A 72,089-nucleotide genomic window follows, 5' to 3' on the forward strand; every position below is an offset into this window, starting at 1 on the left:
TCCATATTTCTCAATTTAGTCACTATGAATTGTTTTGTTTCTCTTGCAAGTAACATCTACTGGCCTGATAAAAAGTACATATTTTTTTTTCCTTTGAACGACCGTAACAGTGTTGGAGAAAGTCTGTATCAAACACAGATCAAAATACTGGATTTATTCCTCATTGTACTACAGCTGTTGGTTTAAAGAATAAACTCCTGCCGGGAGTGTCACAAATCCACTTGATGTAACTGAGTGTTGCATTTTGCATTTGTGTCTCTGATATAGCTGACAGATGTGTAAAATCACATGTAGTCAGATAGCTCCCAACTGACTTCACATCTGAGTTGGATCAGTGCACTTCATTGAACTTTATTCCAATTTTGGCCATCATTAACTTAAACTCACTAAATTGACTCCAGATCCACCTGTTTTAGACTTCTGGGAGATAGTTTTCTCCTGCTAAGTCCATCTACTTTAGTCAGACTATTCTTCTCTTTTGAGCTCTCCACACCTAGATGAAGAGGACAAGAGGCTTTTCAGAGCTCCAGCACCCCTAGGTTTTTCTTTTGTGGAAGACAATGAGGGGAAGGAAAATAGAACACCCTCAAAAAGTGCAGAGATTGTTGTCAGTCTTATAAATACACAGATACATCCACACTGGAGAAACACTACTCAGATCCACCAATAGAATTTCCACAAAATGTAGAGTTTAAAATTCACCATCCATTTCTTTAACAGTTTGTAGTGGTCATGAATGTCTGGTGAATGCATACTTATGAACTTTGTCAAAATGCATGATGACTATATTAATCTATTATGTGTTCAGTTATATCAATCTGTATTTTATAGACTGTGTAAAAATAGTACAGTTTATTAGTCAGTGTCATCCACAATATCTTACCCTAGCTGGGTACATTACCAGTTATACCCCTCCCCATCTTCCAACATACCGATTAGCTTGGTACAGGTAAAACAAAGAAAGTAAATAATGGCTCTGCTCCCCAAAAAGCTGCCTTGCCCCTGGGGCTAGGCCTCCCCACTTCCCCCATCTTGTTCCCTTGCACCCCGGCCCCTGAGGATCCCCCTTGCTCAGCAGTCCCACCTTCCCGCTCCTCATGCCGGCTTGTGAGTAGAGCATATCTTACCTCAAGGAGGACAGCCCTGATGGTCAACTTTCCCACCCCAAACTGCAGTCCAGTTCTCCTGCATCAGAGTGGGCTTCATGAAGGTGTCCTGGCATTGGAGGGTGGGGACAAGCCCCTTGCAGAGCTCCAAGGATGTCTCTTTCCTCATGCAAAAATTCTGCAGTCACTGTGTGTCATCCCACTCACTCAGGACCCTTTCAAATTAACCCCATCTACATGGCTGTTTTGGCTTTTGAAATCTGCTCTTCCAGAATTGAGATCCCCTGCAAGTATGCAAACTAGGTATGAGATATTTAAATCTGTATCTCATTTTCATTTCTGATCAGCTGCATTTACATGTCCCTTCCAAAAGGACGGGGCAGTGTAGCGACAGCCAGAATGAGGTTTACCAATTTTGAAATAAGCCAACTGCTATTTTGAAATTATTTCAAAATAGCAGTTGTATTGTGTAGGTGCTAGGATAGCTATTTCCAAATTCCTTTGCTGTGTAGACCTACCCTACAAGTGTAAACACATTAATATGCATAGAGATATGGGATTGGGATAGCTATTTCCACACTGAGTTGGAGAGATTTTGGATCATACTCAAATTAGTTAAATATCAACTTTGCTTGTTAGTAAATATAACTCTTTAAATAATGTCTCATGGAAAGGGAGGAAAGAGAGTTACAAAACTTTCCAGCAATTGCAATCCATGTTTAATTTTAAGGATGCAGGGCAAAAGAGGTATGTCAAATTATTGTCAAAAATAAAACCAAAGAAACACACTACTTGATTAACCAGGCAGCCAGGCATTTAAGCTCTACCAATGGCTATTGCAGCAAATAATTTAATACCCATGATAAAATTTGATTCTGTAGCTTTGGCATGTAATCATTTTTTAAGCTACCAACTTTATTTCAAACTAATAAGTTCAGGTTCCAAACAGAGTGGAACTCTCTTAATTGGAACAATCTGCTGAATAGTCTACCATTCCAATTAAGAGAGGAAACCATTACCAGCAAATCTGAAAAGGTTTAAAATAAAATTCCCCTCTCAAGATCTGCAATGAACTACCAAATTGACTTATGTTCTGTTGTTTCTATATGCACAAGACCATCTATTTACATAACTGGAAGTCTGACGCAACTGGGGAAGAACGGGTTAAAAGTTGTATAAAAAGAAAGAAAAATTATTTTATTTCTTTTAAATGAGGGTAACATATATGTAATGTAGCACTTGACCTTAGAATTTGATACCTACTGACACTTTAGCTAGTCAAAATTTGAACGGATTTTTAAAGGAAAATTTTAAATGATATTTTCCCAAATATCTTACTCCATCTTTCAGCCAACCATAGGACTGGTTCATATGTTTTGAAACTCCAAAAAGTGCATGGACCTTATTCTATACTCTCTAACATTAATGGGAATTTTACCATTTATAGTAATATTGCATCTTAATTTAGACCTGATCTAAACACACACATACACACACACACAAAATAAGAACTACATGGATATAGGTGCATCATCATTATTTTTTTACAGGTATTGATACTGTGCATTAATACACTGATTAGCCCACTTCTCATTGATACAGAACTTTTTTATGTTAATGAACTCTGAGGGAAAGAATTCCTGTACTATGGTATGAAAGCAGGTGATATTTATTCAGTAGATAAATCAAATTGATACAGTTAAACTTTGTTATTATTCATGCACATAGTGCTATAAATGTATGTGTCATTCCAGAAATCAATAAAAGACTAAGAGTATAGAATGTAAAGGATTGAGCCAACTACAGTTATCACCAATAGACATACTGTAACTGAAATCAATTTTTAATTACATTTTACTTATAATTCTCAATATGTTTTCTGATGCATTCATGGAAAAATATGTGGCCAGGTAAACACAATTAGATTTCCACCGATGTTAATCAAAATCTGTTTATCCCACTGGATTAAGTGACAGCTTTATATTTAAGCTGAACAGAGTTGAAATCATCTGAGAATACTATTTTTATTTAACATTTTATCTTTTTTCTTAGAGTTAAATAGCTTATCAGCATCAAACTATCCAAAAATATCCTGTAACTAAAAAACATATTGAAACACATTTTGTCAAAGAAGCAAATAAAAACCACAGAGGTCATCCAGAGAGGACCAGCATTTTCCAAGATGCCAGTCTAATTAATGCTTAAGAAGACATACGGACTTACACATCAAAGTCCTTGCTATAGCACAGCAAATATAGCCCTAAACATTTAATTCACACTCTAGTACAATCTCTCCCCATGCAAGGAACCCCACAACCTAAAAGAAGCAGTTTGGCTTTGTGTAGGAGGCAGACCATTTAAGCATCTCTGGATCAGAGCCATCCCAGCCATAGGATGGACCAGGGCAAATGCCTCAGGCCCTATGCTTTGCGGGGACTTTGGACCAGGGTGTTCTTAGGGTTTGTGGGGTGGGGCCTGGCACACCTAGCAGTGAACTATCTCTCCTCAGCCAATCCTGCTCCACTCTGTCCCTCTGGCGTTACAATGGGAGGGGGCAGAAGCCAGAAAGAGGCAGGACAGGAGCTTAGTGGAACATAAGAACAGCCATAGTGGGTCAGAAAGGTTTAAAAAAATGCTGGGGATATTTAGTCTTGAAGAAAGGTGGATGGAGGGGCATGCAGTAACAGTCTTCACATATGTTAAAGGGCTGTAATGAAGAGGATGCTGATCAATTGTTTACTGTCTTTGCTCCCTGAAGGTGGTCAAGAAACAACAAGCTTAAACCGCAGCAAGAGAGATTTTGATTAGATAGTTGCAAAAATTCTCTGATGAAAAGTCTAGCTAAGCTCTGCAATAGGCTTTCAAGGGAGCTGATGGACTCTGTGCCATCTTAAAATAGTTTTATTATAGTAAATTGCACTAAATAAGAAAGGGAGAGAGAAAGGACTGAAATCCATTAGGCAGTGCAAGTAAGTACATCATGTTTAACACTCAGACAAAGCTGGTGGTCTAGTGTGTAAAAAGTAATTAAGGATTATGGAAGTGTTTGTTAGTTAGTAGAAGATCTACCTGGTGTCACTTGGGTCCTTCAGGGCAGGGGGCTTGTGGTGTGGTGTGGTGCAGGAGTCAGAGCTTGGGTGGGGGGCTCAGGGAAAGTGCAAGGGTACAGGAGTCAGAGCTTGGGGTGGGGGACTCAGGGAAAGAGTGAGGGTGCAGGAGTCAGAGCTTGGGTTGGGGAGCTAAGGGAAAGTGTGAGGGTGCAGGAGTCAGAGCTTGGGGTGTGGGCAGCTGGAGGCTGCTCCCTGGGGACAGTCCAGAGTGACAGGGACTGCACTGCTCAACCACTGGCATTGCTCCCAGTGCCAGCCTGTAGCAGCAGGAGCTGCACTGCCCAGATGCCAACTGTTCTGCAGCTCTCTGGGGCTGTTGGGGCAAACTTTTTTGCTGTGCCCCCTGTGTTCATTCTGCTGCATAACTGACATGGTTATCAGACCCCACCCTTTCCATGTAATGAGGAACAATTGTATTCCATGCACTTCCCATTGTCCTAGCACAACCTTGCTTTTAGTTACAATAACCGGAAGCTGAATGCCAAATTTGGTGGGCCTAGCTCTTACCATTTTAGAGGAGCTCTTCAACAAATGGACTGCAGAGGGATGGGCACACAGACAGACAAGCACACAAACTCTCTCACATATATGGTATATTTTGTAGTCTTAAATGTTTCCTGAATTTATAGGCTCTCCTGTCAAGAGCTATTTTGAGAATTTTTTACTTTCTGAATCATTGGAAGGATGGAACCATTTAAGGTCTCGAGTGAATTTGGATGCCATAACTCAGCATGAAAAAATACCTATGAAAAATAAATCATAATAGAAGGATTCCTCCTTCATGGGACCATAGGAATTGCAGTACTCAGTCAGACTAGTGATCCATCTAATCCTGTGTGATGGCACTGATAGTGGGCAATACCAGATATTATTGAGGCAGGTTTAAGAAGCCCTGTGCTTAGCAGTTATGAAATAAGCTGATGCCAAGCCAAGTTTCTTTCTAACCCTCAGTATTTAGAGGTTAGCAGAAGTCCTGAAGCATTAGAGCTCTCATTCCTTACAGTACTCTGATTTTGTACTATTTATTTTATAATTCTGTGTATTTTTGCTATTCACACAAATGTCAGAATTCCCTTCTGAATCTGGAAAGATTCTTGCCTTTAATAATCATTTGTGGCAATGAGTTCCTCAAGCTAATTGTCTATTAAAGAAAGATGTTTTTGGGTGGTAGTACAGGAATTGCAGCAGACCAGGGTTTGATTCCCCTCTTTGTAACAGACTTTTCTGGCAAGTCACTTAAGGCTGGGTTTACAAAGGCATAGTCACCTGACAATGTAGATAAGAGCTTCTAAAATCCTACCAGGCATCTAAGCACTTAACTCCCATGAGCTGCAGGCATCTAACCTGTTTGCCACTTCTGTACATCCCTCTCTGTACCTAGCTGAACCTTTAGGTGCCTAAATACCTTTGTAAAGGTGGCCTTAGCTACTCTGTCTCAGTTTCCCATATGTGAAATAGTATAATATGAATTCCTGCTCAAAGAGGTGTTGTGAGAAGAAATAGATGAAAGATCATGGTGTGCTCAGAGAATATCATAATGGAGGCTGAGTAAAAGAGACCTGAGAGAGAAAGATTTTTAAAAAATCAGTTTTGATTTTGTCACCTGTGTGATTAATGATGATTCTTTCTAGATAAACATGTTTTCAGTGTGGCCTTATTGCCTTTTGGGGAGTTTCCCTTCCTCCAAAAGGCAATTAGCCCACACTGAAAGCACATCACACACGAAATCTCTTTCAGAGGGGTAGCTGTGTTTGTATGCGTTCATTTCTTTTTAACAAAGCTCCCCATGAATTGTGGAAACTCTCAACCTCCTTCTTCAAAACGGAGTATAAGTTATTTATTTGCTCTTTAAAACTCAGATATTAACACGTGGCTTCTTCATTTTAGTGGCTTCGAGGTGGATATCATGCACTCCATGTTTTGGCTCCAGGCCACTTTTTACAGAGAGCCTTTTTTAGTAAAAAGTTACTGATCAGAAGTCTAAGAACTCCTTAACAGTATCCAAACAGTAGCAATATAATGAATCTGGTCTTGCAAACCAGACATCTATGTTGTCTTCACAGTAATGACAAAGAGCTGCAACAGAGACAATTACTCAAAGATGGAATATTTGTAGGAGGATTTTGAAGTGGATACCTAGGGGAAGCCTGTAGCCTTCTGCATGAAGCTCTCTCTTTTCCTTGAAATCAGTAATAGAAGTCAGGGAGAAAATAGGCACTAGCAGTTCAAGCCTTGTTTAGCTTGAATAGTCACAAAGGACTTTTTGTACTTTGCGTCTAATAGGCTTTGCTCTGAAAATCTGTGGCCATTGCTGGGGTGGGGGCAGAGGGAGCACCTGGCTCATAGCGTGTGTCATGTACAGAAAATGCATTAAGTGATAAACTGCATGTTCCCTTGAACTCTGTCCTCTGGTCCCCATGTCAGTGACAATGAATTACAAGAATATCTGGGTTATAACATTTACTATAAGTCCCTCAGTTCTAAACATTAAAAAATGAATTGGATTCCAGAAACCAATTACTTCAGAGCACTTACGTAAACATCTTTTCATTGCCCTAATCAGCACAGCATGTGGACCACCAGTTTGTGTTCATTAAAATCAGGGAGTGAGAGCCCCAGAAAATGTCTACTGCCCTTCGATCATTTTCTCACATTCTGAAAAATCTGGCCAGCTTCACTTAATAAGGAAACCATCGCAGGAAAAAAACGAAAGAAATTTGAAATACATATTCCAAAACTGAGATCAACACCCAGAGCTAAGCATCTGAATGTCTAACTGCAGATTCTAGGAACTGCTGTATAGCCAGGCAATGCTCTTTCTGAAAATATTTTGCTGCCTTTTTCTAGTCTTTGTGTGAATATGTTGTGTGGTTTTGTTTCCCCTGAGATTGTTTAGGTGTAAATATAAAACTGATGAGTACTGGAGAAGGTCAGTGTTACATATTCATTTTATTTTCAATAATTGATGATGTTTCCTGTCCCTGCTTATATTAATTCATCTCATGTCTTGGAAAATTGCTCAGTGAGTTGCCTTTTAATTTGTTTCTTCAGAAAAGCAGTATGTTGCTTTGTGGAATACTAAAAGTAATGTGTATTGCGCAGTACTTTCTAAGTGAAGGTTAATATGGGTGAAGTGAATGTGTGTTGTGGGGGTGGGGGAATGTTTGAGAGGAAGAGCGTAAAGAACTCGAAGAAATGTGAAGTGTCTTAGAAGCTGATGTAATGATTTTTAAAGCATAATTTATGTTCAAATGACACATTGAGAGGCCACATTAAGCACCTGCTGAGCAAGGTGCTGAGTTCCTTCAGCTGCAGTTGATTTCAGTGTAAACTGATGATGCTCTATACCTACCAGGACTGGGCTCAAATAAAGCAACGATGTTTTGATTTTCTGAAATGGGAGTTGTAGAGCATTATTCTAATTTATCCAGCTATGCAACGGGAACTACAAATGTGCCTCCTTCCCAACTCAGTTTCTTAAATCTAAGTGAGACTGTATTATCCGTTTCAGACTTTCAAACTATTATGAACTACTCATATGCTCTGCACTGTGCAGTTGTGGAGGAATATAGTGTTGTTACAGTTTACAGTGAACGTGCAGTTTAAAAACAAAATATATTAAATGATGAGGCAATGAGTCCCCAGCAAATATATGAGCTATTTAAAAGAAAAAAAAAAGTAGGTATTCCACGCATAAGCATGCCAGGGTTGAATAGACACAAAAGGTTTCTGCAGGTACAAAAGCCTGTCTAAAGTGCGTATGTAGATGATAAGCTCATATTTCAAGGCTAAAGGAATGCTGACAGAACGTTAGGTGTAATTTTATTACACTCCCCACCTGAAGCACAGCCCAGAATTCTGTCTCTTCAGGATTTTTGAGAAACCATTGCACAGAGTTAAACTTCAGAGCTACTGTACGTAAAACCCTGGCAAGTAATTATTAATAATGTCCAGCCAACTTCAAAGACTATACCATGTATTTTCTTAGTAGACAAATGTTTAACGCACAAAGAAAACTTTGTAAATAGTATGTGGAATAATACTAATAACTTTGATACAAATGCTATTAGACAATAAATCAACTGGCGTTCCTTGTACAGATTTTCCCATTTCTTTTGCTGTTTTAAATTTAAATACAAGGTTTCAGCATAACAGCTATACTTCTGTATTTTAGTACTCATGTAAACACGTTCCCCTCTGATATCCTTCCAAAGATGATTTTTCCGTCTTCATAGTGTGACCTTAATATGCATTATGTCACCTGGGTTCCTGGCATCATCTCAGTCCTTTCAAAGGCTTCAGAATCCTCTTAACAAACACTCTCGCATCTCTACTTCTAGCAGCATTCCTGTTCTTGGATTAATGGCTGACTGATCCTCCATTGTTTGTGAAACAGAAATCTGTAGTCTGTATTCAAAGCTGTACAAGTACTGGGACCCCAGCCCTCCAGGACCCATGCATAATATTTTGGGCCCAGTACCACCCCACCCCCCGTACACAATTTGCAGCCTCCGACCCTAGTAAAGTATATCCTCCCAAACTACAGCCCTCACAGCAACACACATCTTTTGCCCCTCATGAATCAGCTGCTGGTGCTGAGTCCACAAGATTGTCTTTAATTCCAGTATTTATAACCTTTTCCCCTCCACTTGTTGGGATTGGCTCTGCTCTTGGAGAATACCTGGCTACGACCTGCCAGATAGCTTGCCCACAATGAAAACGTATGATAAAGCTTCAAAAACAGCTGCTGAGTAGTAGTAGTTATTAGTGCTAGTTACTGCCACACACTATTTCTGGATGTTTCTGGATTCCCCTGACCCGCTCTTTGCAGATAAGCAGAGTATTCAACCAAAAATCCATGATCCCCTGTCCAATGCTTCTCTTCTTTGTGCTGAATAAAATCAAATGTTGCAGTATAAAGTTTGTGGATGACATGGGTATAAGTTGGGAACATGTAAAGTATGTGCACTTATTTTAAAAATGAGCCCATTTAAAAAAAAAGGCATGTTTGTAACATACATAGCAAGTCTCTAAGTCTCTTTTATTGGTTAATTAAAACTGGTATGTACAGGGGACTGACTCACTACACTGTTGCAGCTGAAGGTGGTAAACTTGGTACAGCTGGTAAATCACCCTGGGAGAATGCCTTGGATAGCACAGCTGCTCCAGCAGGGTGTCAACTGCTTCTGCTTGTGCTTGTGGGAGGTGGGTGGGGGAGGGGGAATGAATCAGGCCCACAGACTATGGGGAGAACTCTGCTCTGATCTATATATGTAAAGAATGTCATCTATTTTTATTTCTATATCATTTACGGCATCTGTATATTCACTGAACACTTGCCACCAGTCAATAAGCCCAGCTGTTCTGTATTATTTGCATTATGTTGTCATCTCTGCTGACCTAAAGAGCAAAAGAAAATAACAGGGCATATTTGCAGCTTAATAAAACATTGCAGTGGGGAGCCCTTTCTGAACCATTACAAGCAGTTGCTGGAAGTGCCTTTGCTGATTTAACAAAATGGTTAGGGCAAATGTTTAACATGCTGTTGCAATGATGCTCAGATGCTTTTCTTAGTATTTATTGATCTGAGAAAATGTGTCCTTGCCCAGTCGCACCATGGAGCAGAAATAAATAAATAAATAAATGCAATATGATGCCTGCAAACAAAAGCAAAGCGGTGACTGCCCCTGACAGATGGAAAAAAAAGTCAATATGATGTCTGAGACAGCCCAGGCTTTGCACGGCAGAATAAATTACATGATTCGCTGAATGCCTGGGCTTCACACAGACATACACAAAATTGGAAAGATAAAAGCTTGCATTGGCTTCAGATGATATTTACTGCTTGATGGATTTACTAGCAGCCCCAGTACAGTCATACTGTATTGAATTATTGGCCCCTATTTAGCTGTGTGTCCGTTGAAGCTTGAGTGTCCATTTAAGCATAAGTGAGCTGGAGCCCTGCCAAGGCTTTCTGAAGCTTTAGTACAGAGGAAGATGCAAGCTAATGGCAACTAGCTTGAATAACAAGGGAACTTAAGGATGCTGGGGTAGACAACAAAGCAGGCTTTGCTTGCTTATCAATATTAATGCCAAAATAAATATTAATGGGAGCCCGCCCGGCACATCATTTTAAAATGATTCTTGTTTCCTTTGTATTTTAGCACAAATGGCGGGAAGCGACTGTGTGATTTCTCTGTATCACTTTCTCTGTGTGTCTCTCAGAAGGGGGAGTTTGAGAGAGACCATTAGTTTTACAGCTATCTATTGTCACAGCAGCAGGGTTTCTCCAAGGCAAAGGAGGCAAATGAAATACTGGCTTTGCAAAGTATACTGCTACCAATAAAATATATGATTAGCATAGTAATGTACTGTACAAAGCTATTGTTATGGATTCATTATTATATTGTACCATGGCAGTTCAGTTAAAGAGTAGCATTTCATTTACAATGAGCCCCATGAGATGGTCACACTGGTGCCGTAGCCACACTGTACAAAATAGAGGCTGTGTGTTTGCTTGCTTAATGCATTGGAGTGTGCGGTCTAGAAGCCTGGGGTGCATTTTTGGCATGGCCCTCACATATGATGAGTTTAGCTGGTGTAATGGTTCAGTAAGCCTCAGGAAGGGGCTCTCTAGGAGGTACCTCTGCGGTTTAGTCCATGGCAGTGCTGCTGGAAAGGTTTTGGTGTTTTTCCTACATTTAACTATGCTCCCGGAAAAGGAAGAATTGAGGAAAAAAAATCGTCTTGCTATTGCACCGTGCTGACCAGCTGGGATAGTAACGAATTAACGGTGTGCTGCGCCAGGTGAACTGGTTCCAATGGCAGTGCAAAGGAAACCAATCATGGGGAAAGATTGCCTGTGTGTGTGAAGAAACAGAGACCAAACTTTGAACATACTTTATTTTGGGACAATGATTAAAATGCGTCATGAAGTGCCATCACCGTGTAAATAATGGACCAGTACTTGTTTCATCTGTTCACTGTTGCAACATGCACAAGCTTTCACAGCAATTCTCTATGGATTATCCATTAATACATTGATAACAATAACCCTAGCATATCTGCACTCTATACCAAACAGGTTATTCATCAATGAATTAGGTATAGAAGAGCATAGATGGATCTTGTTTTAGTCAGTCAACCAGGATGCAGAAAGTCTAGCCTTATGGCTGGAGGAGGCATCATCTCCAGTGGTCAGATCAAGTGTCAGGAGCCAAGGGTCAGAACTGAAGCTTGGGGTTAAACCAGAATCAGAAGTCAAAGTCACAAGTCAAGCCAGATGTAAGGAACTGGCGTGAGCAGGGTAGCAGGCAAGGAGGAATTCGCAGTTGGATGCAAGGCAGAATCAGGCACAGTAGCAGGCAACAGGCATGGAGAAACCAGCAAGATACCACTGCTACTTCTGGCTTAATTCTGGCATTGTGTGACTTTGAAACCTTAACATTCTTCTAACATTTTTGTACACTTTCCTAAGTTTTTAAAGGAAACAAACCAGAAATCGTATCTAGTGGCATCACACTGACACACACACACAGGTCACATCCCTGTCACTCGGACCCCACCATAGACCTCTGTCACTTTAGCTAATGGAATAACAGCCAATCAGGTGCCATGGTCAGTCAAGCAGCTTGCCACAGGCCAGCTGTGTTTATGCAGCTTCCTGAAGATTAGCTCTGCTGCTGACCCTGATCATCTTTAATCTTTAAAGTGGAAGAAATGTAACTTTTGGGTGCGAAGCAAAGGGTGGGTGGGGGGTTCCTCCAATCAATAGACAGAAATACAATGATGGAGAAAGGAAGATGCCTGTTGCAATTTGCCCTTGTTTGTACAATGTCAGCCTATCCAGTTGTGCAGTACGATTTTCCCTTTAACAGGGTGAAATGACCAGAAGCCAAGAGAGAAGAGCTTCATGGCAAAAATGATTGTTATCTTGCAAGGATCACAAAATGGTACCTGCAACCACTAAATTTCATGTGGGAAAAGTATGTCTCTTAGTTTTAGGCAGTACATGGCATAACAATACATATTTCATTCCTTTAAAATATGTGTAGGGTAATAATCTGTAGCATTTACTGACCTAGCATAAATGAAATGGCTTGTGCCATGGCTCCTTCCCCACTCTAGCAAGACAAATGCAGAAGTGGGGGCCAGCAAAAGTACCTCCAAAACCTTATCTACTAGGTTTTGGTAGAAACTTCCCCCCAAAATCCTAAAAACCTTAGATATTGGGGATAAAATTCACTGCCACCACCCAAGTAATAATAAGGAAACCAGGGAGAGACTCCTTAGGAAATCTCAGCCCCAAAAGTAAAAAACCAGGCCACAAACATTAACCAATAGCAGGTTAATAAAAAGAAAAAGAGAGAACTTTTATTATTACAACAATATTCATGTTGCGAGCCTCATGACTAGATGGAAGAGTCACAAAGTAAAACACATGGGAAGTCTCCACCCTGGGCCGAGAACTTAGTTACAAGGAGAGTAAAAGAACATTTCCAAAAAGTGCACAGACATCAGATCCCACTTCCCAAACCATAAAACAATAAAGCCTAATGGACGTATCTAAACGTTACCCTACTTACAGAAGATTGAAGGGCCTGTTCCTGGAGGGAGATACTCTGTCTCTCTCTACCTCATGCCTGGAAAAAAAGAAGAAAGACCAGAGGACAGAAAAAGGGAGGAGCCAAAATAATCAATTCTTACCTACATTCCTATAGGCCAACCCCACCTGGCTAAGGAGGTTAACGCTTTTACTCCCAGGCTGCTGGCTAACCCTCATAATCATGACAGCCTGGCAAAAAGATACTGGGACAAGAAGCTGGAGGTGGGATCAGAGAACCTGAGATATAAGAAACAAAGGTGCAGATGGCAAGTGGAGACCAGCCTAGAGGAAAGAGTCTAACTGGATGAGAAGCTGGAAATGGGGAAACTGGCCAGCTGTACAAGGACACAAGGAGGTCAGAGGAAGAGATTGGATGGGAATGGGAAATCTATCTGGGTGAGGCTAGGACTTGCTGGCAAAGTGAACTGGGACCAGGGTGAGTGGTCTGAGCTGATCCCACTCTTTAAATACCCCTCTGAAACCACCACTCATGCATCTGATGAAACGGGTCTTTGCCCATGAAAGCTTATGCTCCAAAGTCTCTGTTAGTCTATAAGGTGCCACGAGACTTTTTGTTGTTCAACAAGAAGTCTTGTGGCACCTTATAGACGAACAGATATTTTGGAGCATAGGCTTTAGTGGGCAAAGTCTCATGCACCTGATGAAGTGGGTCTTTGCGCACAAAAATTTATCTGCCATTTTGTTGCCCAATCACCCAATTTATTAAGATCTTTTTTGTAGCTCTTCACAGTTTGCTTGGGACTTAACTATTTTGAGTAGTTTTGCATCATCTGCAAATTTTGCCATCTCCCTGTTTACCCTTTTTCCAGATCATTTATAAATGTGTTGAATAGGACTGGTCCCATCACAGACCTCTGGGGGACACCATTATTTACCTCTGTCCATTCTGGAAACTAATCATTTATTCCTACCCTTTGTTTCTGATTTTTTTAACCAGATACCAATCCAAGAGAGGACCTTCCCTCTTTTGGAAGTTGGGTGGAATGGAGTAGAAAGGCTCATGCTGGAAGGGAATAGGCAGAAAAGTCTATGCCCACTAAGCACACTCACTTACAGAGCTTGGGTGGAAACAAAATTTCCTGAATCTTACCATTTCTCTGTTGTCATCAAATATCTGTGCAATCCAATGGATCTCTTCTCCCTCTAAGGCTGATACTCACACAACTACCCAGTATTCCATTAGCTAACGTGACAGAGGTCTATGGTGAGGACCAAGTGTCTATGGTGGGGTCCAAGTGTCAGTGTGATGCCACCAGGTGGGATTTCTGTTTTGTTTTGTTTTCTTTAACAGCATAGGCTCATGGATAAAAATGTTAGAAGAACATTTTTGGCTTCAAAATCACAAGCAAAAGTTAGGGAATGCCAGTATTAAGATTGTCATTACTAATTTCAGATGTCCAATCTGAGAGTCCCAAAACCTGAGTTTTGAGAGTTCATGACACTATATAATATTTAATATATTCAGGTCATTTTCATAACCCATAGATTACACTTATAACTGCTAGTGCTCATCACTTATGCAAATCAGGCTCCAGCATCTCAAGTCAAAAAACAAGGAACACACCAATAGTGACCAGCTGTTACAAATTTGCCTTAAGTGACTTGCTTGCATCATGTAAGAGCTCTTTATCCCTTGCCTTTTTCCAGTTTAATTTTTCTAATACATTTTGCTGTTGTTTTGGATGCCTGGAAATGGGGGTACAGACTAACGAGCAGGAAAAGTTTGTGGCTGAGTGCCAAAAGGAGTGTCGTAAAAGAAGTGAGTGGACCACGAGCTAAAATATGAGTCAACAGTATGACGCTGTTGTAAAGAAAGCAAACATTATTCTGGGATGCATTAACAGTAGTATTGTGAGCAAGACCCAAGACATTGTCATTCCACTCTACTCTGTGCTGATTTTGCCTCAGTTGGAGTAATGTGTCCAGTTTTGGGCACCACATTTCAAGACGGATGTGGAGAAACTGGAGAATTCCAGAGAAGAGCAACAAGAATGATTAAAGGTCTGAAGAACATGAGCTATCAGGAAAGACTGAAAGAATAGGGATTGTTTAGTTTAGAAAAGCGAAGACTGAGAGGGGGCATGATAGCAGTTTACAAGTACCTAAAAGAGTGTTGCAAGGAGGAGGGAGAAAAACTGTTCTTCTTAGCCTCTCACATAAGGACAGGACAGGGAGCAATGGGCTTAAACTGTAGCAAGGAAGGTTTAGGTTGGACATTAGGAAAAACTTCCTAACTGGCAGAGTAGGTAAACATTGGAATAAATTGCCTTGGGAGGTTGAGGAATCTCCATCACTGGAGATACTTAAAATCAGGTAAGATAGACATATTTCGGGACTGGTCTAGATGGTTGTTGGTCCTGCCTTGAGGGCAGGAGACTGGACTGGATGACCTCCCAAAGTCCCTTCTAGTTCTATTGTTCCATGATAATATGATTCATCTCCTAGAGTTTCCTGTGAATTCTTCTGATGGGGTGGAATGTGTTTATCTCCTCATTTCACTCCTTCTCCTGAGCATTAAGCATTTTTCATACTTAAAATGTAGATTCAGTGAGATCCACACATGACTCTTCCTACTGAGAGTCTTGAAAACCATAACTTCTGCAGAATCTGTATTCTAGCATCTTTCAGAAGTGCGGCTGCTCCTAGAACCCACCTAAATGGTGAAAAGAAGAGTGCAACTGCCCCAAGCAGCATTACATTTAGCTGGTTTCCCAGTGATCCTGGGATGGGATAGCCCAGAAGCATTTCTCTGAATTGGAAATGGAAGAACATGACCCAGAAGATGAACTCTCCCATTATACGTGCTTCCTTCTATGGACAAATGATTTTTAGGGCCCTAAATCAGGACTTCAGAATATATCCCAGTGGAAATCATATAAATATCTTGAGTGCATCTTCACCAGCTGGCTACTTCGAAGTAGCTATAACAATGTTGAAATAGTATGCGTCGCGTCTCCATGTGCCATGAGCTATTTCGATGAAATCGACATTAGGTGGCGAGACGTCAAAATAGCTATTCCTATCCAAAGATGGGAATAGCGCCCTACTTCGACGTTCAAGGTCAAAGTAGGGCATGTGTAGATGATCCACGTTCCGCTGCGTCGAAATAGTGGTGTTCTCCGTGGCAGCCATCAGCTGAGGGGTTGAGAGACGGTCTGTCTAGCCCCTGCAGGGCTCTATGGTTGCCGTGTACAGCAGCCCTTAGCCCAGGGCTTCTGGCTGCTGCTGCAGCTGGGGGTTCATGCTGTGTGCATGGGGTCTGCAACTGGTTGTTGGCTCTGTGGATCTCGTGCTGTGCAGGCCGAGTGTGTCTGGGAGGGGCCCTTTAAGGGAGTAGCTTGGGGCTTTACTGGCCCCTTATTTTGACAGGGAGTGCTTGTGTGTGTGGATGCTCTGCATTTCCATCCGTGGCAGCTCCTTTCAACGTTCGCCGTCGCTACTTCGATGTTGAACGTCTATGGCACCAGCCCTGGAGGACGTGTAGACGATACGCATCGAAGTAGCCTATTTCGATGTTCTTACATTGAAATAGGCTACTTCGACATAGTGTGCTAGTGTAGATGTAGCCCTTAGGTTTAATACAAAGCCAGCTGTTTAGGTATACTCATTAATTGAAAATCTGTTTTATACAATGCCACACACTTATACTTTATTAAATATATTCTATATTGTACATATAGGATCTGACAGTAAATTCTTGAGAATTAGTAAATATTGGTTCTTAAAAAGGAAGCAAGAGTTAGAAATAAGTAGCTTATTCTTATCTTGAGAAAAGATGACTATTAAGATGGCCAGGGGTCATATTAGAACACGTGATTCAGTAAATGTATTCATTATTAATACTGTGAAATATAGCAAAACAGTGCAGTGGGGGAAATTACAGATGGTGCAAGTATTAAGATTATTCATGAGTAAGAAGGACTGTAAAAATCTTCATAAAGACTTAATAAATCAAGGCAACTCAGTGTTGAAATTCATCAGTGACAAATACAAGGTAATGCATATTTGGAGGGAGCATTTTAAAGTACTTGTTCAAGTTGATGTGTTTTGAATTAGCCATAACCTCTGAGGAGAAAGATCTAGTGAATAACTTAGTAAACAAATGGTGGTCATAAAAACAAGGAAGAGCTCTGTCTAGACCACATTTGCTGACATGGCTACTGCGCTACAGAGGCTCTCCAAGTCCAATGAACTAAGTCACCTTAGAGTCTGCTAACTATACTCAGGTGGTGGTATATCTTTTCCACAAGTTTCCAAATACTGCCCAAGGCTACTGCCTTTCTGTGACCTGAGTCATATTATCTCAAGTCTAATTGCAATCGAGTTCATAGAACTGATATTCACTGGTATACTGATTAATGCATCTTGTGATTTATGGAAGGGCTTCTACCCCTTTTCTAGACATGCCAGTATTCAATAAACTAAATTACCTGTCAAGGGTTAAACCCAGAGTTAGTGGGTCCTGTGTTGGCAAGCAGCCAGGACAGCCAATGGGATTTGTGAACTGAAGTAATCTGCTGGGTGAGTTCTTTGTGTGGCGAGAGAAGAGACACAGATATGACTTAAGTCTGGAACTAGGCGTAGAAGTTTTCAGTAATATCTGTGCCTTGAGAAGAATCTTGGAATAGCAGTTATGTGAGTAGAAAGGAAATGTTTAGTTAGATGTGATCATGTAATTTTTTTTGCGGGGGGGGAGGAGATTGGTGTGAGACTTCTCAGGCTGGCTGATGTAGACCCCTGTACGTTGTAACATTTAAACTGAATTCCAAGGAAGTAATTCTGTGTTTTAATCCTTTTTAAGTTGCTCTGTAATACCTAGCAACCAAGTATACTTGACAAGTATGTTGTCTTTGTTTTATTAATGAAATCATCTTTTTTAAGGCGATGATTTGATTTTTGTGTCCTTAAAGGTAACAGAAGTTTTGGGTATGTGTGCCTAAGACTGAGAGGTCAGCTATCAGAGATTGCTGTTTGTTTTCTCTTTGTTTTCAAGCTCTCTCCTAAAGGAGGGGTAAGAACTTGGGGCTACCCCCCTTGGGAGACATCTCAAGTGTGTCTTCCTGGGTTCATCGATCTCCCAAGGTCAGGGAATCTGCAACTTTGGGAAGCTTTAAGCAGAAGCCTAGAGAGGCAAGGTATTTTAAGGTCTCTTGTGGGCCCCCACCTCTGCTGTGGGAGAGCCAGAGTGAGTAACAGCCTTGTCAGCATCCTAACCTAAGATGGGGGAAAGGTTTTCCAGCTGGATCACAAGACACTCCAAAGAAGAAATTGTATAGGTCTCATGTGGTTCTGTCACAGGGTGAGCTGGCCCTTTAGGTGACTTGCAGGGGGTCAGCCTCACCTATGACTGGACCAAAGTATACATTTGTTCTTAGAGTCGTATCACATGCGATGAGATGGGACAATGTAGATTAATCCCCTGAATCAGGATCAAAGGAAAGGAGAGTTACTAGTCTGGGAAGATAACCACAGGACCCAAGATTTAGCTTTCAAACCATCTCCACGAGATCAGGAGATCTTCTAACTACAGATCTAGTGACCAAGAGTTAGTGTGCTGCAAAGCTCCCTTTAGGTTCCTTTGATTGTTGTGTGGGGTTGCAAAATGTGATAAGATGTGGGGGATTTAGGCCTATTATTATGAAGAGGCTCTTGTATATGCAATTCAATACTCATTTTGTGGCTATCTCTTGTGTATGCTTTAATTCCATTAAAACTACTACATTAAAAGCACGTGAAAGAATTGCCAACACAAGTGTAAAAGTTCTACTTACTGTCTGTACAGCTGCACTTGCACTTTTTTCTTTAAAACAGTGGAACTCTTTTGGCTTAAGATTTGGGGAGCTTCTTCTTGCCCCAAACCAAGACTTAAAATTCATCTCAAAAGATAAAGCATTGTAAAAAGTTACCCAGCAGCTGAAAATGTCTCCTCAGAATAAAAATAAACAAGCCGTTATGTAACACCTAAAAGACTAACAAAATAATTTATTAGGTGATGCACTTTTGTGGGGCACACCCGCTTCTTCAGATCTGGAGATACATTATTTCCAGTACAGAACAGCGCTGGAAATCACGTCACCAGATCTGCAGAAGTGGGGCCGCCGCCACAAAAGCTCATCACCTAATAAATTACGTTGTTAGTATTAAAGGTGCTAGATGACTGCTTGTCTGTTTTGTTAGAATACAGACTAACACAGCTATTGGTCTGTTACCCCTCAGAATAGAAACAGTTGTGCATAGATGTTACTACATGCTCTGTCTATTAGTATTATAAATTATTTAAAACAAAAGGTAGGTGCATAAAATCAAAGGAATGCATACATTTCTGTGTTCCTAAAATAAGTTTTTCTATATGGAATTTTGTATATAGGATAATTTCCTCCCCAGTGGAATGACAGTTATATTTAAAAATAACTAAATATATCACTCCTGAGAAAGTAATAAATACATTAATTCAAAGCAAAACCAAATGTGCGTGTGTATGGGAGATTATATAAAGACTTACATACATAAACAAAAGAAATAAACTTTGTGTCAACCATGCAGTCAAGGGAATCACTTCCAAAGTAAATCAAAACAAAATTGTTTTTAATTATCATGTACTCAATGGGAAATGAAAGGATTTTCTTCAATAGTCTGTTATACCTCTGTCATTATACCATAGTGAGGTAATTTGCTAAAACAGCTGCCTCTAATGAGTAAACCTTTCCATCTGGCAGGATCCAAATAGACACTCTCTCATGTCAGTTTTTGTTACCAAAACGGGAGAGGAGGGGAATCCACAGCTCTGTCTGGGGGCTGGGGGGGGGTATGTTCTTTGAACTGCACAAACATCTCAAATCTAGTTCTCTTTTATGTCCTTTCTCTCTCTTTTACATTCTTTCACACACGCATTTGGCCTGAAATGCAGGAATGTTGATATGGTGCCACCTTTCAGAGGGATAACAACATAACTCAGAACATGTTTGTAATATAAACATTCCACCAAGAAACCTGACAAAATGAACAATCATTGGAACTTGTTAGCTCTTGAAGAACAGCACTTGCGGATAGTTTGTTTTCATAGTACAACTTTATTTTTCTTGAAAAACTCTATTTTATGGTGTGAAGGAAATTACTATGGGGAACAGCTTACTTCCATACTGGGGCATTCACAAATCTCTGACCCTTTAGACTGCATGTTTCATTGGAGGACCAAGCAAAGAACTGTCATTACTTTTGCACTTTGTTGAAAGCTGTGTGAAATAGTAATCTTCTAAATTCAAGTGAATGTGACCTGGTTTCAAGTGTTATGAACTTGTTGCTCTTCCCCCTCTCTTCCCCCCACTCACTTAGGCCATATAACATTTAGACTCAAAACAGAGCAGCCAATTTGCTTAATATCATTTATGATAACCACACATATTTTGACTTTTTTGCATCTCAAGAGTATATGTACAATAACTGAATCCATAACAGCCGTTCATTCGTACTATTACAGAAAACATTGTAATAATCCACTTGGAAAAACAGGGCTCATGTTGGGAAGACATTTTGCTTTACTGGCACTTCTTATGAAATGTTTTTCTAATCAAAGGTTAAGTACATCATTATTGAAATTAGAGATGGTCTGAAATACCAACTGTACATATCCCTCTCCCCTACACTACCCAAGGTCTGATCCAGCTCCAACGAAACCAGTGAAAAGTCTTCCACTGACTTCAGTGGAAGCTGGAGCAAGCCCCATATAGGGAAAAGTTGGATTTCGATCCAAATCTGGATCCCAGTATTAGACCTGGTCTGTATTTCTATAATGAGTGGCACTAAACGTCTCATCTGGAAACCCTCAGATGTTGAGAAAGTTCAGTTTGGGATTCAGGCACATGTATATTTTGCTGTTTGGGGCTATCTTTCATCAAAAATATCAACAACAATACTTAACCAATGGAAGTGTCTTTGTCAGTCCAGAATATTATCAATAGGGGTAACGTGGTACTTAATGGTAACTTGAATTGTGATTTTTTGCTTGCATAAAATGCACGAATTTAACACACACCATAGATGACATGGTGATAAAACTCCAGAGAGAAGAACACACAGAAACAGAGAAGTGCAATATGAGAACCTTGTGGCTTGTTGCCTTGATGCAGCCCATTCCTCAGGCTATGACTCCTCTCTAGCACCAAGCGAATTTCAACACACTTTTTGAGTTCTGCATCGCAAAGTCTTTCAGATTTTAAAAGTGCAATAATTCATAAAGTGACCATTATTTCTACAATTACACGCATCACTGTAGTATAGAAAAGTAACCAGGCTTTGGAGGAGGGAGGTTATGATCCTATAAGAGCAACATATTTAATTTTCTCCTTGACTGCTGGGTGTAATTTAAATTTAATGACTAAACTTCCCTTGGCCCTGCTCTTTCTCCTGCTGAAGTCAATGTCAAAAAGAGTGAACGCAGTACAGAATAGTGTCTAACTCTAATTATGTAGAGGGAAAGTAAGAAAAATGCTTCTATTGTTCAAACCATTGGCAAATAAAATAAATAAAACATGTCTTTCAAGAATAAGCTCTCTCCCTCAAACACCAATGTAGGCTGAGACGATAAAAAAAGCAAACGCTATATATACTGACATTTATTGTGGAGAGATCTAACAACCTTTTGCTCATTTTTGTCATTAAAAATACTTACACCCAAATCGAAGCTACTGAATATAGTCATTGTATCATGTGTCATGTTTATACAAATTCTATCCACCTCTCTGGTTGGTAAACCACACTAATAAATGCTACAGTTGGATGGCATCTGTCTTAATAGAGCTTTTTGCAGAAAACAGCCTGTAGGAATTAGATATACCAATGCTTGGGAAAACCTACCTTGCAAACACCCCGTGTGGGAGTCCTAAGAGAGCTTAATTGGAGTCAGAGAAGGAGCTATAAAAATGAATGAAAAAATAGGGTTGTAAAAATAAAATTGGAAATAGGAAGGGTTAGAAAAGAAGACAGTAGGCAATGTAGTCTCGTATATACTGGTATCAGAGAAGTAGCCGTGTTAGAGGTAGCCATGCTGTATCTTCGAGAACAGCAAGAAATCCTGCGGCATCTTATAGACTATCAGATATTTTGGAGATGAAGCAGGTCTTTGCTCACGAAAGCTTATGCTCCAAAATATCTGTTGGTATATATTGGTGTAGTTCAGTTTACACCAGCTGGTGATCTGGTCTATGAAGTGAGGAAAATAATAACTCTGCGGTTTCAATGTGCTCTAACTTTTTGAAATAGATCAGTGGTCAAGCCCACACCTAAGTAAAACAACTTGTGTAGAGCAGATTTTTTAAATATTTCTGCAGTGCACGTATGCCTTTATGTTGTCTGTTTTACACACAGGAGATTGATTTTTATATTTGGTTCAGTAACTAATGTGCAGCATCTAGATTTTGGGGAAACGAGGGTTATCATCATTCATAGATGTTGCACTGAGAGGGAAAGTAATCCACTAGCACTAATATTTTAAAAATAAGTAAATAAAACCATTGCTTTGAGACAGAAAGATTGATTTCACTCTCCTGGACTCAATTCTAAGTCATTATTAGGTCCCTCTGCCCTTTTCCCTAACTGAACAGGGTATTGCTTTAGTAGAAAATAAATGTGGGAAAAATCAATATTTTAAGGCCCTAGTCTTGCATGAGTAACAGAATGTGCATTCTTTGTGTCTTATTATCACTGCACAATGTTATTTCTTTTAACAATGATGGAGATTAATGAGAAGCTATATTCAGGTATTGTTTAATAGTATCAGGTTTTTTTCCTCTTCACAATTAATGAGACCCTACTGTTCCTCAGGAGATGTTATTCTGTTGCCCTAATTCCCTGTAATAATAGGTGGGCCTAACAGCAGAAAGAAAGGAATTGTTGGAACACCTATCCAAGTGCATGTGGGTTAGTGATCTTCAGGAACTGTGAGAGAAGAAACAATAGTCATAGTCATAACGTTACTGGTCAGATTTTCAAAGCTGGCTTGAAGTTTGAATGCACCATTCCCTTTAACTTTAGTAGGAAAAGGACAGCCAGAGCTTTAATATGGAGAATCTCAGCTCTGTTTTGTTTAGGATTTGCCTTTTCCTTATGTTTGACTTTTCCCTGACTTTGACTTTAGGACAACGATCACCAGACATGGGGAAGGCACCTGAATACCTGAAAATTAGGAAGTCTTATTAGACTTTCTACGTGAATCCCAAAAATACTTATTGCCAAATACTTATCTTCTCAAGGATGCTAAGTTATGGTTTATGTATAGCGTCAGATTACCCTGCATTCATATCTATGATTGACAAATCTATAGAAGAAATCTGAATGAATTATAGAAAGTGGCAAGAAAAAATATGTGAGAAAACTGCAAAGTCTTCCCTCTTTCACACCTTACAGCCTTCAGTGGTCTGAGGTAAGAAGTGATGATCAGCCCTAACTTTGAATTTCCTCCTCTTGTTTGTTTTTTAAAGAGTGGGTTCATGTCATCAGATGTGGATCCAGATTTCAATCAACACAAATTTCCATTGAGTTCACATCTGGGAATTTAATGTGGTTCGTTATAAAGAAGGCAGTTCCCACTGTAAAACTCAGACCTGGATTTAGGTTTAGAGGCACCCAGTGTTGGAACATTATGTTTGGCTCAGAGGCTATGTCTAGATTAGAGTGATCTGTCCACAGAATTTTGTTGGAAGATATCTTCCAACAAAACATCTGTTGACAGAGTGTGGCCAGACAGCAAAGCAGATCAAAAAAGTGATTCTCTCTGTCAACAGAGAGCAACCAGTGTGCCCGGCTGCTCTCTTGACACAATGGCCCCCGAAACCCTGTCAGACAGGGTTGCATGGCCAGCAATCGCTTCTGGGAGCCCCAGCAAGATACGCCCTTAAAGGACCACCCCCCAGACATCCATCCCCTGCCCGTGCTGAGGCTTGCCTACCTCCGTGAGGTACAGCACAGCATAAATGTTTGTCGAGAGACACAGTGCTTTCCAGCTAGCCATGATGACAGAGCAGACCCCGAGCTTGCACTGGCCCAACCCAGAGGTGTTTCAGTGCCTGCTGCACCTCCTCATGGCTGTCCTCATCTTCCTCTGGGAGGACAATTCTTGCACCAGTTTTGAGGAGCATGCCTTTGCGGCTGCATGGGTTTACCTGTGATGACCCCCCTCCCCTCCCAGGTGCACAGGTGGATGTGGAGGCACTGCATTAGTTCTGACTGGTGGGACTGGCTGGTCATGGACCACTGGGACGCCCAGCAGAGGCTCCAGAACTTTTGAATGCTGAAAGACACATTGCTGCAGCTCCATACCTGGCTTGCCCCTTCCCTCCAGAGGCAGAACATCTGGCTGCAGCCCACCATCCCTGTGGAGAAGCAGGTCACCATTGCCCTCTGGGAGTTCACCACCCCGACAGCTACTGCTCCATGGGAAACCAGTTTGGTGTGGGGAAGTCCACTATCGGGGCCTTCCTCATGAAGGTAAGACACTCTGTCTTCAGTCTCTGCATGTAGTGGGGTGTGTCCTGCTCAAGGAGGACCCTTGGCAGGTGGGGTTGGGGGTGTGAGTGTTGCGGGGAGAGGATCCCCATCCCTGGGGAATCATGCCATCCCACTTTCACACAGCCATGCTGCTGAGAGGGCTGTCTTATATGGGTGGCTCCTGGAAAGCTTAAGAAGGAGTAAATGGGAGGGGGGATGGTACTCCCCTGGGGCCCAGGGCTCCCTCCTTCAGTCCCTGAGGTCTGCGTTCAGTCCCCTCCTTTTCCAAGTTGTGACAGCCATCAACATGCTCCTGCTGCAGGTGGTCATCTGTATGAACCACAGCATGACCAAGTATATTAACCGAAAGAAAAAGCAGTCAAGTAGCACTTTAAAGACGAGCAAAATAGTTTATTAGGTGAGCTTTCGTGGGACAGACAACTATTTTGCTCGTCTTTAAAGTGCTACTTGACTGCTTTTTGTTTTGATAGTGTATAGACTAGCACGGCTTACTCTCTGTTACCATTAACTGAAAGGGGTACTTTTTTATGGTGCTGCATAGTGTTTACTTCAGGTGAGCAGATTGAGCACAAGACGCCAGCATGTTTTGCAATTATGGCCTGTGCCGGATGATAGATGTGGGCACCTTCATTCCCCCCGCAGGAGCTGGCATTCGGGGATATGCACATGCCACTATGCATGGTGGGGCATGTGGCCTACACCCTCCTGTCCTGGCGTATGAAGCTGTACACCTGCCAGCTGGACGCGAGCCAGGAACTCTTTAATGCCTAACTCACCTGGGCCCAGATGCAGGCCAAGTGCACCTTTGACCACCTCAAGGCACACTTTAGGTACTAGCAAACCTGTCTGGATGTGGGGGAAGCACAATATCCCCCAAGTTGTGGCTGCATGTTGGGCCCTGAACAACATCGTGGAGGGGAAGGAGGAGGCCTTCCTCCAAAGGTGAGGGGCTGATGATGGCCATGGCTACAAGCAGCTAGGCCCAGCTCTGATCTGCCAGACACGCTGGGATGGGGTGGAAATCCATGAGGTCCTGAAGGAGAATTCAGCTTCCTGCCACAAATTTTTCCAAGCTCCCTGAAGCTTTAAGAATTGTGTGAGTCAGGGACCATAGAACTCTGATTGCTATGGACAGGGCACCCCATCAACAGAAGGTTTCCTGGAATGTCTGGATTGTTTTTTGTTGGCAGATCTCTGTCAACAGAGGCCTTCTTCCTCATGGGGAGAGGGATAATGCTGTTGACAAAAGTCCTGTGTTCTGTTGATTTGCTGTTGACAGACAGCCTTGGAAATCTGGACGTTCCCTGGGTTTTGTCGACAAAATGCCAGTTTTGTTGACAAAACCCTCTAGTGCAGATGTAACCAGATTTATGTCTATTTCAACACAAATGCAGGAGCCGATTCTCCACTGCCTTGCACACTGTATTGTCATTGATAACTATGTAAAGGTTGTAAGGGATTGCCCAATGTGCCAAGGCAAGGAAAGTGTGAGGCAGGCTTAATACAGATATGGTTAACTGCCAATACCACTCATACCGGGAACAAAGATTCTAGCAATGCGAAGTCTTCCTGAAGGGTGCAACAGCTACAAACACAAGTCATTCCCACTTCATGGGGGGATCCCGCATTGACCAGTCAGGCCCTCAGTGAGTGGAGCAGCCAGAGAGAAGGCAGGAGATGGCAAAGACACCCAGGACATGAACTGAATCAGTGCATTACCCCAAAAGCTTCTGCAGGTGGGTCTGAGTCCCAAGAAGAGAATGAAGCTGTCCTCTTCTTCTTCAAAGGAAGGGAGAGCTGTCCTCAGCAGCTTTTGAGAGCACAAGGACTGCCAGTTCCATCCCACTGAACCCCTCAGGATTGGGTCCAGGCCAGTGCAGTTAGTATAACGTCATGAAAATATTTGCTTTTAATTTTGCATACAGAGCAACTGGACAATGTAGAGGCCAGTAGTGAATATGTGGCACTTAAAGAATGATTCACATCTCTTTCAGCTGTGGCCCCAAAATATGAAAATTGCTTGGTGCAGGGAACAAGTTTATTAACTATTAATACATTGTTAAAGTCTATAAGAGCATAAAAAGCTTGCCTGTTATCCGTTGCTATTACGGGTCATCCTCCCTTACTCAAATTCTACAAAATTTACTTTCTTAAGAAAAACACCATGTAATTATAAGAGCTTTAATAAAGCAACTCTTTTGGCTTTGGTTGTCTTGGTGTAAACAAAGTCTTGGGAGTAGAGAGATGTTTTGCTGTTCTTCATAATTGTCTGGGATTGTGATTATTTCATGATAAAACTGCACCTCCTGCTAGGTACAATTGCTTAATGAATGTACTCTTTCAAAGAACTTACCAGCCAATGAGAAACTAGGCAGTAACCAAATACTAGGTTTAAAATGTCAGTATCAGTTAACATGTGGAAAAGTGGTAATTTACTAGTGTTGCAATAAAATGGTTTTGCTCTTTGTCAGCTTGAAGTCAGCTGGTCTTCCAGCTTTTCTTTCCCCTGGGGGTTTCTAATAACGGAGTGCTGAAGTGTAGTGAGGAATATTTTTAGTTTTGTAAATTGTATGTAATGCCTATTAGAAATGATGGTGCAATGACAGTGTAGAATGTAATCCTCTCTCCATAGAATGATTACAGACCAGGAAGTGATGCTGACACTGCAAGTTCCGCCCTCTGTTCTAAACTGTGGGACTACAGCTACCATTGTGAGTACCACAATTCAATTTCTCTGGCAAATCAATCCGTTATCTCTCTGCTGAGGCTGCCAGCAAGGCTATTGCTTGTGATAGCATTTCTGGAGATGTCTGCTAGGGCTTGCACTGGTATCTACAGCATGTTTCAGGCCACTGACCTGTGCTAGAGCTAAACTGGTGACCTAGAAATTAAAAGCTCCACAGCCCCTTACCAGTCACAGAGTCATTCAGTCCATTGACAAAGCTTGTCTTCAGATCCCATTATGAAACGTACCAGAATTTAATTGATTGCCTCTCATTTCCCAAAGGATTAATTTGGAAAAGGGTTTTGCCCCTGGGGGTTTTAAGCTGCCTGAGTCTTTTGAAATTCAGCTCTTTCTTTCCCTTATCCTCTGCACTGTTCTCTAATAGACTCCAACACAGAACATGTGTTGGAAAGACAAAACCAATATTGCACTAAGTAAATCTTCATGATGCTCTACATTGATACAATAGCTATGAATTTGTAGCTTTCAATCCTTTAAAAATGAAACATTTTGACCTGCTGTGGTATTGGTTCAATGCATCACCAAACAAACTTCAATTTATAAGGATTATGTTGCTAAAGCACCGATACTGTCAGTGATTGCGGTGCTTGTTGGAAAAGAAATACTTTACATCAAGCCCATTTTGAAAATAATGTTCCCACCTAAAAGCTTCTCTCCTGCAGCAAATGGATCGTGCAACAGCTTATCAAGCAGAAAAGAGCATGTGAGAGACAAAGGGAGAAATAAAAAATAATAAAACCCACCCCTGTGTAGAACATTAGAACAGTGGCATGAACAAAGGCTTCCCATTCCAAATAGAATTAGTGCTGGCAGAAGCCGCTCACAGGACTGTGGTTGTACTCGGCTGTGCAGAGCTGATTATAGAAGATGAAAGAGCCTGGCAATTTATTTCATCTCACTCTGAAGCACTGCTGACAACTGAGAGTGAGGACAGAAGGATTCATTTGTTCAACTTCTGTTTTAAAAAGCAGGCTCCAAATGATACCACTGAGAATGCAGGGGAGGGAGAAATGCTGCTGTGTAATAATGTGTCTATTTTTTATTTCTCTGGCTGCAGCATTTATATTTTTAGCGGTGTTTTTGGGACATAAGGGAGGGTTATTAATGTTTGGACACGTACAAGATCGGGTTGTTACTCAGAAAAATACACTACATCAACCTGAAATGAAGTGTACAAATGTGTGTGTGTGTGTGTTTGTATAAGCTATTGTACACTCTATTTTCTAAAGGAGAAAGGCTCAGACACACACCAACCCTTTTGTGCTCTGACACTCCTGCTGTCTCAAAGCCCTGCATAGCCTCTTTCAATGTTTAAATAGGGATGTTTGGCCATAGTCTTAAGATTTATTCAAGTATTATGATACTTAATGCTTGCCACATTTGATTACATATATTTGATTCTGAGTCCCTTTCCCCGCAGTTGTTAATACCTCAAAGTTAACTGAGAGACTCGCCATGGATCCTGAGGAAGGTGTGCCATGGTGTTGAAGTGCCCCAGGAACAGATCAAGGTTAAAATTCTCACTCAGAGGCATAATTTAGTTCCTGCTTCTACCTTGTTCAGGGTGAAGCAAGCTGTGCCAGGCAGAGGTTTAATTACTTCTCTTCTCCAGCACTGTTATAGCGGCCAGTGAGCTAGAAAAGCACTGCCAAGTCTCCTCTTTCCCCCGCCCCATCTTTGTAGAAAAAGAAGCAGTGGTTCAGTGCTGAGAGCTGCTTTCTCCCCTGAACATAGATCAGCAGGTAGCCCATGCAGGGGAAAAAGGTAGTACTTTACATGCCCTTATTGCTGTGTTCAAGTGCATATGATTGCTTGCAATACAGCCCTTGCACGCCATTTCTCTTTGCTTCTGCTCTTGAGATATGCACATACATGTGGCAGTTTTGAGGACTGTACTTGATCTGGTGATTCTCCCTCTTTCCTGACTGGTTTTATGAGCAATCCCATGGCACAAGCAAACCCCTGTGTTGCTTTAAATTATGATAAGAAGAAACTGTATACCCAAGGAGATGCTGGGGCTGGGAACTCCTGTCCCCTCTCCCTGCCAGTGGAGGAGATGCCAGAGTCAGGCAATGCAGCCCACAACCCTCCCCTGGATCAGTGTCACCTTCGCTGCTGTGGCTGGTCCTGGTAAGCCCTATAGACCTCCCAGCCCCTTGCCATGCCCTTCACCCCAACCCCTGCCCTGATTCCTGCAACCACCCATGCCCTCAGTCCCACCACGTACCCAGCCCCCTATTCAGGACCACACCCCACTACTGTGAGCCCCCTGCCCTGACTCCTGCATCCCCCACTCTCTGCCCTGAGCCCCCCCCCCACACACCCAAATACCTGTCCTGAGTCCCCTAAGTCCTGCCTTGAATCCTATGCCCACCACAATTCTATGCCCACCACCCTGTGCCTGAGCTCCCCTCACAATCAACCCTCTGCTCTGGACAATCATTTAAATACAGTGTGTACATTCTCCTTTTCCAAAACCCAACCCCACCCTGCAAAAAATAAAATATAAAAATAAAAAATCAAATCAAATCAACCATTACTACAATTAAAGACCCAAGCAACACCGGGAACATCTGTTAGTCTTCCTATGTGTCAGAAGATGATACAGCCAGTTAGTGGTAACATTTTCAGGGATACAAGTGTTAAAATGTAGCTTCACTGGAGGATGCTTTTCAGTAGCATTGCCTACTAGGGAGAGAAAATATGGTGTCAGTATTTGTCAGAGTGTGTTGCCAGGTAAACAGCCATTAGTCACTCAGCACCCTGAACTATAAAAATGAATTAAATGTAAACATCCAACTGCTACATCGATGGTCCTTCTGCACTGCACACTGGTACTTTAGAACAACTTTATGGGGAAATATGATCAGGAATTTGATTGCTAATTAGTAAGTAAATAGTTCTGGTGCAAAAGAGGGGGATATTACCCCAAACTAATTGTTTTCAAAAACAGCTTGGGTAATACTGAAGGCTGTGATCTGGAGAAAGTGAACTCCTGTTTAAAAGACTTGCTTCCCACCTTGCATCCCTTTCCCTTTCACTGCTGCTCTTGCCAGAGCATATCCATCCAGAATGCATAGTGTACTCTGCCACAACTATTTGATGCATACCAAAATAACAAGGAAACAAGCAAGCCTATTTTCCTATGCTGTGCCTACCCTGCTGAAATATTGCTCCAGCCCTCACTAACATGATCATCCTATACTATTGGTATGAGTTGGGTGAAACCTTGCTAGGATTTGAGTTTAAGTATTGCTGAAACTAGTGGGTATGAACTTTTAATAAGGATATATTAAGCACAAGTCTCTAGCCGCAGACAAACTCTTCACAGGACTTTTGCACTTAATAGGCAAGCTCCTTTGCTAAATGGTGTTTGTGTATTATGTGTGCATGTTTGTGTACGCATTCATGTGGAAGCAGAAGTCACAGAAACTGAGATCAGACAAAACATAAAGGAGGCAAACAAACAGAAAAAAAAACAAACCCCAAAAAAACAGAACAAGAAAAGACCCAACTAACCAATCAACCACCCAAGAATGGCAATTAGAGAGCACAGCCTAACCCTGGAAAAATACAGAGAGCTTTTGGGTTAATTGGTTCATATGGCTTGGGGCTTTAAGATTCTTCTTGGTTCTTCCTGTATTTGGAGATGCAGGACTTATAAATAAACAAGACTGCATCTGAAAAAATGCTGGACTCCATCAAGTTCTACTTATAGCAGGATAATAGGCCTTCTGAGTATATCAATATACATGGTCAGAAGTTCGGCTGGGGTAACCCACCCTTGCTCAATTGAAGTGAGTTGTCATTGCTTGTTTATACCCACTGAAGATATGGTACATAGCAGTTTTCAGGCTCTATGTCCATCTCTACTGTATTCATTACTATAGAGTAACTACCTCATCATCATACTACCCATAGAAGGGAGAATTTAAAACATGAATTTTTTTGGTTGTTTCTAAGTGAACCAATTTCTGGTCTAAATCAAATTGGAAAGAAAGATTTGGAAAGGAAAAATCTGTGCTATGTAAAGTAGAATAATAAGGGTCCAGATTGTGATGCCGCATGGCAGTACAACTCTAACTGAAGACAGTGTTCATTTAATTAACTTATTTTCTTTGGGCTTGTCTACACTAGCCCCATCCTTCAAAGGAGGCATGTAAACAAGTCAGATCGGGGAATAGAAAAGAGCTGCTGTGCTGCATATGCAGCACCTCATTAGCATAATTCTCACCATGCAACTTTGAATCTCAGAATTAGCAACTTTGAAGTGCCAGCAAGCCGTGTAGCGGCGGGAACTTTGAAGTACCCGCACAACTTCGAAGTGCCCTTACTTCCAAAATGATTTGAGATTAAGGGAGCTTTGAAGTTGCACCGTTCTTCAAAGTGCCCATGGCTATGTGGCTTGCTGGTGCTTCAAAGTTGCTAATTCCGACTTTCGGATGGCGAGAATTATGCTAATGAGGTGCCGCATATGCAGCACAGCACCTCATTTCTATTCCCTGATCTGGCTTGTTTACATGCCTCCTTCAAAGGAGGGGGCTAGTGTAGACAAGCCCGTAGTTCACAGGGTACATGTGGTTCTACTTTGACTCCAGAGATGGCTGATGTGCTACCTGGTGTCTTGTTAGCACTATATCGTAAGATGTATATTATTATAGAAAAATGACAAGGTAATGAGCTGTCATTTTAGCGAAGAGATTATCCAATTTTTAATGAATATTATTTCATAAGAAATGTGCTGATGACAGCTTATTTCAGAGGGAACTGTTGATGCATAACCACTCTGCTAGGCAATATTATATCAGTAATGATTTTGTCTGAAGAACTGCACCAGATACTAGGAAAATTATTTCTCTAACAAATCCTTTTGGAAACAAAGAAATATATGCCAGCTATTTTTTAAAATTGGGAAACTAAATATATTTAATCAGATGCATTAGTTCAGCAGCTGTCACATCTGGCACTTCACTTCTGGAGATAAAGGCTCAATGTTCAGATCAAGGCTATAAAGTTGAGGGGGGTGGGGTTCCAGATCTTAACTCAAAGGTGTTCACTTTCCACAAAGAAGGCATCACAGTTGATACTAATTAGTATCGTTAGGGTCAGCCTCATTGGTAAGACACTTTCACTCCAGAAGAGATCTTCTCAGGATAGGGTTAAAACATGCAGGGAATCTAAATTACAGGGATGAGCAACTTAAGAAAAAAACTTCCACAGTGTTCACCTGTGATGAACCTGAATCTAACCATATGCAAGGTTTCAGAATCTGTCATTCTAACCTTACCTGCAGGGACCAATACTCTGTGTATGTAGTAGGGATGGAGGAGACTGGGTATCCTCAACCTTCACACTTAGTTCCAGTGATTTCCCTATATCCTCCATTAATTTTCCCAACACTCCTTCTAACCCCGGTGGTCAGCTAGTTATATTTAGTGTTGCTGATGCACTCATTTGATGGGATTTTGAATTGAAATCAAAATATTAATGCATAGTTTAAAAGCATATACAGTATACAACTGGGAAAGTTATAGAAATATACATTACTTAGTAGGTCAAGATTTTTAAAAGAAATTATTTGCCAGAGTTGTTATCTCACATTGTTATCTTGGGGGGTTTCTGTACTAAACATTTTTATTTTATTATAATAACTTTTACATAAGATCATAAGAATGGCCATTCTGATTCATACCAAAGATCTATCTAGCACAGGATCCTGACTTCTGACAGGGGCCAGTGCCAGGTGTTTTAAAGAGAATGAATGGAAGAGGGCAATTATTGAGTGATCCATCCCTATTGTCCGCTCTGAGGGTGTGTCAACACTAGGAACTAACTTTGCAGTTAGGCATTAATTCAAAGTAGCCAGCAGAGAATCTACACACATTTTTCCCTTCCTTCAAAATTAACTTTGAAGTAAGGGAGCCCAACTTCAAAGTCCTTACTTCATTCCCAGGAATGGAAGAGTGCCCTACTTCAACGTTTAACTTCAAAGTAGGGTGTGTGTAGATGCTGAACCTCAAAGTTGCTTACTTTGAAGTTGTACTTCGAAGCCAGCAACTTCAAGGTTATTTTTGTAGTGTAGACATGGCCTGAGCTTCCAAAAAGCAGAGCTGAGGAACACTCAGAGAACGGTGCTGCATCATTGCCCATCATACTACTAGCCACTGATGAACCCGTGCTCTATTAAATTATTTAGTTATTTGTGTAAACCTGTTGAGATTACTTTGGCCTATCTGGCCTTCACAACACCCCATGGCAAAAAGTTTCACAGTTGTGTGAAGAAATATTTCCTTTTGTTTCTATTAAAACTGCTGTCTATTAATTCTATTGCGTGACTTCTAATTCTTATGGTTTGTGAGAAATAAATAACACTTTCTCATTCACTTTCTCCACATTGATCAAGATTTTATAGATATCTCTGATATCCTCTCTTGTTTGTTTAATTTCCAAGCTGATAATGCCACATTTTATTCATCTCCACTCATATGGAAGCTGTCCCATCACATAATCATTTCCATTGCTCTTCTCTGTATATTTTTTAACTCCAGTATATTTATTTGAGATGATGTGACCAGAATTTTACACAGTATTCAAGATATGAGCACACCATGGACTTGTATAGTAAAAAAGGAAGAGTTTGGTTTGCCAGACCAATGCTGACACCTTTGTGGAAAAAGCTGCAAAACACCAAGCCCATGAAATAAGCCAGACATTGTCAAAACCAATTTTAGAAGTACAATACTTAATGAGACTATTAAAAATGTTGCAGAGACAACACAGTTCGTGCAAGCAAACACGGCTATCACATCATACTTTCTATTTCAGTAAGACATACGACACTCTAGAGACCGATGTTAAGTGTCTTGTCACTTGGTAATCCAGAAGCTGGACATTGTTTCTAACCAGGATCAGAAAATGCTCAGTATCTGTCTGAAAGAAATTCACCTGACTGGTTAGAAATAAGTGGTGCAACAGTGAAAGAGTCAATAGTTGAAAAAGTGAAGAACTATCTCAACTTATTCAGAAAATACATATTCATGTCTGATGAAAGCACTGATGCAAAAAGGAACAAATTATTATGTCATCATGTATGTTGTCCTGCTGTCAGAGGTATGTTAGTAAATAACTTTCTAGATGTTCATGTTATGGAAGACATATTGGCTGCATCTGCAACAACCCACATCTTAGCAAAGTTAAATACCTGTGAACTGAATCCCCAAAACATGTCTGCTTCTGCAATGGATGTAGTTGCAAACTTCTCTGAAAGACACAGTGAACTGCAATTATTGCTGAGTGAAAAGTGTGACTATCTACTCCAACTAGTATTAGTACAAACTACAGAATCTTCAAAACACATTAAAATTGAAGTACTAGACTCATAAGAAGCACTAAAGATTAGAGCTGAGGAACCGTCATTCTAAGTCAGCCATAAAAGTGTAATCATACCGTGGGGCCATGCAGGTGCCTATAGCAGTGCTGCTAATCTGGACGTATATGTTGTCCCCAAATTGGAAATAAGTGTGGTGAGAACAAAGTTACGTAGGGCAGGCACCAGATATGCTGTGGTAACATCAGAGATGGTATTCCTGATCACTTGTAGTTCATCTTCATGTGGAATATTCCTCTGGTCTCTTCCCCTGTTACCCCTCCTTTACTTATACTACATCGATGACATCTTTGTCATTTGTCCCCATGGTAAAGAGACTCTGGAAGAATTCCACAGAGATTTTTAACAAGCTGCATCCTACCATCAATCTCATCCTTGGCTATTCCACATGAGAGATACATTTCCTTGACACCATGGTACAAATCACTGATGATCACATCAACACCACTCTCTACCAAAAACCCACTGACTGCTACACTTACCTACATGCCTCCAACTTTCATCCAGAAACATACCACATGATCCATCGTTTATAGTCAAACCCTCAGATACAATCACATCTGCTCTGACAGAGACCAGAAACTTCAAGATCTCTACCAAGCATTCATAAAACTTAATTACCCATTGGGAGAAGTAAAAAAAGAGATTGAGATGGGCAGATGAATACCCAGAAACCAGCTACTTCAAAATAGGCCCAAGAAGGTCAGTAACAGAACACCATTTCTCATTACCTATAACCTCCAGCTAAAACGTTGACAATGTATCATTAAATGCATACAACCATGTTTCTAACCAGTCAGGTGAATTTCTTGCAGAAGGATACTAACAATGATGCTACACTCTGGAAGGCTTTAAGTGACAGGCGTGTACTCTCCTATAGGCAACCTCCTAACCCAAGAAAGATTCTCACTAGAAATCACAGGCTACACCACAGTAATACTAATTCTGGAACTTTTCCTTGCAACAGACCCCATTGCCAACTTTGTCCACATATTTATTCTGGGGATGGAATCACTGGACCTAACCACATTAATTACAAGATCAGGGGCTCATTTTCAGCACCTTGACCACTATTATATATGCCATTATGTGCCAGCAATGCCCTCTACTATATACAGTGGACAAATTGGGCAAACACTTTGCCAAAGAATGAATGGACACAGAGCAGACATTAGGAATCTCAATACACATAAACCTGTCAGTGAGCATTTCAATGGAGTGGGCCATTCAGTTAAAGACCTGAGAATATGCATCCTACAACAAAGAGAATTTAAAAACAGATTACATAGGGAGATTTGTAAACTGGGGTTCATATTCAAATTTGACACATTAACACTTGGTATGAACAAAGACACCAATTATCTCACATTAAAAGGACTGCTTCTCTTCCTTTGACATTTATAATTATCTCAGGCAAGACACTTAACATCCCCCACCACTCACCCGCCTCTTTCAGTCCTATGTATTTTATATGTCATTTTTATTGCAATTTTTTTGGACCTCTGTACTATATAACTGAGTCTGGACTGGAAATTCTATAGATCTGAAGAAGTGGGTCTGTCCCATGAAAACTCATCACCTAATAAATCATTTTGTTACTCTTTAAAACCCTACTTTTAAGAATTTAATTAACAGAGTTGTACAAAACTTTAAAAACCCTCATGAATTATTCATATGTAGTGCTTCATGTTAGTTGGAATAGCCAAGATTTTTTCAGTTTTTACTATAAAAATGTTTTACTATAATGCCAGACAGCCCACTTTTGCCCTCGTGATCTCATCCTTCATTAGCTGTCAACCCTCTCCATCATATTATTGAACATGACCCATAATTTTAATTCCTGGAATAAACGCTATCTCACTCAACATTGTGTTATCTTCAAATATTGTCTGGTGGCCAGCTTCTCCAGCAAGGTAGGAAACCACGACTCCTACTGTGCCAACCATTCCTGTTTTAAAGTTTAGTAAAACTAAAAGACTTCCCCAAAACTAAGAGGCTTCCGAATCACTGGTCATGGTAGTATAGCATTAGGCCTCGGTCATAATTTGGAGTATATTTTCAGATGTAAAGCTATGGAAAAATCCCTAAATGCTATAAGATTTCAAAGCACTAGGTCAATAAGCCCAAGTAGTTGAGGAAGTATGGAATCCTTCTACACTGAAGGGGTGGCTGGCTGCCCAGACACCCAACTCTACTTTAGAGGAGAAGGCATCCTGGCCTCTTACTAAAGATAATAAAGCTTTGGAGAGGTAGGGAAGGGAAAGTGGGAAAAAATCATCAAAGAAACCCATGGGTCAGAGGAGACCAAATGATGAAAAAAAAAACAACTCGAGCACAATAAATCTTTCCAACAGGCCGCGTTCTGAGCATACTTACCAAAGACTCCATCACCGATTGATCTGAGTGACCTATCCAATAGAGTAAATCTATATCATTGTAAACTGGCTACAAAATGTGTGATCATCTCAAAAGAATGTTGGAATCATGAGGAAGAAGAAGTAGGTTGCTGCTTTTTCCTTTGCAATATTGACCTTGAAGGGAGCAGAAATCATGAGGTAGAGCAGAACACAAGTGCTAGAAACATCTGAGTGCAAGTCACGTCACTGAAGGCATTCATTCCGTTCGTCAACTGGTGCATGCATAACTCCCAACTATTCCTCCATTGCTTGTTTTAAACCTAATTATACTGCAGGTTCTCCCAAGTTTTTCTTAATTTTATTTATTGTATTATGTCGCAGATAAAAAGTCCTGATTATATAGAAAATATCATTTCTGCTAAAGAAATCAATCCCACATAATTTTAAGATGCTTGACACAAAAAATCTGCTTGGTTTCCTCATTTTGGATCATTGTTTTTCCACTGTTTGTGCATGTTAGGGATGAGGCAGGAGGGTTGGTCAGATGAATGATGATGTGCTGACTGTGAAACAGCAATACAAATGAAATCTGATGCCAGTACTACTGAATAATAAAAGATACTGGCTCGGACGTTGCCTGGATAAACAAAGTCCATGACATCAATAGAGTGATTGGGGTAGGGTTGATAAGTTGGCTACCGAAAGAAAATTACAACTAACACATATGCTGTCAGTTGGAATGTGGAACATCCAAACAATGTGGGTGACTAGAAAATTACAGCTGCTTTGGAAAGAGATGGAAAGGTACTGATGGAGAGATACTGATGCAATATACTTGGGCTGGCAGAGATATGTTGGATGGCATTGGGAGAGATGTGCAGTTGCGAAGTCATTTGGTCAGGGAATGAAACAAAGCATGAGGCAGGAGCTGGATTCCTTCTTAGCAAAAGAACTAGAGGAGCATCGTTAGGATACAAACCACTCAGTGCAAGAATGGTGGTAGTGAGATTCGAAGCAAAACTGTTCAACATCTTGGTCATTCAGGTGTATGCACCCACGTTGGACAGTACAGAGGAAGAGATTGAGATATTCTATAAAGATGTGACAAAGATGCTGGAGGAGATGCCGAAGAGAGATGTGTTGATCATCGGAGGAGATTGGAAAGCAAAGATTGGAACAGATAATGACAGTTGTGAGAAAATCATGGGAAGGTTTGGATATGGAGAAAGAAACGAACGAGGAGAGAAACTGCTAGAGTTTGCTATGGAGCATGAGAAGATGATCTGCAACATGAGATTCCAACAAAAGGACTGTAGGAAGTGGACATGGTGATTGAATGACAGGAATTACAAGAACATGATAGATATGATCTTGATAAGAAGAAGATGGGTAACATCAGAAAAGCAGTGCCGAACTTTCCAAGGAGTGGCTATAGACTTGGACCACAGTCTAGTGATTGCAAACATCAAGTTGAAACACAAGAGAAAATATAAGACACAGTTTAAGAAAAGAAGAGGTGTGGCAAGGATAGGTGAGGAAAAAATAGGGAATGTGTACAGAAGACCACTTGAAGAGAGGATTAGGAATACAGCCCCAGAGAAGGACCTAGGTAAGAGAGTCGAAGGCGTAGCCATGGCAATAGAAGAGGCAATTGAGCAGACAGTTCCAGAAGAAAAGATCAATAAGAAGTGGATTACACAGCAGACAATTAAGTTGGTCCAAAAGAAGAATGCACTGAAGATCAGAAGGGATATTTCTGAGAGCTTGGAACAGCAATATAGGGTGCAATGTAATGAGGTAAGAAAAGTGGCCAGAAAGAATAACGCAAAGCGGTTAGAGGAGCAGTGTAAAGATATAAAGAGGTATTATGGTGAATGTAAGACCAGGGAGGTGTATAAGATTATTAGGAATATTAATAGGAAGAGGCAGCCAAAGCAGATGGCAATCGAAGATGAGAACTAAGAGGTGCTCATGAACAAGTAGAAGATTGTGCAGCGATGGTCAAGATATTGTGCTGATCTATACAACGCACAATTGGACCTGAGTGTCTCAGAGAGACTGACTAAAGAACTGAAAGAGATATGTCCACTGAGCACTGAGGGTGAGACCGATATTTTGAAGGAGGAAGTAGAAAAAGCAGTGAAACAACTAAAGAACAACAAGAGCCCTGGAAATGATAAGATCATGGGAGAGATGATTAAATAGGGCAGAGAAAGTATGATTCAGGAAAGACAGTGACTATGTTATGTAGCATGGAAGGGAAGGCACCTAAGGAATGGACAAGATTAATGCTAGTGACAATATACAAGGAAGGAAGTGCACTGGAGTGCAAGAACTTTAGAATAATTGCCCAAGTGAGTCACCTGGGCAAGCTGCTGCTGCTGATACTGACAGGGAGATTAAGATTTCAGATAGACCATCTAGTGGATAAGCAAGTGGGATTCAGGAAAGATAGAAGTACCAAACAGCAGATATTGGCACTAAGATTGATAGCAAAGAAAGCTTGACGAAAGAATAAGAACACCTACGCTTGCTTTGTTGATTTTCAGAAGGCATTTGACAGTATAGACCAGAAAGTGACTTGTAGGGTGTTGGAGTTGTATGGTGTAGACAGCAGACTGGTACAATTGTTGAAAGAAATCAATGACAATGCAGAGGCAATGGTGAGAATATGTGGAGAGTTGGGAAGCTGATTTAAAATGAGTAGGGGTACAAGAAAAGGAGATCTGATATTGCCGAGTGTCTTCACCACACATCTAGAATGCAATGGACAAGATCAAGGAAGAGGTAGAAGGAATATCTGTGCACAGGATAAGAATTAACTTGAGGTTCATGGATGATATAGTTATCATTGAGGAACATGAGGAGAAGCTAGCGAAAATGGTGCAGGTGCTAAACAAGGAAGGGAAGTGGTACAGACTGATTATGAACACTGATAAACCAAAACCAATGGTATTTGGAGATAAGGAAATAGTAAGGAAGATCAGTTTAGATGGGATTGAACTAGAGAAAGAGAAGTTCACGTTTCTGGTAAGCAACATAACTTACGATCTTGACTGTAAGAAGGAAATACCAACTAGAATAGTGAGTTTAATGGCTATGGATAAGAGCTGGAAAAGCAAAGCAATTAGCTTAGGAACAAAGCTGAGCATCTTGAAAATGTGTGTACTCAGCAGCATGTTGTACAGATATGAGACATGGGTGATAAAGAAAGATTCGAACAGAGGAAAGTATTGGCATTTGAGAGAAGTTGTTATAGAAAGATCCTGAGAATGGGATGGATGCAGAAGGTCACCAATGAGGAATTACATAGGAAGGCACAGCTGAAAGAGAATCTACTGCAGAAGGTTATACAACACAAGTTAAAACTATTTGGGCGTATTTGCAGAATGAATGACAAATGAAAAATTAAGACCCTGGTATTCAGCATAATGGATGGTTTGACTAGGAGAGGCAGACCCCACAGAGAACGGGTAGATGATATAGTAGATTGGTGCAGAGATAGTCTATAGAAACTAACCACTGTGCACTGGACAGGGAAAAATGGAAGGAAACAGTGACAGACTCATCAGACACCAATGGGCACTAAGCCCATGGTGGTGGTTGTTAATGATGATGATGCTGATGATGATGAATTCTAAATCTCTTTAAATACTGTCCCACACTTCCCCCTACCATGGTTGATGCAAAGTGTCTAATTTTCAATGCTATCTGTTTTCAGTTTCATTATCTTAAAGACCAACTTAACCTATTTTAGAAAACCAAAGAGGTTTTGCCTTGTCTTGGTGCATTGCCTTGCTAGACAACAAAGCAAAAATGATTATTCTTTTTTTGAAGCTGCCTTAAATGCCTGAATCTTCAGACATACAGTTTTTAAATACATTCTTCAAAAAAACACCCTTACCTATAACACACATTGAATACTAATTTTAATTTTAATTACTATAGTACTAAAACTTGCTTCCAAAATCTTTCTGTCCTTTCCATCCATCCCTACTCTCCTTTCATACACACACCCACTGCCCCCATTCAAGAGCCCTCAAATGGACAATATTTCTTTTATTTCAGATAACTGGACAAGAGAATTTCCCTTTTGCTTCTGACAATTTGATGAAATAGTTGTAAGAGAACTCTCTGCCTAAATCAGTACCTTGCTGAGAAATAAAATCCTTTGATATGCCAAAAATCTTTGGAAACATATTTTTGACATAAACAGGTAGTGAAGTTCATAAACTTGTATTGTTATGAAAATCATACAAAATAAATTAGTGTTACCATTTTTTTAAAAGCAATAAACTTTGTTGTGAGCACACTAAACCAATCTGAGTGATTAATATAAAAGAATGTCGATTTCAATGAGTTTAAATATGTGATAATCTGAAATGATTACTTTAGGAAGGCTTAAGATTATATTTAAAATATAAAATCAATTTAGAAATACTGATAAAGACAATATAAAACAGAGAAGAGTTGCATCAAGTATGCAATAACATTTATGTTGTATTTCACAGGGCAACTAACTTGACCTTACTACAAAACATTCCAAGTAAACACGTTGATTTCTATGCATTAGCAATGCAGTGGCCTCCACCTCACCCCTTAAACTGTTGTTTTAGTCTCTAAATAAAAACAGAAATACCCTTTAGACTGAGAAACTAAATAACCCTTTACATATTTCTCTTCTTTTACTAACATATTTGATTTTTCTTTTTATATAGGCTGATGTAGATGCTGGCTCATGCCTAACCTTTCTATAGTGCTTTGTCCTTACACAATCATAAAAGCACATGAAATAATCAGAGCAGGGGAGTTACTGTGCTGCCAAAAGTTTCCCCTCAAGCAGCTAGAATGGAGTCATCATTACAATCATTTTGAGATACAGAATGTAGTCAGATCAGCAAGCTCAACTCTTTCTAGTAAGCTGAAGCCTTCTCTCTAGAAATCAAGGAAGATGTCAATATAAGATGGAGAAGGTGAAATATATTGGGAGAGAAATCTCTTTCATTGCATATATGAAATATGGACACTGTTTTACAGTTACAGAATGAAACTTGTTTACACTTTGGAAGCATTTGGATATGTGTTTTCACTTCCAGGTTCTGTATATGTCAGAAGGTGGAAATGCCAAACTTTTAGCAAAGAAGAAGGTGTCAGCCCTATCTCTTTTCCTTAATTTCCCCATTACCACCAGTGCAGCTTGATGTAGAATCAATGTAGCATCGTGAGGAGAATGGGAAGCAGAATTTCTGGCTCTGTTTACAGTTCCCTGGCTCAGTGTAACAAATTACTTTACTAATCTATGTCTCACTGTATCTTTCTAAAGGTGACCTCGTGACTAGTCAGTTGATCCACAGTTAGGCTCAAGAGAAGGTGCCTGGATCCTAGAAGGAAAGACACTGGGTGAGTCAGGGACCTGGTTAGTCAGGAAGGAGTAGATGAGAATTCCCTGAGCTGAAGGAAAGAATTAGTTGAGGGCACCCAGTGAGGAGCATGGAGGAAAGCTCCTTGTGAGAACTGATCAAACTGGGAACCCTGGGGGGCAGAAGACTCAGGTATTGGCCCCTTGGAAAAGTGATGATCCAGCTTGGGCAGGGGAACCTGAGCCAGAAGCAAGAAGGCTGTTGGGAAAAGGTGACTCTTTCAGAAGTAGAATTCCCAGTCATGAAAGCATGGAGAATTGGAGCACTGCAAGATGGGGATCCCTTGGGATAAATATCTGAGTTGAAGGGCTGAGGGAAAGATGGTTGGACTCAGGCAAATAGGCCTGAAGAGTAGGGTCGTAGATTGGGTCCAGAGAAACTGGAAACAACATGCTGCTATTGACTCTTGGATGAGTGACTTGAAAGTTACAGCAATAGAGAAGGGCTGTGTCTACACTTGCATTCCTCTTCCGAAAGAGGTATGCAAATGAGGGAACTCAAAATGCAAATGAGGTGCAGATTTGCATAAATGGCACACCATTTGCATATTCTTATTTCAAAAAAGCTTCTTTTGAAAGAAGAAACCCAGTGTAGACGCAGCTCTTTCGAAAGTAAACCCCATCTTGGAAAGAAAGCTTCTTCCCTTTTCTTATGGGAAGAAGGATTCTTTCGAAGATGGGGTTTACTTTCGAAAGAGCACCATCTACATGGGTTTTCTTCTTTCAAAAGAAGCTGTTTTGAAATAATAATATGCAAATAAGGTATCAGATATGCAAATCTGCACCTGATTTGCATTGTCAATTTCCCTCATTTGCATACCTCTTTCAAAAGAGGAATGCAAGTGTAGACACAGCCAAAGGGAACAGGAAAAAATGGTACATCTAGACAGCACCTTTTCTGTCAGAAAAAAAAAAAAAAAGCTCTGGTACTCAGTCAGCTCCCCACCCTTCACCTCCTGCCAATCCCATGGGTGGGGCTGCTCAGGTGCTGGTACTCACTACTGGCAAGTACTGGCACAAAAAAAACACTGCATTTATATATGTTAATTGAAGTAATTGTAAAATGGTTTTATTACAAGGTTTTTGGAAGCAGCTAAACTGGCAAATATCCATGAATTGTGCCCAAAGATTGGGTTTGTGTAAGACACTGAGAAGTGGAAGAAAGTGGAAACTGAGGCTCGTCTGTCATGTGGCAAACTGATGCTCTGTGATGCCCCATGTAAGGGGAACCAAATCACCGTACGCTGTCACAGCACCTTATTACGATATCCCTCCATAAAACTGCACATGGTGCAAATTAGGTAACGACTGAATAACACTTTCAAAATGAGACTTTTTTAAAATAAATGCTAAGTATTATACTGGATGGGTTTCCTAGTGATGGATTAATTTCAGGAATGCTTTTGACTGGCATCTCTCCTCATGGCATTCTGTATTCAGGGACTGCTGTGTCTGTCTGCCTCTTTCCTAGGCTTCATTTTTCTTTATTCTATCTGAGAAAACCCTGTTGCTGTTGCCACTTACCTGCAATCCTTGAAGCCTTCTTTCTCAGGCTGGTGCTACGCTACCATTCTCCCGTCGGAGGTGCCATGGTAATGAGGCAATTCAAAGCAGGCTAATGAGGCAATAACATGCATATTCAGCACCTCATTAGCAGAATGGCCACCAGGCGAACAGACTTCAAATTGCAGATTGACAGAGAAGATGGGAGCAGCTTCGTAATAAGCACCCCATTTTGACTTTGCCTTACTCCCACAAAAACAGATCAGAGTAAGGGAATGTCGAAGCTGCCCCCATCTTTATTGTCAATCTGCAATTCAAAGTCTATTCACCTGGCTGCCATTATGCTAAAGAGGCGCTGAATATGCATGTTAGCACCTCATCAGCCTGCTTCCAATAGCCTCATTACACTGGCACCTCTGACAGGAGAAGGGTAGTGTAGCAGCAGCCTCTGCCTTTCTCTTTGTCCCTTATCACCCATTCTTTCCAAGCTCTATCTGTTTGAGCTACTGGGCTTTCTCTCTCTTCAGTCGTCTTCATACTTCAGAAACTCTTTCGTCTTTAATGTTATTCCAGCTCTCCAAGTCCCCATTTTTTCTTCCGACGTCACTGCTCTAGGCTGTCCTCTTGCAACTTTCTTTTGAGCCTCCCAACTCTGTATTCTCTTTGCTGCATTCAGAAAGGAGGTATGCACTGGGGAAAGGGAAATCATTGCATATTGTGTCCATCTCTGTTTAACACCTGTGGAAAGTAACAGAAATGCACAGAAGTCAGTGGTTATTGTAACTGTCAAATATGTTAATTCTTCTCTGTGGTGAATGAATTAGTGTTTGCATATTAGCCAGGGTGCAAAAATAAAACGGTAGTATAGGGACAATTTCCCTACACTTTTTAAAGGCTCTTTTTGACATTGCCTCAAGTTATTGTAGTGTTTTTTTAGTGCGCTATTCTGCTTTTGTGTTAGCTCATTTATTGTACAGAAAAGCATGTGGAAGATGTTTGTGTATATACATAAAATAAAACAGAAGCTCCACTAATCCACATTTCACTATAGCCCCTACCTTTACTCCGAAATAGTACACTAATTTTTTAGTTACTGTTGCTGTCAAGAATGGACTAAGAAAATGTTGTGATGCATTATCCTTAATTTTATTTTGTTCACCTAACTGGTAATTCAGTCATTCACAATGTGATCTGGGGACAATGCTGTTGCCAAGCATGTGGTGAAAGTTTTAAATCATAGTGCATTCCTGCCAAAATTACAACTACTATATGTGGTTTCTGCTTATATTTGGTACTATTTTACATGTTATTTAAGTATATCGAGAGGCGAGAAAGAGGAAAGTCAACAGAACGGTTTGAGGAAATTAGAATCTGCAAACCCTTAGTCGGATGAGTAACTCTTACCCATGTCATTCAATAAGCCGTCAATATGATTAAGGATTGCTCACCAGCATTTGGGAGATTTCAGCACTGAGCCCTAGTATTTACATTAAAATGGTCTGAGAATTCTTGCGTTCTTCTCTTTGAAGTAATTGGGAACTTTCCTGTCATCTTAAATGGGAGAAGAAACAGACCCATTCTCTCATTATCAGACTCTGCTTCACCCAACCTACAAGCATGAAAGCATGAAGCAGGATATGGTCCCATTTACTTGACTTCAGGCAGCCACTATTCAAATAAGCATTTTTAAAATTAAGCACAGAAACTTTCAGAGATTGCTACAAAAATTAGTTTCTCCTTTGAAGACTCATTAATAACATTTTTGAAACACTCCAGCTTCCTCTTATCCATTAGAACAAATCAATGATTTATCAGATGCCTGTACACTTGTAAAGCAAGCTTTGCAGATTCCATTAAATGTTAAAACCTGTTCAATGAAATGAGGTTACGCTGTCTCTCTTCACACATTTAGAACGTGGGTATGCTTTTCATATTCTCAAATCTGTGTGATCCTCCAACTACATATATGTCATCCTTCAACTATCTATCTATCTATGTCTATCTATCTATCTACTTTTCCTGATGTAAGAGAGAAGGCAGTCTAAAGGTGAAATAATCAGACACAGGTCTGATTATTCTAACTTTCTGTTCTCCCAACAAGGTTCAGGAAGGCTGAGAATATAATGCAGGAATAAATGGACTGAAGTACAGAAAAGATTAAGTGAGTGAAGTGCAGAATCATGACCCCCTGTATATAATAAAAGCATTTTCTGGTCAAAATTAGGACTGCTATTGGAGATGGGTGTACAGATTAACTGTAGATATATACAACAGTGTAATTTTTGTCCACTCTGACTTTTCTACCGCTTGATTAAAAGACTACACATTTCCCCTTGAGATTTGCTCCTCTGCCTAATGTGCTGTAATTGCAACAGAGTGCTTGGTACAGCAGCAATGAGCACTATTCTGTAATAAATTTAGGTCACTACAGAGTTCATCATGTAGTCCTTGGCAACCGAAGATAAAGCTCTGGTTAGTTCATCTCTAGCTTTTAGCTGCAGTTTCACTGATTCTCCTGTCTAATGATATTAATAGAACTAAATGTAGGCAAATTGTCCAACTCCCAAGGTCTTTTCCTTCCCAGTCTCTGTGTAATATTTCAGCTAGAGAAAACATAATGTAACAGTGTGATAACAGAAATGTGAACCAGAAGACTTTGTAGTCAAGAAAAAGACAATTACATTTTACTTTGGTGTATTCCTTTTTATAACCATATAGTCCCTCAGATCAATATTGTTGAAATCCTTTTGTTTGTATAAACCCTGCACTTATTTCTCCAGTGAAAAGCAGATGGAAATTGTGTAAGGCTTTCAGAAATGCTGACTGCAATAGTTAAGTGTTTGGAATGAGTTTGGGGAGCACTTGGCTGCAAGAGAAGATTTTTCTGTTTATTTTACTCTGGTGTTGAGAAGGTTTTATTCATGCTGTTTATTTGTAAAGTGGCCATTCACATTAAATCTTAGCTTCTGGCCACTTTTCATTTTGTTGAAAATGAAATGTTCACTATGTTGGTTTGTTTCCCTCCCGCCCCTCCTCCCCACAAGCTTCTTGAAGTCCTTTTACTTCACCATCAGAGACACAGAAGCAGCCCTCAAAGCCCCCTTCTTCCCCTGCCCCCCTTGGAAATAGCAGGGTTGGAAAGTAACATGCTAGCTTGGTTAACACTGCAAACAATTGGCTTTTTATTCATTTGTTTATGTATTTCCCTTTTTATGCTGTGCTTCTTTCCTTGTAGGCTATAACGATGTAATGTGGAATGATTTGGGAAGGAATCTTAAAGTACTGAAGCATAAACATAAAGCAGTGAGATTAAATGAGGGTCTGGTTTGATTTCAGCACTTGAGTATTTATACTTAGAGCAGCGGATGCTGAACTGTGGTAGATTGCAGAACTAGGAGACTGATTCCATTTAGGCTTTGAAGGTCTTTTCCTTGAAATGTGTTTGAAGAATTTAATAATAATTGATTTAGGACTGGATAAATCTCCTTAAAAGATGTGAACACAAAGGGTACTGCCAAAAATGGCAGACTGTCAGAACTTGGGGAGAAGGAGAGGGAGGAGAAACCATATCCAGAGCTAAAGCATGCATAGATATAAAGGCACAAATCTATATTAGTGGGGGTTTTGCATAGATTGTGAGGAGAAAAAAAATACCCACAATACACAAAACAGCCACTCTCCAAGTCCCTCTTAACATTTTCAAAAGTAATGCCCAAAGAATGTTCATAATCTATATATTTTAGGTGAAAGTGAATGATCTTGCACCTCAGGTCTGTTGTCTCCCTCAGATGTGTATTTGTGCATTGTAATGACACACAAGAAAGAACAAGAACAGGGATATCCAATAAGTTCGCCACTTGCCACATGCGGCGAATATGACACTGCATTGTGGCAAATACAGGGCAGCCAGCCTGCAGCTCTTGAGCTGCATGGGGCTCTTGGAGGCTTTAAATGCGGCTTCTCCTGAGAGCCACCCATGGGGAGTGCCGCCCACTCCATGCACATACCCCACAGCGTGGTGGGAGAAGCATGTGGCGGCCGTTCCAGCTGCAGCTCTGGTGAGGTGCTGCCATTGGATTAGAATGGAAGGACTGGGGGTCACTGCCTCTGGCGGAGGTCATTTATTTGGGGGTTGTTGGGAATTCCTGACTCTGGGGGAGCCTGGTTCTGAGGTGAGGGACATTTATGTAAGAGGTGGCTGGAGGTCCCCGGCTCTGTAAAGTTTTGTATAATATAATGTGGCAAATATGTAAAGATGCCAACCACAAGTGTGGCAGCCTTTGAATTCCTATTGGACATTGCTGGACAAGAAGGTAACACCTTTCCAGAATGTGATGTTTCACTAGCATATTCTTCCTATTGTGTATGATAGATGTTCCTGAAAAACATAGAATGAGATCCTCAGCTGATATAAACTGTCTCAAGTCAGCAGAGCTATGCAAATTAAACTCAGAGGATGAGCTGACCCCTCTTACACATTGTCTTTGTTTAGTATGAGAAAAAAGCATGATTTTTAGAGCATTAAAAAGCCTGCACCACTGGATGTTTCTGTGAAATAAAATGCAGTTCTTTTTTATCAAAAAAAAGTTGCTTGAAACAAAGTAAACTTATAATGGGAGGAACTTCAGTTTTCTTACTACTTAATTGAATTGGTTTAGGTGTTGTGGAATTGAGTGGAGAGAATTTCAGGAAAAACACAGCTCCCTAAACTCATTCTTTTTGACCAGATAGATCTGCTAAACAATCTTATCTGCTGACTGCTCTCAACAATGCTCCACAAGCTTGATTCTGCTGCTGCAGGATACAAGTAATCTCCCATTAAAGCCAATACAGCTTCATAGGTCTGATTCTCTTTCTGTGGTGTTTGAGCCGGTCAAGTCACTGGGAGATACTATCTTGCAAGGGTAGAGGCAGACCATAGGCTTATTCTCTCTGCTCCACTGTGTCAGTCTTAGTGGGAAAAAGCAAAAAGTGATCACTATATGTCTGACCTTTCTGTCCTCAAACTCAAAGGTACCTGCACAATTGTTTCAAAAGACAATCCTAGGAGCTTAAATTCATTACTTTGCTAGATAACAAGGACATGAATTGAATAGAAATACTGGATTTATGTTTTATTACAACAATTTATAACCCTCCTATCTTCACTCCCAACTTCTTTTTTTACCTCTTTCTCCCTGTGACAGGAGAGGAGTTAATGGGCCACTTCACCTTAAATGGTCCCTTGAAACACATGTTAACTACCGATGCTCAACAATCTAATCCACTTTGTATTTAGCTGTTACACTCTGGGGTCAGTCTTCACTACCAAGTTTCATCACCAAAACCAGCCATTTGGTGACAAAACAGAGCGTGCATGCTGCAATGCAACTTGGCTGGGTCTGCACTACAGAGTGTTATCAACAGAAGTGTCCTTCTGTCACCAAAACCGGGGAGTATCCACACTACAAATGTGTTCTGTTGAGTGTTCTGTCAACAGAACTGGCTTCCGCTGGAATCCTACAATGTCTGCCTTGATCGCTCTACTCAGCATTCTGAACTCTACTGCCCTGCAGACCTGCACCCCTTCTCTTTCAAAGCTCCAGGAAGTATCTGACCGCTGAGGGCTTGTATATGCTACAGGGAAGATCGACCCATTCAGGGTCCCTCTTCCAGAATTTGATTTTGTGCACAGAAGTGAATGATCTGGGGTCAGCAGTCAATCCCTGTACTCCTCACTATCCTGAGGAGTGGGGGAGATCAGTGGGAGCCTTCCGTCAACCTCTGTGTGTGTTGACAGCCAGGTAAGGTGATTACAAAGAAGTTGATTCTAGCTATGCAGTTGCTGTAGCTTGAGATACATACCTGTAATCAACTCACCTGCTTAGTATGAACAAAGCCTAAGTGTGCTGCTCGTCTGGGACGGAGGGGAGGAAACCGTTGGAGTGCTCTTGTTCTGCCATGCACTAGGAATACGGCAGCAAACTGAATGCTCCTGCAGGGAGTGGGCTGCTGTGCTGTTTTGACATTCCTCAGCATAGAGCTCCTCCTGAAACTGCTCCCAGCAGCTGAGGAGGTGGTAGGAGAACGTGGAAGGAATCCCAAGATGCCCAGTAACCAGCTCCACCTTTCCACAACACTGCACTGTGGGATACATACATGCAATGAATTGCTCACACTGTTGTTGATGGTGCCCCCGAAATTGGTAGTGCAAACAACTGAAGAAGAGTTTTATGTTAACTCAGAAGTTGCTCTCTCTCATCAGTGGTAGTTGGTTCAGTGAAAGATATCTGGGAGGGTGAGATATAATAGTTTGTGTCTAACATGGCTACAACATCACTGTCTGCAGTTGAGTTTAAAACCTTTCTGAATTATGGAACAAAAGTTTCACTCAAGACAACGAGGAGTCCTGTGCTACCTTATAGATTAACAGATTATTGATACTTATCACTCAAAACAGACAGTCTTGAAGAAAAGCATCTGGGGATTTCATAATGTATTGGAGATGCTTTTATGGTTAAATTTGCTTTTCTGTTTTAAATTTAAAAGATGATTCAAATGGACTTCTGAAGCCTTTGGAACAAGGAACAAAGGGTGACTACTATATAAGAACCTAAGGCTTCTACAATCTCTTGGTCTTACATACCTTAGATAGTTCTGGAAGTATGAAACGAAATAACTGTCTTGAAATGGTTTGGTAGTTTGCCGGTTAAGAAAACTTTATGATGGCCAGAACCCAGTACTTCATACCAGTGGTTTAGGGGACAATAAGGTGATGGTAAGGTTCTTACTAAATTGTGAAAATCTGGGAACACCTTTTGATGATCAAGCTCTTCCTCTTAATTTAAGAGGTTTCCGGGTTTTATAGTGTGCGGTCAGTCAACTGAGGAATAGCTGCATTCAGGGAACACTAGAAAGACATGCAAACTATTTCTTAGCCTTTAATGCAACTCATTTAAATTTACCTTAAAATTCCCCACTCTGCTTTGCTTTTGCCAATGCTTGCCTTTTGCAAGGAGTGGCCACTATTAAGGATCAATATTTATTAACAATTAATTGGTGGCATCTACGTTACCTTACAGTTTCCCCATACTTACAAGAAGAAATACGTGAGATATTTCAGATACCACAGCATATTATTGGCAAACATTGATCATTTTAATAGTTATTACGTATGTCATTAAAGCATTTTAACCTTTTAGATATTGTGTTACTTCTACGTGTGTTCCCTGTATCTATTAAATATTGGATACAATAGATGAAATCAAAAGGGAACATTGCATGTTATAATAAAGCACTTTATGATGTCTGGAGCCTATACATGAAATTCTGAGGGCTGTTGTGCGACAACTGGGACTATCACACCATGGTTAAGAAGAAAACAAATATCGAGTGCTGCATTGCACTGAGCAATCGAACTGTAGGCAGAAAGTTGTTTAGCATAAGTATATTTCCCTAACCATGTTGCTTTAGGGAAATCCAGTGTTCATTGGGGCCATTTCTACACATGCCTCTTGTTCCAAAAATGGCATGCTTATAAATGGCCCAGAAAATGCTAATGAGGCATGGATGTAAATTTCCAATGCCTCATTAGCATATGGTCCCATGATTTGGAGTCCGGAAGAAGCTTTTCCGGACTCCAAAACAGCACGTAAAAGCACAGCCCCCGGGGGATCTCCTGGAAGGAAATCCTCCTTTCAGAAGCCCCTTCTTCCTGAAAATAGTCTCATTACCATTTTCAGGGCCGTTTATTAGCATGCTGCTTTCGGAACAAGTGACATGTAGAAGCAGACTGGCTCACAAATAGTATGTCTACACAGCAGCATTATTTCAAACTAAGCTATTTTGGAAGAGATATTCTGGAATAGCTTATTTTGAAATAACACTGATACACACAAAATACATTTCTGATAGCTCTCAGCTATTAAAAATAGAGGATTTACATGCAGTAGAGCCTATTTGGAAATACAGCCATTGGACGCACTCTGGCTTATTTCGAAATAGGCTCTATTCCCTATCTACACAGCCCTTATTTTGAAATGCCTATTCCTCGTGGAATTAGCTTTACTTATTTCAAAATAAGCCAACCCCTACTTGGAAATTATTTCAAAATAGTGGTTGCATTGTGTAAATGTTAGCAAATTTATTTCAAAGTAATGGCTGTTATTCTGAAATAACTGCTGTGTAGACATACCCAAGTTGCTTTACTTTCAATACTTCTCATCTGCATTGCTAGCAATGGTACGCCTTTGTTTCTTTGAGTATTTCTTTAATATCTTTGCCAAAGACCATTGTCTGTGAGTGAAGAATAAAGAATGTAATGGCCATTTCCCCCCTTATACTTAACCATAAATGTATTCTTTGAAAGTTCTGACACTGGGCCTTCAACTTGCAACTGGATCTGAATCTTTTACATGGAAATAGAAATACAGGAACTGACCTATAAACTGCCTCAAACATCTATTGGACAGCAACCTTTGGCACTATAAAATGTCCTTAATTCCTTTGATAAGACAACCCATGTTTACATGGTGAGGCTATCACAGAGAGGTTTATGAGTCTGCTACATGCATTGAACTCACAGACCTGGTCTTTTAGCTTAGGAAACAGAGGATTATGCTTTTAGATCCCTAAATCCTAGATTCAATCCCCACTGCTGACAGCTCATCTAGAGGCTTCACATTAATCTAAACAGACAAACTAGAATTAATTTATAACATTATGCCTCTCTCCTTCCTTCCCTGCGTGATCACTGACCAGCACTGCACATTCACTTCAGGCTTCCCATGAGTCACACACTCTTTTGATTCCCTTCTCTTTTAAGCTGTCAATATTCTGATGATCCATTAATATGTGCCCTGTCTGATTAAGTTTTCGTCTTGTTCCCTTAGAAATGTATCGCTGGGTGACCTTGAAATATGAGTGTTAGAGGCAGAATAGCTTATCTTGCTGCACGTCACTGTCACCATATAAAGCTCCTATTACGAGTTCTTTGAAATGAAGTGGTAGTGGTAAGAGAATCTCTACTGTTAAACCTACCTTAACAAAAAGTCTACGTTATTTATTTATGATGTTACATGAATCATCTGCACTTTCCCTGATAAGCCCAGGGCTGTGTGTCTTTCATTTCAGCTGACATTTTGCTGCCATTTGCCAGGCTAAGTAACTACTGTGCAATCACTCTGCGCTGATGCATGGTCATTGTTTTGCACAAAATGGATTTTTAAGTCAGCTGAAAGGCTTTTTGAAGAATATATCTGACCAAGAAAATTTTTGCTCATGTGAGAGAAATCAAGTAGGTCTCCACCAAATGTATTTTTAACTTAGCTAAATGAATTTCTGCAGAGAATTTGACATAGTGTTTTATTTTTGTGCACAAATCAAACATTGATTAGTTTTGAACTAAAAAGGATTTCTCAGGGCACAGAATGGCTTTTCATTGGAATTAAATCTGTTCATAAGCTTTCCTGATAAAATGGTTGAAAACTGTGTCTCGGTTCCTTTTTACTTTTTTTTAAAAACAATGTGTTAAAATAATGTAACAAAATTATATTCTCCCAGTTTTCATTTGGCTCTTTTACCAGAGACAATATCTAAGTAAGAAGCCCTGTTTATTTGCATGCTCTGTTTATTGTATGATTTTTTTTTAGCTTGTCTGATCATCCCTTAAAGTGATAGAATCTCTGGATATGTTGTTCACAAAGCAACTGAGCAGGTTTTTGTTTTAATCCCTAAGTGTAAGAGACAGAAAAACTGAATGAAATTCAAGGATAAGAAGTTTTACTGGAAGTTTTTAGCTCTTAGGAAATTTTGCTGACACGTTCACTTGGTTGCCTTTATACTCCCATTTCAGTAAAATAATGTGGAAATATGCAACACATATGAACACTGTCTAACAACTGACAAGCTCCTTCCAGGTTGAGATTTAGAGATTGGTTATTAATAATTTATAAGTTTCTAATGCCGTACAGTATTTGTAGAGCATACTAAATGAGAGGTGTTGCCTGCAGGTTGGTTCAGAACTTCCAGTCGTTGGTCCTTCAGAGACTGGAATTTTTTTAGGTTAGTGTGGGCAGATTCAGCATATGAAGCTTGATGTTCATCCTCACTTTGTGACATTTGCTGTCATTTCATGCAACCATGCCCAGCCTAAATTGCACTTTCATTGGGGAATGTTGTTTGTTGTGAATACACACTTCCATGGCATCTTCCATGTACAAATGTGAATGCATTTAATAGACAGAGGAATAAAGCTTCAAAGCACTCCCTGGTGTAAAGCAGAAAGTTATTATTATTATTTCTGTCTCACAGCTGGGGAAAATTGAGGCAGAAAGAAATTAAAAAGCATGTGTAAATTAAAAAGCAAAATGTGGTTTAACTTGTTCAGAAAAAGGTAGGATGAGTTAAAAATGTTTCCGTTTCTTCAGTGCCTCGATTGCAGATGGATGAAACTCACATTTCCATGCAAAAACTTGAGCACGTAGATTTTGTAGAGAGAACTATATTGGTAGTGCTTGATGTGAGAATCCTTTAATAACCTATAGATAGAGCTTGGCAGCCATGCAGTCAGACCTTACTACTACATTTAATAGATTGTAATAGGATCTTAGATTTGATACAGGGAGTTTTAGGTAGTTGTGGGCCTTTTTCTTTTTGTTAATTTGAGAATTCAAGAGCAAAAACTCAAATTATCTTTAATTCTCTGGAAATAGATTATGGATGTAAGCACCCATCAGTGCTCGTGTTGGGGATGCTACTCATTTGTTAACAATATAAAATGGTAAAGTAGAGCAAATAGCCTTATGTGCCTGCTGTTGTGTCAAAAATAATTGGCTCATTAATCTTAGTCATATTAATTTAGTTACATTATGAAGGTCAAAATCAAGCAGATACTTTTGGGTGCTCATCAAGTTAAGCACAGAGATACATTCATTCAGCAACATTTCTCTATACAAATCCAATTTCAATAACTTGAGCAGTTTAATTAGAGAATAATGAGAAATTGGCAGAACACAGAGAAAGCAAAAAGACCACACATCCACCAAGAGAAATGAACACAGAAAAACGTACTGTTCATGTGACTTATATTATTCGTATGACATTCCTGTGAAAATGAGGTCTGTTTATGATGAGAACATTATCACATGTTGTCCATATGCATGTATCCATAATTCATATCATTTTTGGAAGTGAGATCAAACAAGACAACAGATGATTCACTGAAGTAAAGTTTAATAGACCAAGCAGTAGAAAAACTTTTGTAAGGAATTAGATTAGACATGATGGCACAATTTTCTTTTCATGTAGATCAGAGGTCAGCAACCTTTCCAAAGCAGACAGCTGGAATTTGACCTTTTGACCTCTATGTACAATGACAGTGATGGTGATACTTTTTAAAGTCACTGATAGTCCTACTTACTACAGCTTCATTAATGAATGTATTAAGATGTGGAGCTTTACCATTTAGATGTTGGATGGTAGTGTTAGAGGATATTTTGAAAATCCACACATGGCATGCCTTTGAGCAAGCTCCTGGCTGCACGAGGGAGGTGGGGCAGGGCTGAGCTCCCACCATGTACGACAATGAAAATCAATTCATGTGCCACTTTGGCACCTGTGCTGGAGTATGCTGTCCCCTGATGTAGATGATAGTATCTATCATCTTAAATACTCTTTTTATGTTGCTCATCATGACATACCACTTCAGGACAAAAATAAGTTTTGGGGATCTCCAGAATGTGCAAAATATGAGAAAAGCAATATATTGCTAGGCAAAAACAAGTGAGTGAGCAATCTCTATATTCTTTCTCCATTGTCTGGCACGGACTTATGATCTTGTCCTCCAAGAAGACCAGTGAAATCATGCTGATGAAGCTTGTGGAAATGGAAAGAAGACATAACTTCACTGATAATACCATTGTAATTGGTCACTAAGGCTGATGAATCCTCTTACAGCCAATCAGACCCATCAGTTGGGGTGGAGGGGGTAAGGGAGTAAAGGGACGTCCCCACAGCCCAGTGATTCAAAAGGGTCTGGAGCCCTGAGCAGCAGACTCTAAAGTGGTGCAGAAAGGCTGGCTGGAAGAAGGGGGGGTTAGCTGCAACCCCACCTCTTACACCTGAAGCTCCACCTCTTCCAGAAGTGTGGAGCTGGTCCCTGCCCGACTTTGCCCAGGAACCTGGCAATTCTGTCAGCCTCCCTATAGCCAATAAAAATCAGATTTTTCTCACCTTTCCTTTGGCTCATCTCTTGATGGCGTACCTAAAAAATTTGTAATCAGTGCTGGTCCAGTTATATATGCTGCATGTTTATTAATTTATTTATTAATAACAAAATATTGTTTGATTCCTTAACTGTGGTTATTTTATTGTTTTGCAATGGTTAGCTTGTCAAACACTGTGTCCGTTTCCTTTGTTACTATCTAAGCATAGGCAACATATATAGGGTACATATCACATATCAGCATCACCCTCCTGCACTCACCGTTAGCACCACATCTCTTCAGATGAGTGTGGGGGGCTGCCCCCAGAACAATGCAGCTGTGAGAGCTGCTCATGCTACTTCTAGGCTGTGCTGCTCCAAGGGAAAAGGGGGACTTCCACACATGCACCAGAAGCGTTGGGTGAAGGGCTGTAGGGCATGGGCAGAGCATGGATGGGAGTGGGCACGGTGGGACATAGGCAGGGAAAAGATGGGGCAGAGCAGAGGTGTGGGGGGGGGCATGTGGCTCGTGCAATCCCTGCACCAGTCACGTCTGGATCTAAAACATAAAATAGCTATGCAGTAACAAACATTCAAACCTGCCCAGCAAGAGGATCAGGAGGTATATTATGTGGAGGTAGTGCTCAAAATGTGCCGTCTAGAACTTGCTCATGATGGAGGTTCCTAGATGAAAGCAGAGGCTATATAGGCATTGTGTCAAGCCAGAGGACAGTGTCTTCTTTTGCTTTCTCAGCTCCAGTAAATCTTGCTTGCTGACTCATTCCTGATACAGATGGTAAACTCTACAGATCAGCAAGAAAAGGGAAAAACTGAATGCTCAAAGTTTAGAAAAGGTTTCCATTTTTGTCCTGTTCAACACTCCCCCGCCACACACAGAACATCCACCCTTGCCCTCATGTACGCTGTAGATAGCAAACTAAAACTTCATTCATTGACATTTATCCACATCTAAAGTTTTGGCGGACACCAAAGTATTCAGGTTTCTCCATACGCCTCAACAGAGATGTAGTAGAGAATTGCATGCTTTAAAGCTCATTTTGTGGCTGTTTATTTTCTCAAAGTCTAATAGAACACATTTTGGTAAACCCTACATTTTACAAAGTACTTATGTTTTGTGATACTTTATCCCTGGATACGTAATATTTGTTCACTTAAGCCCCTATTCCGCAAGGTATTTAACCACAAGTCTGACTTTAAGCACATAAATATTCTTGTTGAAGATACTGTTACACACTTATTCTCAAAGTTCATCAATCCACAATGGATCTATTTGCAGTCAGAGTGAAACAGTGGTGTTTGTATTTAACCAGAAAGTAGAATTCTCTGTTTTATACGATATGTGGTAAATGGCAAATCTTACAAAGTTAATGCTTCATTTAAATTGCAAATAATAAGAGTGAAGTCAGTTTCCTGAAGGAAAATGGAGTATTGTTTCTTTCCTTCATTGGCTGAGTCAGTCTGGTGTTATGCATCAGCTGGTTTTGATATCAGCATACAGATCATATTTGTGTCTGCTTAGTTTCAAATTATATAGCAATTAAGTTTCAATATTTTAGTGTGTTGGTGGGGGACTACAAACCATATACACAAAAAATAATTGCTAAAGTGGAGTAATAAGTGAAGAGAATTGCTGATGTCTTGGAAGAGCTAGCCATCCAGGGAGCCATCCCTACAACACCTCTCTGTGTCTGCTTCAGGAGCTAGAATTGGAGAATGAATAAAAAAGGGAGAGAGGAGCCTGTCTGATTTGCCTCAACGTATGTCTCTGTCTATTTCTCACTATTAAATATGGCTTGTCATGTAGTCTATCCTCTTTATTTAGCTAAGTCTCAAATTCTGTCAGATGCATGTAGGAAATGAGTCTGTTCTGTTATATTCCAAATTACCTCTTGCTTTGTATTCCTGAGGGTGTCATTGGAGCATGTGGTCTGAGTAAGACTGAAGATACTAAATCAATTTAATTTCTTTAGTTGTGTGGAGTTTTTGTACACAAAAATGACAGGTGTATTGTTACCTGGAACTGTGTGTTCCATGTGAAGAAAAATGCTGCTGAAAATATCTTCTTGGGAGTGATAATAGGGCTTGTAGCCTTTACATTATTCACAAGCCAAACTCTGAGTGGTAGTGATACTGTACAATGGGTAAAAAGTCTAGTTTTATGTGGAATTTGAAGTGGACTGGATGAATGGGGTAGTAAATGATCCTTATTGAGCCATTGAATTAGCTTGGAAGAGAATAAGAGTGTGAAATAATAGCTGGATAAATTCAAATTTTGCTGAAAGAGACATGTGATGCTGCATTTACTCATTTTTTCCTGATCTAGCTAGACTATACCCAGTAAAAGACATTCATCCAAGATTCTCAAAGTAGTTGCATGAAGTTAGGATTCTCATCTTGCTTCATATTTTGACATCTTAATTAAGTAGCCAGATTTTCATAATTGCTGACCACCACCTAGTTGCCATTAAAGGTTTGCTTTGTTGGAGGTTAAGCACTTATGAAAATTAGGGGGCTTTTTAAGTGGCTGAATATGGATTAAAATCCTAACTTTATTCATTTACTTTAAAAAAGAATCCCAGCCGTGTACTTCTGAGTGGTTTCATTCTGATTTTGGACTATAGCACAAACATGAAACTGGATTCTACCCCCACTGACTTCACTTTGTGCAAAATAGGGCCCTTCTGGCAGAATGCCAAGTTGGGAAAATACCATTCACTTGGCATTGCCTTATCATCATTTAAAAGTGGGCTTGACATCTTAGCAGATCTAAGTCAATACTTTTGTACTCCGGGGAACAAGCATAATAGCCTTTCCATTACTTTTCATCCAATTTCACAAATCCCTGTTGCCAGAAAATGCAGTTTTTACCAACGTATGTTGTTTTGGTCAATGGAGATGTAGTAACCCATTAGTGATTTTATTTCTTAATTAAGTTAGTGGTTTTTTTTCCTATTAACCATCAGTCAGTTTAATTATTTTACATACTTAACTAAACAACTACTTTTTGTTCTTGGAGCCTGATAGAAGGCTCACCACATGTACAAAAAAACCAGTTCCTAGATGGTTTTTCATGAGTCTTTTTTTATTACAATATTAAAAGAAGGAATATGGGAACTGGGACACCTGGCTTCTTGTCTCACTCTGCCATTGACTTGCTGTGTGACTTGAGCAAGTAAGTCTCTTCTCTGTTTCTCTTCACACTCTCTCTGTCTTGTCTATTGATAATGGAAGTTTTGAGGAGCAGGAATGGCCTTTTACTATGTATTTACACATTGTCCAACATCATGGGGCTTTCATCTCAGTTGAGGGTCATTAAGCACTAATGTAATGCCAATATTAACTCTTACTGCTCCCTAAAACTTCATTTCTCATCACTTCTGATCAATAAGGATTTCATGAAAGTTTTAATGAGAACAGTGGCAGGACCGTGGGCATACGGCCCAAAACTTGCTGCATGTAAGTGTTGGGTATAAAGACGTTTTCACACACACTCTGAGGAAAGGTTTGGAACATGAATTAAGGACACACAGGTTTATTCACAGTTTTACAGAAGGGGGGCAGGGGACCAGCATGTTCATTCTGTTCATATTTATTGCATACCATAGCATTGTTGATTTCAGCACCTCCTGGCATTTCATGCAACACCAGTTCTTGCCACTGCAAGTGGGTCATTAATATGTCAGGAGGACATATCAGTATGACTTTTATTATTTAAAGGTTCTATGGGAAGCACTAAAAGGCTAAGGTGATGGAGTACCTCGTTCCCTTACCCTACCCCTTCTCCACCCCCCCAAGCACATCTAATTCTTCTTTAATAAAAATTGTTTAGCTAAATTGCTTTAGGGTATTGCCATGTGTTTGTAGTCTGATATTTTATGTCTTTAATTGTTCTTTCCCACTGTACTTCTATCACTGTGTCAAATAATTATTCATATTTTTCATCCCGTTGGTCTGTCTTTTGTTTAAATAACCTGCTCCGTTCACGTCTGTGTTTGGTGATGATGATAAAGGAAAAAGCATAGACCCTTGAGTTGTAATTTATGGCTCCCTTGGTGCCCAGGCTCTCTGGCCTATGTTTTCCATGTTAACATTGCTCTTTTCCACATGCTGCCTTTGCTACTTTTAAACAGCCAAGCTATTTAATGAACAAAGATCTTTCCTCTACAGACTCTCAAAGTCTACCACTTAATCGCCTTCTTTCCTACTCCTAGTGAGAGTAAAAAATTACAGGAGATCCAGCAGTTTTTCCAGGTTAAAAAGGAGGTGCTTCTCCTCAACACTGACAGCTTGGCTTGGTCACGTTTCTAGGGGTATTGTAAACCAATTGCGTATGTGTCCATTTCTATATACATGTGCACAATAATTTCACAGCATTTCTGTATTTTAGCTGAGCTATTCTGCTTTTTTCATTAATTGTAACTGATGTCTCCTTGATTAAAGTATTTGCATTCTGCATGATATACCTGGCCTCTGTTTGGCAGAAGCTGGTAATGAATGACAGGGAATGAATAACTTGATAGTTATCCATTCTATTTCATTTCCTCTAAGGCACCTGGGTACTGGACACTGCTGGAAGACAGGATACTGGGCTACATGGACCTTTGATCTGACCCGGTATGGCCATTCTTATCTCCTTATGATGATTGGTTTTCTTATTTTAAAAGCTGAAAACATGTGTATTGCTCCATATTTACATCTGTATATTTGTCGTGTTCATAATTTCTTTGATGGAAAATATTCAACATTTAGTCTTCTTTATCTCAGTGTGACTAAGTAAGCAAGTCATTTTTCCATGAATTTTCCAGTGCATTTGGGGTTGTCCTAACTATGCTCCCATTGAATTAAATTATAAACTTGCCATTGAGTTCAATGGGCGCAGCATTGGGCTAAGGTCTAATATTTGTGAAAATCACTCATCATTCTCTTTTGGAATTTTGCTTTTTTTCCAGTGCTTTGAAATACCTATAACAGCTGTTCGCCTTTTTGCTAAAGGAAAATGAACTGATGAGACATGACATATTTGTTCTATGACTGTTTCATTTCAAAAACTGAAATGATGATTTCTGCATTTTTGTCTTATGACAAAGTCAGGGCTTTTCTGACTCTTCTCCCGTAGCAGACTTCCTTTTCTTTTTGTAAATGTGTCATTGCAGAACCCTTTTCCATGATTTTTTTTTAAATGTGCACCGTGGCTCACTCAGGACAAAGATCACTGAGCATCTGCATACTCTACTTCCTTCAGTGAATTGCTTATTTGATGGCATTACAAATAGTCAGGAATGTGGTCCTACAAACTTGCTAAAGGTGAACGTTATTTAACAGCCAAGCAACAACATTCTCAGTTTTCATCAGCAAAGAGCTTTTTTCATCATCTATGATGATGTTGAAAAATACCCTACAAGACCACCACCCCACCTCTCACCTGCCTATCTAGTTGTTGATCTGGAGTGAATTAAATGAAACATATTGTGAAAGGTGAATAGCTGGGGGGAAAATAAAGCATAGCATTAAACAACATAAATGATCCAGCCTTTTGCTCTAGCAAAAGCTGATGGCAATGTCTTTTCAATGTCATGCTTTTATAAAAGTCTTTTTAGACCATACATGTCTTTCTAAGTAAGTCAGACAAAAGCTTTTCTTTTAAAAGAAAACAGCTAAGAGAATTGCTATGCACTTGTCATGAATAGTAACGAATAGATTTGTGGCATGTACCTCTTTTTAATTAGCACATTGCTATAACTTGACTACTGCTGCTATATGGATGAGTGCCGTCTTATTACAATGCATCCAGGGGAGGATACTACTTGGAGCAGGTCAGGAAAAAAGTTAGGGTAGGAGGGGGAAGAGAAACAGAATATACTTGTGATTGATTTGAAACACTTGTAGGTTTTGCTTCTTTTTCTTTATTTCTTTTTTCTTTTTTTTCAGATAACTTTGGTCATGAATGTTGAAAAGAATTTCAATTTTAAGTATTCGAATGCCTACAGCTACCTTGCATTTGAGAAATAATGGGGGAGAAAATATTATAAAACTGCATCATGTGTTGTGCAAATAAAGTTGTTTTACAGCAAAGCTCACATCAATTACTAATAAAGAATAACGCATTTATTAGAATCACTTGTCTGGGTTCCACACCTTTTTCTATGCCTCCTGAATACATTGCATTTTAAAGGTTTTTAATTGAATAAAAGGATAGACAAGTCATTTTAATTCATTTAGCTGTTTCATTGTCTGGATTTCTTTACAAAATACCTACAAATTGTCCTCTTGAAGAGGAATGTGGAAGTTCGGTAAGGAGGAGAAAAATGATTTGCAGAGACCTTGACTGAAAGGGAGGGTGGAGACTAGCAAGATATGATGCCTTGAGTCACAACTGATACCAAGAAGGGACAAAAGAGCCTGTGCAGTGGAATCGACGTTTCATGCCTGCCTCGTGGGCATCACTAAAAACAAGTTCATTCAGCACTGTAACTATAAATTTAAAACATACATCAAATGCAATACATGAAAAAATGGCTTAGCTATTAATTCGACTCTGTAGCTAATTAAACATATTCTCACTATTAGAATAAGGTTCCGATGAAACCATGTTAGCACGTGACTGGTTTCGTTCTTATTGAAACTCTTATTTCTACATGTATTCTCACTATGTTACAATTTTGTTTTCAGCTTTTTGGACTCCTTCTCCTCTCACTTATGCAAGATTTACACCAATTGGGCGTGATGCAGTGTTGTTAAAGGATTATTTTGTGCCAGTAGGGCTAGTGCAAAGAAGCTGAAAATCAGACTTCATACTCAATGAATACCCCTGTTGCAGAGGATCCCCTTGCGCAGGGACAGACAGAAGTCTGTTAGCTTTGCACGTCCATTACAGCAGCCCAGTGTGAAGGTGGTATTCAGCTGGGGCTCTGCAGATGGGAGGGGACTGTTGAACTTGGTTTGGAATAGATCTGTTTTGGTGATTTTGCACTTCTGGAAACCTCCAGCCAACAAAAACCCACATAAAAGATGCCAGACATATTTAAATATCAGGGCAGCACCAGATACCAACCAGAGCAAGCAACAACACACCAGTCTTTATTACGAATACTGTGCAGGATGTGATCTGCAGTCTATAAAAAAGTGTTAAATATTAACACAAATACTTCTGACAGTAAAACAACACAGAAGCTTGTTAAAAAAGTAAAGTTCTTGGATCTGGATTCCCTATTTTCTGAAGTGATTTACCGGGCTAAAATAAGTTCCACAGGAGCAGAGGCAAGAGAACAATTTTTATACTAGGACTGTAAGAGCCCAGTATATTAGGTGAATGGGATGAACAGTGGGGAAAATGCAAATCAGTGTCACAAATCAAATCCCTAAGAGTAATTAAATGTTACCAATAGTTTGAATTTTGATGTGAGGCCAAAACTTTTCTAATAGATACATTTGTAACGTATATTTATATATAATACAAGTGGAATCTCTCTAGTTTGGCACTCTCTGGCCCGGCAACATCTGTGATTCAGCATGATTTTAATTAGCTGGATGTCCAATTATAATGGGTGTGGCTACATTGCCTGTGGTCCTATAAAGTTTGTTTAAAGCTACCCGTTCTGGCTGTTAGTGTTCTGTGCTGTTATTTAGCTATGATTTACACCTGAATGTCTCTGAAAGCCCAGTAAGCAGTGGAAGGGTTGGTAATGCTGCTAGAAAGTGTTGACCTCCCATGGCTCGGCCAATTCTCTTGTTCAGCGCTGGTTAGGTCCTGAGGGTGCTGGACTAGAAAGGTTCAACCTGTAATTCTTAACTCATGCATTTACATAGTATATCTGTTCATGTGTATATATGAATGTAGACCAAGATTTTTAAAGGTAGGTAGCTATTTTGGGAGACTTAGATTTTGGATGTCCAACCTGAGGCACCTTAAAGCACTTGGATTTTCAGAAAGAGGCAAATACCCCACCTCTTGTGAAAATCTTGGCCCTAAAAGATGGGTGGCTCCCTAACATCACATGTAACTTTTGAAAATGCTGTTCATAATACAAAGCGAGAATATGAAATGATGCAATGTGAGACTCATCTAAAGCGGCATGAATTTGAAATGGTTCTACTATTACTCACCGTTTGCAAAGCTATGAGTGTACTACGGAGGCCAAGCACAATGAAATGGCCATAAAACCTTTATGTTATACACAGCATTGTAATGTTTGTATATGCCTCATATGTTGCCGGAAAAATATTTAAGAATGCTTAGAGAGTTCTAAGTAATGTACTGGGACTACTACTTGACCTTCTCCATCCGGAAGGCCCAGTGCAGTATTACTGTGAGTCCAGATGTGTAGGACTCACAGAGGAAAAATAAAACTAATACATGTAACATTCATTCAGAAAGTGACCTAAAATAGCTGTTTTGTGTGTTTGTGTGTATATAAATGTCAAGATTTTAAACTCTGGTTTCTTTGGAATTCAGGGATAGAAGTGAAGTCTGAATCCCCCTTCCAATGGGATAAATCTCTTCTTTCTTGCCCTCAAGTGCTGGATTTTAAACCAGTGAAATTATTAGAGACACAAATGTTGTCTCTCACCCGGGGCTGAATTTTATCCATTCTGTGGTTTAGGAAAGGGCTGACTGCAGGCCAGTCAATGTGGGGGAGCGGTCGAGGGGTGCAAAGCAGGCTGTTGCCCCAGGGTCTGCTGCTGGGACAGTGGTGGCGGCTGGAGCTCCAGGCCTCTTGGAAATGCCTCATCAGGACTGCTGTGATGCTCCACGCAGCTGTGAAGGGTGGGACAGGCCAGTGCCATGATGTGAATGATACTCGCAGCTAACTGCCCTAGGTTCTGCCCTACTTCAGTGGGCCTCACCCCTTCTGGGGTGGGTCCCTCTCCTCACTTTCCCCTGGGGTTGGCAATGACTGTCAGCCCCTTTGGTTGATTGAGTGACTGGGGGATTGGGGTGAAAGGTTCCACAAACAGGAAGGGAGAGAGAAAAAGGCTCTTGCTGGTTGGTTTTCAAAAAATGTCAGCTTTATAAAGCTGCCCTGGTGGTGAAATGTTAAAAAAGTTCTAGGAAGTAGGAGTGGGCAGGAAGTAGGCTATACAGTCACGGTGAGTGATAGCTGAATATTTCACCTGGACAGACACTCATCTTGTGTATGAAGCAGGATAGTATCATTTCTGTAAGGTATAATTTGTGTATAACTATAAAATACACACAGTCTTTTGACATCTGATTGGGTAGCCAGAGCTAGTAGAATCTTTCTGAAATTATTCCAGCACTTGATTCTCATGGGGATTTGCCTACAGTTACAACTGACTGTGCACCGCAGTGAAGTGACACATTTCCTGCAAGATCTTTGGTGGAGTATGTCTACTGTATCAGGGGAAAACAAAATCTGTGTCTTGATTAAAACTTGTGGTTGCGAAGATTCAAACTGGGAAATGATTTGACACAAATTGCAGAGTATGCAAATGAAAACCTAGTGAGAAAAGGGTATACTGGCAGACATTACCTGTCATCTGGCATTGATGTGCAGAGCTGCACAGGGTACCTCAACATAATCTCCTGTAATGTTATTTTGCAATCTGAAAAATAAACGGAAAGCAGAAAAAGAAATGAGAGCGGCATACATAAATCAGCACCACTTGTTACAAACCACATAATCCCACAGTATCCAAGTAATCCAGTTCATTTCAGGGCATGAGCATCAGAACTGTGTGTTATTAATTCTGAATGGTAGCAAAGGGAAAGTCGCCAAGTGCTTACTGAAGCCTCATTTCTAGTTTGAGCGGCTGCTTCTTTATCCTTGCTTGCCAGTTCTGAGTGTACTTCAAGGAACATTACTGAGAACAAAATCGAACACCATCAATATTAATGATCTGAACTAGGAAGATAGCTTTTAGTGAGCAAATTAATTACCCTAATCACAGGGTTTTTTGTCTCCATTTTAATGAAATAACTATTTATTTCACTGAGTCCTGAGCCTTTCTTTTGCAAATAAGGCACATTTACATGATAAATACATGAAATTTAAATGGATGACTAAATTGAGAGAAAAAAAGACCTTTTAAAATACAATTTTCATAGGAAAAACATCCAGATTAATGGGCTGGTTAGCTGACTGACATCTGTGATTAAATCTTTTTAATGTATGTCAAATAGAATTTAATGGACCCCAAGAAATGTCTACACAATCAGTAATATTCAGAGTTTCGTGGAGATACACTTTAGCTGCTATTATTTAAAGTTTCGACTGCTGAATGCATTTTGCAAGGGGTTGCCCACTGCAGCATAGAGACTTTATAATGCAGAGATCCACCCAGAATTATCATGTTTTACCCTGTATTCTCCCTCACGCTCTCACCTCTTACTCAAAATAATTAATATTTTATTTTGAAAAGAGGATCCACTATAAAAAAATGGTGGCATATCCCTCGCATTTAATCACTGCATGCACATTTGTTTCCTATTTCTTTTTTTCCAAAAAGGAGAAAATGCTTAGTTCAGAGGAATTTTAAAATGAGTTGCTCACATTCTATGTGTTTTGAAAACTTTATTTATTGTGGCAAAGCTTTCAAAGGGCTGCAAATTCAACAGAGGAAAGATTTGAAACACATTCCAGCTCATTTTTTGATAGCAGTCCTGCAGAACAGAGCATCTTTCTCTGCTTACATTTTTCCAGTTGAGCCACCAGAGACATCTCCAGCTTCCTTTGATTTGAGATGATCAGCTGCAGCTGTGGCAGTGAGGCCGGGTGCCCAAGGCACAATGCAAACAAGTATCTCTCCCAGATCACTAGGATTTACATTTCAATTGCTGCCACATTTTTAAAGATAATTATAACCTTTTTATAGTAATATTTTTCTCTAGCCTCTCTAATATTCTAACCACATAAATATTAATTTAGCACATCAAGAAGAACATGGAATGGGTTGAACAAAAAAAAAATCCTGCTAAAAAACAGATGACATCAAAGTTGTCATCAGAATCTCATACCAATATCCTTATGCATACTTCCTCTGGATCTTATTTTGCCTGCCCTTTGCATTCTTTTTTGAGATTCCCAGTTTAGAGAATAACCTTTCTGGTGACTTAGGATCTACCTGTCCTACTGTAGTAGTTAGCTGCTTTGGTGGTTGTGATGTATGTGTTGCCTAATAGTATCTTTTTAGCATGGAAAGTAATATTAAATAGGTTTGATTTCTTTGATGAACTTGATACTAGTGAAGAGAGGAAAGGGAAACATGCCAATCACATATAAAAATTTTTTTACTCTATTGTGACTGCAACCTTCTATTGTGCTTGTGACTACTACAGGACTTTATTTCCTTTAGCTCATGTAGCAGGAAAATCATAGTACTTAAGCAGATGTTGCTTCACTCACATTGCCTTCTCATGCTCTGTGGACCATGATACTATTTTGCTGCCTGCCCTAGAAATGTTCAGCATAGAGTAGGCATGACTTTTTATTTTTTGCACACATATAACTACTTGGATTCTCTTAAGGACTCATCATCCTGCATTGTTCAATATCAGTCAGGATATTTACATTTGTGCATAAAACTAAGAGGAGTGTGTTTTCTTTAGTAACTGAAAAATAATAGACATTACATTTATTAGGAGGAAAATTGATACCAGTGCCAGTCAGAGATTACAAACAGGTTGTTCTGTTGCTCCTCTTGATAAAGTGCAGAGTTACAATAGTTGCCACGGGATCTCTTTATGGCCAAGACTGTTATTTCCCACACACCAAAACTATGGGATTGAGCATTGCTTGTATCTGACTGGTGGAATAAAACTGTTCATGAAATATGCATGACCAATACATATGCTGCCAGAGGAACTTAGTGTATTATGTATGACCCTGCTGTAATTGTAAGGTAATGATATTCATTTAAGTGGATGTTTATCACAGTTAAAGATACGCCTAATGAGACAAAGGTCAGAAGTTAAAAACCACAAGGTTATCCCACTTTTTCTGTCCTTGTTTGAAAAGAGTATGCCTTTATTCACAGTTGTGTCTCCAGCACATGTGATCTATATTTATGCAGTTTAAGAGTTCCTGTCTCCTATATTTAGATGCCAAATACACTATTAAACTAACTGCACTTCTAATATTATATGCACACATATGGGAAATATCCAAGCAGGTTATTAAAATTCACATCAAATCAACTCTATTTTTCAGCTGCTGTTTGTTGGGGCATATGCAGGTTTTTAGGTTTGTGGTTTTGCATTTAATAAAAATCCAACTTAATACTTGTAATGGGGATGGGCTTTTGCCATTGAAAAGACGTTGGCAAAATTATTTATTTATTTCTTCTTTTGTCACTTCCCTGCATATAAATCACACTTAAGCAATATGCCTTATACATGTGCGATTTCTTTTCTCTAAACAGGAGTGCTTTTCTTGTAAGGGGAAAAAAAAAAGAAGCTGGTAGTCAGCCAGCTCCCAGCCCCACCCTCCAGCCAATCCCACAGCTGGGGCTGCCGAGGTGCCAGTTCTCAGTACTGGCACAAAAAAAAGCACTGCTAAACAGTATCTGTTTTTTAACATGAAGTTGTCTTCCTCTTTGTATAAATATGTTTTTAGAGGGAGAGTATAAAGCAGTATTCAGCAAAGGCAGGAGCATATGCAATAAATTAATTTTTCGAGGAGTGGTGTAGTGAGCTGTTTTCCAAAGATTTCTACTCAGAAACTACAACTCTGACCCCCATGAGCCGATATTTATCTGTATTATTCACTAGGATACAGTCACAGTTTGATAGAATTATGTTGCCCACACCAAAAAATTATTCCATCAGAATTCAAACTGCTGATAGTGGAACCAATCAGAGTTGAAAATAATAATTCCCCAAATATAGAGCTGTGTCTGAACCTCGTTGTGCTCAAGGAGGTGGACTAAATTTATTCAGAGCACATTCTTTTGACTCAGTAACAGAGAAGGAGCTGTGCTAGTCTATACACTATCAAAACAAAAAGCAGTCAAGTAGCACTTTAAAGACTAGCAAAATAATTTATTAGGTGAGCTTTCATGGGACAGACCCACTTCTTCAGGTGAAAGCCACACCAGAACAGACTCAACATTTAAGGCACAGAGAACCAAAAACAGTAATCAAGGTGGACAAATGAGAAACAAAATGATCAAGGTGAGCAAATCAGAGAGTGGAGGGGTGGGGGAGGAAGGTCAAGAATTAGATAAAGCCAAGTATGCAGACGAGCCCCTGTAGTGACTCAGAAAGTTCACATCCTGGTTCAAACCACGTGTTAATGTGCCGAATTTGAATATAAAAGCCAGCTCGGCTGCTTCTCTTTGAATAGTGGTGCAAAAGTTTTTTTTCAGTAAGGCATATACCTTTAGGTCATTAATAGACTGCCCCATTCCATTAAAATGTTGACTAACTGGTTTGCGGATCTTGAGTGTTTTGATGTCTGTTTTGTGCCCATTAACCCTTTGTCAAAGGGAGTTAGAAGTCTGTCCAATATACAAAGCATCTGGGCATTGTTGGCACATGATGGCATATATGATGTTGGTAGAGGAGCATGAGAAAGTGTTCGTGATTCTGTGAGTAACCTGGTTAGGTCCAGTGATGGTATTTCCAGAGAAGATATGTGGACAAAGCTGGCAGCGGGCTTTATTTCAAGGAAAGGTTCCAGGACTGGTATTCCTGGGCTATAGACTGTGGCTGTTTGTGAGGATCCTCATAAGGTTGGGAGGTTGTCTGTAGGAGAGAACAGGCATGTCACCCAGGGCCTTCTGGAATGTGGCATCCTGATTAAGGATAGATAGTAGGTCTTTAATAATTTGTTGCAGTGGTTTGAGTTGGGGGCTGTAGGTGATGACCAGTGGTGTTCTGTTCTTGGGTTTTTTGGGCTGATCTTGGAGTAGCTGGTCTCTGGGTATTCGTCTGGCCCTGTCGATTTGTTTTTTTACTTCTCCTAGTGGGTAATTCAGGTTTATGAATATTTGGTAAAGTTCTTGTAGTTTTTGGTCTCTGTCATTTGGATCAGAGCAAATCCGATTGTATCTAAGAGCTTGACTGTAAACAATGGATCTAGTTAAGTGTGCAGGATGGAAGCTAGAAGGGTGTAGATAAGTATAGCGATCAGTAGGTTTTCGGTACAGTGTGGTATTGATCAGTGTCTCATCAATGGCATTGAAAACAATTGATACATGTAGGAGAAGCAGTATGGACACCTGGTCTTCATCTGTTGCCAGGACAATATCAAATAATGTGGTACAATATTTAGATTGTACCCAAGCCTGAAAATAATTTAGTAGACTAAATGAACTTAAGGAAATATGATGACTCTAAATAGTGTAATAGCTACAACCCTTTCAGCACATATCTCCAGAAAGGTGGGTAGGGAGAGGCTTAAAAAGGGTGGTTTGAGCAGATTGTCCATACCAAGAGATAATTTCCTAGCCAAATTTCTCCAAAATGAATCCTCATGGAGAGGTAGTCCTTCGGCTTTCTGAACATAAGAACATAAGAACATAAGAACATAAGAATGGCCATACTGGGTCAGACCAAAGGTCCATCCAGCCCAGTATCCCGTCTGCCGACAGTGGCCAGTGCCAGGTGCCCCAGAGAAGGAGAACAGAAGACAATGATCAAGTGATTTATCTCCTGCCATCCATCTCCTGCCCTTGTACTGAAGGCTAGGGCACCATACTTTACCCCTGGCTAATAGCCATTTATGGACCTAACCTGCAAAAATTTATCGAGCTCTTTTTTAAACCCTAATAGAGTCCTGGCCTTCACAGCCTCCTCCGGCAAGGAGTTCCACAGGTTGACTGTGCGCTGTGTGAAGAAAAATTTCCTTTTATTAGTTTTGAACCTACTACCCATCAATTTCATTTGGTGTCCCCTAGTTTTTGTATTATGGAAAAAGGTAAATAATTTCTCTATATTCACTTTCTCCACACCATTCATGATTTTATATACCTCTATCATATCGTCCCTCAATCGCCTCTTTTCCAGACTGAAAAGTCCCAGTCTCTCTAGCCTCTCCCCATATGGGACCCGTTCCAAACCCCTAATCATCTTAGTTGCCCTTTTCTGAACCTTTTCTAATGCCAATAATTCCTAACATCCTATTTGCTTTACTAACTGCCGCTGCACACTGCGTGGATGTCTTCAGAGAACTATCCACTATAACTCCAAGATCCCTTTCCTGATCTCTCGTAGCTAAGAGAAGTTATGCATGCTATTGGCACCAAAGCTTTGAAAGTTCTGACTTTTGTGAATATAAAAACCAAAACCAAAACACTGTTATTGTAGGCTTTTTGCAAAATAAGTGAACTTCAGACAGCATCTAGTTTCTCTCAGGATGTCCCTACATATCAAAGTACATTGGCACCAAAAATGAAGAGCTCCTCCTTTCTTCAACAGTATAGGTTTGAAAAGAAGACAAGAAAATGTCATTGGGGGTGTATAACTGACTTCCTCTATCAAGTATCAGAGGGGTAGCCGTGTTAGTCTGGATCTGTAGCAGCAACGAAGGGTCCTGTGGCACCTCACAGACCAACAGAAAAGCCCAGAGCATGAGCCCCCGTGAGCCAACTCACCTCTTCAGATGCAGCATCTGAAGAAGTGAGTCAACTCACGAAAGCCCATGCTCCAAACTTCTCCGTTAGTCTACAAGGAGAATTGTCTGTCTGTTGGCCTTTACCACCCATAGAGGACATGAGTTGCATTCACATCTAAACCTCCCTTGTTCCTTCCAGAATCTCAGTGAGTGATACTCTCTGGAACTTATTTATAAAAGGCCTGGCCAATTGTCTCCTTGACACACTGCTCTACAACTATTGCCACACAGAGCCTGGACACTTTCAGATGAGTTGAAACACATCAGAAGCATCTGCCATAATTTAGAACTCAAGAGACTTCTCATTTCTTCTGTTCGAAAAAGGGGTGACTAAGTGGCCTCTTCTTGCTATTATCTCTCCGGTAGCTGTTTCACTTATCTCTGACTGAAAGTGATGTCTCTGAATCACAACATGATTTTTAAGTTCAAATATTTCCAATTCAAATTTAAAAGACTTATTATTACTGTATTTATATGTTATATTTTCCTCATGAATTATAGATGATTTTTTTTCTGGCTACAGATCTTGCTGGAGCAATTTACGTAGTTGTGTATGTGG

Source organism: Carettochelys insculpta, chromosome 5, assembly GCF_033958435.1.
Source record: "Carettochelys insculpta isolate YL-2023 chromosome 5, ASM3395843v1, whole genome shotgun sequence".
Classification (NCBI taxonomy): Eukaryota; Metazoa; Chordata; order Testudines; family Carettochelyidae; genus Carettochelys; species Carettochelys insculpta.